Source organism: Amphibalanus amphitrite, unplaced genomic scaffold, assembly GCF_019059575.1.
Source record: "Amphibalanus amphitrite isolate SeventyFive unplaced genomic scaffold, NRLGWU_Aamphi_draft 000779F_arrow, whole genome shotgun sequence".
NCBI lineage: Eukaryota > Metazoa > Arthropoda > Thecostraca > Balanomorpha > Balanidae > Amphibalanus > Amphibalanus amphitrite.
This window is the reverse complement of record NW_024882273.1, coordinates 169635-241723: the sequence shown is the minus strand read 5'-3', so window position 1 is coordinate 241723 and position 72089 is coordinate 169635. Positions and strand designations below refer to the sequence as shown.

Genomic DNA, 72089 nt, shown 5'->3' with positions numbered 1-72089 from the left:
GCTAGGCCGCTCCTGACAGGACTGTGGTGCTCCTGACAAGCCTGAAGTGTCCCCGACAGGCACGTGATGCCCCTGACAATCCCAGGGTGCCCCTGCGAGGCCAGTGGGTGCCCCTGGCAAGCCTGTGGTGCCCCTGGCAGGTCTGTGGTGCCCCTGCTAGGCTTCTGGTGCCCCTGACAGGTCTGTGGTGCTCCTGACAGGCCTGTGGTGCTCCTGAAAGGACTGTGGTGCCCTTGGCTCTGACAAGCCAGAGGTGCCCCCGACAGGCCCGTGGTGCCCTTGACAGGCCCAAGGTGCCCCTGCGAGGCCGGTGGTGCCCCTAGAAGGCCTTTGGTGCCCCTGGAAGACCTGTGGTGCCCCTGACAGGTCTGTGGTGCCCCTGGCAGACCGGTGGTGCTCTTGCTAGGCCGATGGTGCTCCTGACAGGCCGGTTTGTTTGTTGTTTGTTTTGTTTGCTCGATTTTATTGAATATTTTCGCATAAATAGACATAAGGCAATCTTGGATCGGTGCAAAAGCTATTCAGCTTATTTCATGGCACCTCTCCCTCACACACTCTAGCTCATTCACACGTCATTCATGACAAGAAGAAAAAAAAAACATCGGGTGCAACACAAATAATGATAAACCGAGGTTTTGATAATCAAATTAAAAGAAAAATACAATGAAAAATTAAGTACACTTAAAAGTATAAAATAATCGTTGGTATCAACTAAGTTACGTATAAACATAAGTAACTGAAGTAAAGCTGCCGCCTCTGAGGTAGTTCACTGGCGAGTGGCGATGTCCGCAAAAAAGGGCTGCTGTCACCGCCGCGCGGCCACGCCGCCGCCAGCCGCCGCCGAATTCCTGATGGTGAGGGATTTTTCAATGTAAATCTGGAAGCACTCGGCGACGCGCCGACCATCCTCTGCGCTGAGGGATTTGCCGTGGAAGAGGATGTCAAGTTTTTGTTCTGATGAAAGGTGTGTAAAGTTTTGAATTGTATCGGAGAGATCGGTGAATAAATTATCTCTCAACGACTGGTACAGTGGACAGTGTAGAACAAAGTGTTGGACATTTTCGGTTCGGAAGCCACATGTACAACAGCACGATTCTGATTTTTGAATTTGATATAGGTATGCATTTAGCGGTAAAGTTGCGGTTCTAATTCGTGTATGAAGGATATTTCTAAATTTACTGCCAAATGAGTAGTATGCAGGGGGAGAAGGGCAGTCCCACAGCTCGACGATGCCATTTACAAAGGTTGAAAGGCAAGGTTGTTGTCGGATTGAAGTTGGAAGTTGGTTCCATTTCCTGACGGTGCTTGGTATGAATGATCTTTGGAATGATGTTGTAATGTGTTGTATTGTATTGTATTACCTTCATGGACAATCCACGCGGGGCGTGGCGATTACAGTCCAGAGTCTGAGTCGGGCACAAACAAAAACATGCGGGAACAAGAAACACAGGCATACAGATTCAATCGCTGGACATTCGCTCTCTCTATATACAAACGGACGATTCAAGACAGCACACCGCACACGGCTGCGGATACCCCCTCCCCCTGACACGGGTCATCGTCGGGCGGTCGCCATCGCCGGACAGACTGCAGCCTTGGCCGCACGGGCGAATTGGGCGGGGCGCTGTTCGATGACACCGGGAGGCAGACTGTTGAGTAGCGCCGCGGCCCGGTAGCCGAATCGTCGCTTGCCTGTCTCGAGCCGCGAGCGTGGAAGGTGGAAAAGGTGGTCCTGTCGAGTGGATCTCTCTCGCGCGTCACTGTTATTCGTGAAGATGGCAGCTAGTGCTTCGGGCTCGCCGTTGCTTATTATTTTCTGCGCAGTTACCATGGCTTTAACATCGGCCATAGCTTTCGGAGGCATCCATCCGAGTGAATCGCGGAGGCCAGAGACGTGATCGAATTTCCGGCGGCCGAATATGACCCGTGCTGCAAAGTTTAGAATTTTTTGGAGTCTGTCGAAGTTTTTCTGGGAGCCATTTCCATATACAGTGAGGCAGTACTGGACGCGCGAGATGACGAGTGCAGTCACGATCGTTTTGAGGATACCGTCTGGGAGGCAGTGTCGTGCGTGGGAGAGGCCGATCAGTACGCCCATGCAGCGACGGCTCAGCTCGGCCACGTGTGCTTCCCAGGTGAGTGCGCCGTCGAATACAACACCCAGGTTTCCCACCTGCGCGCACGGCAGGAGCTCAGCGTCACGGAAAGAGATTTTGAAGCGAGGCAGGTTACGTAGGTTTTGTCGGCTACCGAATACCATCAGTTGAGTTTTAGAAGCGTTGACTTTCAGGGCGTGTGCGCAGAACCATGCGTTAACCCTCGCCCGCACATGCCATTTTCCCATCCTAGAACGCACATGGGGGGGGGGGTTGCCACCCCCCCCCGCGCCATTTCGTTCCTGTTGGAGATAGAGCTTAGCGGTAAAGACCAAAAAGATTCTTTGGGAAGAGACGAATCCAATGATACCCAGTTTTACCTTCTCAGGTCAGTCATTGACCTTCCAGGTCAGGTCAAACTAAAAAATATTGCTTTTTTGGGTCACCGTTGGATATCAAGTGCGCTGCTTATCATATACCGATGACGATGCCGTTTTCTGGTGCCAAGCCAGCTAGAACCTCTTTGTCACACTACCCGACCAGGTTTTTGCTGCTGAGGTCATTTCAGGTCAAGTTAGGTCAAGGTCATTTATATGTGTTTGTATGTCTGTGTGTATCTGTGTGTATACTGATGTGTGCACCGATTGTTTATGTGTCCATATTACATGAAATCATGATCTGATAAGATTTTACCAAAAATGCAGTCAAAAAAAATTCACAAAAAGTAAATTCCGCTTGCCTAAAACGCAATTATCTTAGATGACCTAGGTTGACCTTGACCTTGACCTTGACATCTGTACATCGTCGAACAACATGTTCCATGATTAGTGGGAGGTAAGACTGGTAAAAAAGGCCGAAATCAAGGTGTCAAAAGCTCACAAGACCCATAGCCAACGCAAGATGTTGAGAATTGGCCATTTGGGTCATGACATGCCCTGAGAAACAAGGTCATATCTCCGAAACCAAAAACCACAGAAACTTGAAATTTTCAGGAGACATCAAGAAAGGATAGAGGAGCAGCTATACGAAAAATCAGCCTTCTACCTCTAAACATGTTGAGTGCAGAGCAGAAAGACTACCTGGGGGGGGATGGCAACCACCCCCCCCCCCATGTGCGGGCGAGGGTTAACCCGGCCGGGCCCGGGGGGTAATCCCAACCACCGCAGCCCGGGGGGGCGTTTTTCGCCCCCCCCCCCTGTCTAACTCCATAAAGAAGGGAGCTACGGAAACAAAAGCGATACCAAACGAAAGGTCCTTACGAGACGATTCTAAAGCACCTAAAATTTTTGACCTCAGGTCAATTTTCAAGGTCAGAGGTCAAGGTCAAAGGCAAAAACCGGCACATGTGTAGTGATCTCAAAGTAAGCCTCCTAGAGGACGGTAGACTGCATCAAACCGGCAAAATTGGGTGTCAAACGAAAGAAGAGAATCTGAGGATTCCGAAAATGTGCTCCAAAGCAAAGGTCAAGGTCAAGGTCACGCTTAAAATTGACCTCAAACTTGGCACTTTTTCGCACATCTTGCCTGCTAACTTCCAAGATGTTTTGAAATGTTTTGAGGCTTATCAGTTCCCTATTTGTGGTTCATCTTACGATACAAGGCTGCTCAAAGGTCAAGGTCACAGAAGAGTATCCCTGCTAGAGGCTATTTCACTGATTCAAGTTAGTAATAATAAATAAGACAATTTTGCCATCCGGAAGCTCTAAATGAGGGCTTAGAGGAAAATAGATGCCAGATTCGTGATCAGCGGGTACAAATCCATCATAAACGACCTTTCGTGTGTCAAGGTCAACCAGAGGTCATTCGAGGTCACATGAGGTCAACATAAAACTTGACCTTTTCCGAACAAAATATATATCATTCGACGCGGCTTGACAAGGGGAATGCGATGGTACCACTGCCGTAGCTCTAGGACCATTTTTGTCGAAGTTATTTGCGAAAAACTAAAACCACATTTCGGGGTCGTTGACCTGACCTCTGACCTCAGGTCACCAAAACTATTTTTCTATTTTTCTCTAGGTCAAACGCTACACAACCGTGCTCGTAATTTGTCTTTATCTCTAAAACTCTATTTGTAGCAGCTATTTGAAGTTTGCGTCTGTGACGCCGAAGTTTGCCGTGCAGGGGTCTAGAAAAATGGACCTTGTGACGTCATCAAGGGGGCTAGGTCCAAATTTTTTACTTCAGAAGATGTCAAATTGATGGGAGAAAAGGTACTGAAAGTTTCGCTTTCCTAACCCTAAGCGTTCGGGAGCTATCGCAAATATTCGCCAGGGGGGGGGGGCGAAAAACGCCCCCCCCGGGCCCGCGAGGGTTAAGTGACTCTAGCGATGCCTACATGCGCGAGATGAGACTCCTGATGTCGTTGCGTGGGCCGCTCACCAATATCTGGGTGTCGTCTGCGTACTGATAAGCGGTGGCGTCTCCGGCAAATAGTGAGAGGTCGTTGGAGAATATAGTGAAGAGGAGGGGACCCAAAGCCGAACCCTAGAAAACTCCTACGGTGTTTGGGAGCGGTCGAGAGGTTATCTTACGGCCGGTTTTGTCTTTCAGGGATACACTCTGCGTGTGTCCCTGAAGATAAGCGGAAAACCAGGAAGTCTCAATACCGTAGATATACCGTCAATACCGTTGTGTTATTTGCAGGGAGAGTTCGGGCGTTGGCGTGTCTTGTGTTTCGTTCTGTGTCTGTGATACGTGTTTGAGGTATGATTGTTTTGATGTACTCGGGTTGTGTGTCTGGACGATGCATTATTTTGTGGAATAGGATTAATTTGTGTTGTTCTCGTCTTGCTTTCAGTGTTCCCCATCCTGTTTCTAGTCTCAGTTTGGCGGTAGAAGTCCGGAAAGGTGTACCTGTCATCAATCTTGCAACTCTATTTTGAAATTTGTCAAGTCGAACTTGGTCGTGTGTTGTCAGTAGTCCGTCAAAAGCTACGTCCGCATAATCGTGAAATGGTCGAATGTAAGTGGTGTATAGACTGTTAATGGTTGATCGCGTCAAATATTTTGCTAGTGGACATATTGGACTTAGCGCCTTGTTCATTTTTTTTTTTTAGTACGGTGTTAGTGTGCTCGTGAAACCGAAGATCTTTAGAAAACGTTAGTCCCAGGTGCTTATGGCTTTCTGACACAGATATACGTTGACCGCCGAAAGTGAGGATAGGAGGACTTATTCCGGTTTTACGGGTGAAAAATTGTTGAGTTGTTTTTGTTGGATTGAAGGAAATTGCCCATTGAGTTCCATAGTCGTAAATTGCGTCCAGGTCTCGTTGTAATGATTGTCGAGCTAAATCAGCGTTTTGTTTACTTTGTGGTGCGTATAAAGATGTGTCGTCAGCGTACAAGAGAATGTCGTTAGTCACTTTCGTTGTCAGTCCGTTCAAGTACATTAAAGCAAGAAGAGGTCCGAGCACTGATCCTTGTGGGCAGCCGGATTCAATGTTTTTTGTCGAAGAAAAGTCATTGCCAATACGTACTTTTTGTCTTCTGTCTGAAAGATACGATTCTAGCCAGGAAAGGAGAACGCCAGATATGTGAAATTCGTGTTTGCATTTAAAGAGAAGTCCTTTGTGTCAAATTTTGTCAAAGTACTTTGAAATGTCAAGATAGATTGCTGTTACGTCGCGTCCCTCGTCTAAATTTTTATATATGTTGTGTGTCAGGTACGCCGGTGGTGCCCCTGTCAGGTCTGTGGTGCCCCTGATAGGCCGGTGGTGCCCCTGGTAGGCCTGTAGTGTCCCCGGTAGTGATGTCAATTTCAGAAATTTTGGAAACCAATACCAAACCGATACCGACCAAAGCCACTGAGAGTATACCAAAACCGAACCGATTTTCAGAAACAGGGGGAAATACCGACTAGATACCGAAATCAGGGAATTATCAAACAAATGCTTCAAACTTTCTCAAGACATATGATAAGCCTTGAAAGGTACCTAATACTTTGAAATAAGGTAACAAAAACAAATCAGGCAATCTCTTAATTATTTGCATTGCAAAAAAAAAAATTATAACTTATTTTGTAATTATTAACAAATATTCAGGTCAGTTATTTTACTGGAATGTGGATTCAAGGTAACTGCATGAGGTGTTAGGAAAATAACTTGAACCCTGAATCTTGTCCATGCCTGAACCATCAAACCTTCTTTCAATTCAAGTCATTCATTTCGAGTCCGGTCAAGACAGGGTTAAGCGTGTTATCATGATCCAAAAGTGGTGACCCAATTGACAATGATGGGCTACACCTTGGGCTGGCTACACCATTAATGTAAACAAAGCCCATGATACCTACAGTTAAACCCAAGTAGCATGGTGATTGGTGACGATACTGACGCAGCCAATTTTTCTTCATAAACAAATGTGTAACACAACAAAACTTGATAAATAATTACTTACGATGCACACTGATAGATAGCAGACACCACTGTAATGATATCGCGATGAAATCTAAGTAAAATGTCCATAATTTTACGGAAGCATAGACACACGTCACGTGTCATCTCTTTCATAATGGCGGCCTTACAGGCGGCGGCCATTTGCATTAATGATTAAACTGAATAAAATAAAGTTTTTCTTTTCTTTTTTGCTTAGGTCCACTTAAATCAAAATTCCTTGTAAAAAATTTGAAATCATAAAATTAATTCAAGAAGGATGTAGGCCACTTTTGCTGAAAAATGAAGTACCAGAAAAACATAGTTGTTCAATTATTTTCAATTAGTTTTTGAGCTATATCGGTTCCTCAACCTGGCGCAGCTGCGACATTGAAATGTTTTTAGATGTGTTCAGTTTTGAAACTGCTGTGTGCGAGTCAAGCCAAAAGCCAATTATATTTTATGAGTGCTTATGATTAAATTGCTAGCGATCTGTATCTGTTGAGAGAGCAGGAAAGAGAACACTAATTGAAGAAAATAAATTATCCACAGGATCATGACAGCATCGCTCACTACAAGGCTTCTTGAAGTTGAGCGAAGTTGAAGCTTTGTGGGGTGATGCGGGTGATGATGAAGTGACAAATGCTGCCTTAAATATTAGATGATAATGGTGAAGCTAGTGCTGTATTAAACAGGGTTTTGGATAATGTAATTGCATTGCAGTAAAATGGAGAGGAAGACAAGGTCAAGATCAATCACAGACTTCTCAAAACAAAGTCAAATTTGTTGCTAATAAATGCTTTGGAAATTTTGAGAAAGGTAGTTTAAGGATGTTTTCCAGCATACAGTGAGTTAAACATTAATTCATGTTTATGTCTTGCACATTGGCTTTCTTTGTAGGATAATTATCCTCATGGTATTGGAATTTGCTAACACTGATAAGTTGCCATTTAACATTGGTAGACTGATGTATTTGATATTACAGTTGATGTGTTTGCCCATTTGTTAGGACATCATGCATTTGGGAGAAATGTGTCATGATTGTCATTTTTCTTCATCCAGTGTCATTTAGCAAAATCAAATTTGAGTTCAGAAGGTTTATCAAAAATGCTTTCAAATATTTTATGACAGTAGTTGATTTTCATGATACCGACAAAATACCAAATGCTTTTGGTATATAATACCGAATACCGAATCGGTATTGGTTCGGTATCGGTATACCGAAATTTTGGTAACCGATTGACACCACTAGTCCCCGGACCCCAAGGGGGCATGACCCATGTGACCCATGTGAACATTTCGATGGGGGGATTGGGCACGGTGGGTCCGGTCCCCCTTGCGGACGGGCCCCTCTGTCTGTCTGTCTGTCTCACTGTCTGCCTGCCTGTCTGTCTGTCTAAGCCCTGAAAAAATGTGGAAAATCGGCAGATAAAAGTATCATTTTGCCTGAGAAATGTGCATAAAATGCACGGTTTTTATGAAGAAGCGAAGCGAGCGAGCCCCTCAGAGTCGCCGATGTTGGTCCCTCAGACGGGTCTGTGAAAGGCCGTCAAATGCGCTGGTGTGGAGTCCACACAGGCGCCGTTGCGGGGGTCTTAGGCTTAGAGACGCTGGTAGGGGCCGTCATAGGCATGTATGGGTACCTGAAAGTTACTAGTGGCCCTCCATAGGCCGGCAAGGGAACCTCAGATGCCGGTAAGAGGCCCTCAGAGTCGCCGGTAAATGGCCGTTAGATGCGCTGGTATAGGGCCCCCGGAGGCGCCGGTGAGCGGGCCTTCAGAGCCGCCGATGTAGGCCGTTGAGATGCACTGGTGTGGGGACCTTAGAGGTGGCGGTGAGGGCCCTCCCAGGCGCCATTATGAGGGCCCTCAGAAACACTGGTGTGGGCCGTGGGGGCATAACAAACAGGTATGGGGCCCTTACAGCTGATCCCTCATTAGCCTTCAAGGACCCTCAGAGGCCGGCAAGGTCCTTCAGAACCTGGGGTGGGGCCCTTCTGGAGATAAGTGTGCCTGCATAAGAGCCCATGACGTATTCTCAAAAGCCCCGTGGTGTCCTTTCACTCCTTTCCAGTTGAACCGTGGCCAGCACGGACCCTCTGATGTCAATTGGCACCGTAGGGCCCCTCGGGCCCGAGGGGACCCTAAACCATATAACGGACACGTGTCTCCTCGCCCCCTGGCTATGCAATTGAATCCAAGTGATCAGGGGCCCTTTAGGTAATCAGGGGCATCTCAGGTGACTGCTGGGCTTTTTCAATTGATCAGGGCCCACCAGGTTACCGTAACCAGGGGACCCTCTGAAAATCAGGTGCCGGTTATACCAAGGGCTCCTCGGGCAACTAAGGGCCTTCATGTGACTGCAGAGGCCCTTCAGATAACCAGGTACTCCCCGGGTAAACATTGGCCCCTCAGGTGACCAGGGCTTCTTTAGATGACTGGCCAGGGACCATCCAGGGGATCAGGAGCCCCTTGGGTAACTAGGGGCCCCCAGGTAACCAGAGGCCCCTCGGGTAACCAGGGGCCCTTGTAACCAGGGGTCCTTTACCAGGAGTCCTTCAGATAACCAGTGGTCCCTCAGGTAACCAGGGGCCCCTCAGGTAAACAGGATCCCGTGACCAGGGGCCCTCAGGTAACCAGAGCCCCTCAGATACCTAACCAGGGGCCCCTCAGGTGACCAGGGGCCCCTCGTGTAGCCAGGGGGTCCCTTAGACAACCAGGAAGCTCTCAGACAGCCAGGGGCCCCTCAGATAACCAGGGGCCCTCAGGTAACTAGGGGCTCGTCAGATAACCAGGGGCTCCTCAGGTGACCAGGGCGGCCCTCAGGTAACCAGGGGCTGGCCCCTCAGGTAGCCAGGGGCTCTCAGGTAGTTAGGGGCGCTCTGTGTTCGTCACTGTGATAGATATCGCTCTTTGATATCAGTTTTTCTTCCGAGTAAAAGACGTTCTGTCTAGTACTGGAATTAAGGCAAGGAGACCCAGAACGCCTTCGTCACGCTGGTCCCCCTGAGTCATCCTTGGACCTCAGGGGCCCCCGTGGCCCCCCTTGGGTTGGGTACGTCACTGCACTCAAGTGACCCAAAGGGTTCACTTGCATGCGTGATCCCAAAGGGGGAGGCCATGGCCTCTTGGCCTCCCCCCTGGATACGCCACTGTAACTGCTCGCACTTTGTAGGTACACTCGGGGGCAGATTGATGTTCCACCACTCCCTACCCATCGGCCTCCCATGGTTCAGCACTGGCTGCTGCCAGTGGCAGCACTGGCAGCACTGGCACTGACAGGCAGTGCTGAGCAGTGCTGAGGGCAGGCAACACTGGCAGCAGCCAGTGCTGAGCCATGGGATCGCCCGATGGGTAGGGAGTGGTGACTGGTGGAACATCAATCTGACCCCGAGTGTACTAGCTACTTTCATCTACTAAATATTTAGCTTCACTAGCTATTTTGACGCAAGCGATTTTGTCATTAGCTGTTTTAACCCGCGCCCCGCTGGACTATTCAGCCATACGCGCCCTGCTTGGGGGGGGGGGGGGGCAGATTCTGCCCTCCTGTCTGACTTGTGTACCGATGGTCGTAGAAAGACGGGGAAAACGGCAATCGAAAGCTCTCAACAAGGTGGATCTTAAGAGCCAACTTTTTTGCTTAAGTATTTCAGAGGTCAGGTCAAGGTCAGGTCAAGGGTACAAAATGCAAGTTTCTACAGTATCGGCCTTGCACCGTAGTTGCCGAAGAATGGACTGAGACTGATTGCCCAAAACGTGTTCTTAGGCTACCAAGACAATATTCGTTGCAAACAATATCATGCAAAGGTCAAGGTCAAGATCAGGTCAGGTTACTAAAAACTAAATATAGAAAAGCGCATGTGCGACACATGTTTTATGGGTCATTTTATTCATATAATTCAATAGGCACACTCAAAAAGTGATATAGTGAGTGATATGGGTCATGGTCCAATAGCCCCCCCCCCCCTCCCCTAGGATCCGCCAGTGTCGCGACCTAAGCTATGTGCATGAATAGCTCATCTGTGATTATAGCAAATGCCAATATCGAAATGAGGACTTCAAAAACAAAAGGCAGCACAACATCCCTAGAAAGTTTTAGCAGTTACAATGTTCCCGACATTTGGGTCGCCAGCCTAGCCCCGGGAATGCCCAACCAATGAACTAGGACCTTCCAAACGTCACCATACAATCGGGTACTATTTAGTCAGAAAGGGGACGCTAGTAATTTCCAGGAGCCTCTAGCTCTATCAAGATCTGAACGGTGGGGGGGGGGGGGGGTTCACGGACTCTTCCTCTTTACGTTAACGGCCGGTAAAACACCTAAACTGGCGATAATTTAGCCATTTCTAACAGTAAAGGACGGTAACTAGCATTGAAAAAAACTACGGTAAATATGCCGTTAACATCAATAGCGGCCGAACACCTTCAATTAAGGAGGAGGGGGGGGGGGGGCACTGGCCACTGCCGACTTTTGGTCCCATTCTTTCCATGTGACGCCCATAGGGCTTATGTTAAAATTCCCAAATCAAGGGGGAGGGGGTGGGCATGGTGCCCTCCCCGTTCCGCCGCCTATAGTTTACATGCATATTTGTTGCTAGAGCTGAACCCCTGCACACAGTATTGCGTCGGGTGTGGACAACTACCGCCATATGCTGACGGCGATACAAGTTCGGTTACTGCGGGACAGCCTAACTTCAGGCGCTCGTCACCTGCGCCATCTATGGAGAAGTCTACGAAACAGAAGTACGCCTTACCTCAGTTATGCGTTAGAGCTGAATCTCTCTATGGTCTTATCCCAATTTCCCAGTGCTTTCCAGGATAGCTAATTTTCGGACCCGCGATAACGATGAAACGATAAGAAAGGTTTGCGATAACGATAAACGATAAACGATAAAATTTTCAAAAAAGTAACAACGATAGCGATAAAACTATAACGATGATTTTTTTTTTAACAGCAACCCGGTTTACATAGGGTTTGTTGCAAGCTTATATCTCCGTCCGTGATGTTGGAAAAGATGCCAATGGTGCTTAACAATATACAAAATGATCCCCTTTAAATATTTGTAGACCACTGCGTCGAAATTATCGCCAAATTAACGAGCTAGAGCCTCGTCAAATATGCTATGTAAACCGGGTTAGCGTTAACGAAACGATAAACGATGAAACGATAACGATAATTGTTTTTAACAGCAATAACGAAACGATAAATGATACAACGATAACGATGATTGTCTTGAACAGCGATAACAAAAGCGATAAGAAATACAGCTTAAATAATTGTACTTACAATTTATTTTCAGATCTATACAGTTTGCAGATGGCAACAGGTTGCGCACACATACTGTCGCGCGGCATGCACTGTCGATCGTCTTCCATTTTTCCATCGTCCCGTTTTAAGGCCTGGCTACACGATGCGTTTTTTGCGTGCGTTTTTTGCGAGTTTGCGTGTTTTGCGTAATATCGTTCTAGAAAAAGGTCATTATTAATTTAACTTCTTTAATATTTATATAAAAATTAAAAAAACGTTTATGTTAATTAAAAGTTTATATGAAAAACATATAACAAAAACGTAATGTCGTTTCTTTTTAGAGCGATATTCCGCAAATCACGCTAACTCGCAGAAAACGCACGCAGAAAACGCATAGTGTAGCCAGGCCTTTACATTTTATCGTTGATCGTTCATAATTTTTGTAACTTGCGTAAGTGGATGAGCGATAATTTTGAAAATTTAGCGATATACGATAACGATAACAGGTTTACTTAACAGCCATAATTATCGTTCATCGTTTATCGGTCATCCTATCGCATGCGGAAAGGACTGCAATTTCCTTACCGTTTTTGTATCATCTTCAACCAACTATTTGCTCTAGCCAATTGCTCTACGAGTTTTTCGAATGGAAGCAAATGCGATTTGAGTTTGCTTGTTTGTATTTGTTGTTGCGTGCTGATGTGTCACGAACTAAGGCCGCCACCACTAGGTCAGCTGGATCAGCTGGGCGACAGCTGATCGGCACACGCGGCGTGGCGCCGCAGTTTTTGAGACCGAGCTGGTTCCTTTTTTGTCGACATTTTTGTGGCCAAATTGACGGGCAAGATTTGGTGAGTGACTGTATTGCGCTGATGTCATGTTTAGTTACCCTCGTATGTCATGAAATGTCACTATCAGACTATCAGTCATGTATTCAGAAACGAATTATTCGACACCAGTAATATGTATTATGTATATGATCGGTAGCTTTCGGGGGCTGCTGCCTCCTTCATCAGCCTGCTTTTTAAATGCATTAGAACACAAGACAATACGTTTCAAACATGTCTACCAAAAAGTAAACCGCCACGAGGAAAAAGTTGTAACGGTACGTCTCAAGCATAGATGCACAACAGTTTGATACATGATAACAAATAATAACACATAATTAAGTCGCCATCGTCCGTAATATTTGTAATAAAACATTCGACATTAATCGTGATCCGTGGTTGTTACGACCACGGATCACGATTAATGTCGAATGTTTTATTACGGATATTACGGACGGTGGCGACTTAATTATGTGTTATTATTTGTTATCATGTATCAAACTGTTGTGCATCTATGCTTGAGACGTACCGTTACAACTTTTTCCTCGTGGCGGTTTACTTTTTGGTAGACATGTTTGAAACGTATTGTCTTGTGTTCTAATGCATTTAAAAAGCAGGCTGATGAAGGAGGCAGCAGCCCCCGAAAGCTACCGATCATATACATACTACTGGTGTCGAATAATTCGTTTCTGAATATTTACCATGTCCCAGTACAACAATTCCATATTCAAAATTATCAGTCATGTAGAAACTTACTTTCTATGTGTTTTGTGAAGGTCAGGCATTGGATCTGATGGATGCTTTCCCCCACCCAAACATGTCCGTGCATATATCAGATTTGGTAATTGCATGTTACTTTCACAGTAACCGATTGGCTGAGGATGTCAAGATAACTGGTCGATGAGCCACTGAACGATGACTTAGCTGAATACAAAGGAAGATTTTAAGCATAAATTTTGGTGATTCAATTACGGGCAAATCACAGTTAAATGGCCACATTTGTTTTTGTTTCGTTGGGTTAGCCCCTTCCGGTCTGACAAGGCCATTTCAGAGCCGGAAGGATGATAGGAATAAGGGGGAGACATTGGTCTGGGCAGGAACCCTAGAGAGTCACCGGGACTGAGCCTATCCCCAAGGTCAGGCCGATCAGCCCCCCCCCCCCCCCAAGTACTCGCTGCGCCCGGCCACAGGTGCGCTCCCTCGGGGGCAGCAGTGTCGCTCCAAGGGAGCAAGCATCCCGCATGAGATAAAGGTGCCTGGAAGCATGCTTTAACATGCTTCCAGGTTGAATTTAAATGAGGGCAGGCGGCCAACCACACGTATAGTGATTCATATCAACGATAAATATAACGCAAATAGTGAATAATCGTGAGCTCCCTACATTATTTTAGTGGTTTTCTGATGAAGAATCAGACGTCAATGACGTCAGACAGCCTGACAAATGACCACACATCTGACTGGAATCACAGGTCAGGTAGGCTAACTTTCAGCTATCCAGCACACGCGCATTCCGAGCAATCGGAAAACGGTTTCAAGAGGTGGCACAAACCCCGTACATACCTTGGACGGCGAGGGCTAAGGAGGGTGTCCAGAGTCGGAGTCGGAGTCACGGAGAATCCACCGACTCCGCGGCGCTGGGCGGAGTGTCGTGACACCGGTCTACACTGGAGGATTCCTGCAGCGTCGCTGGACCGAGCTGTCAGCCGGGGCCCACCATGTGCTTGATGGTGCTGCCATCTAGCGGCGGAATGAACAGGTCAGCTGTGACCAGAGGGCGCCTCGGTCGGGTTACAGCGCTGATATAGCGATCAGACAGGCAGGACAGAGTAGAGGGCATAGACGTAGGAACAGGGGGGGCCGGGGGGGGGGGGCATGCCCCCCCCCCCACTTTCGGAGGTGGGGGGGCCAGCAATGTTAACTGGCCCCCCCACTTTTTGCTGACTTAAATGTCTGTCTGTACCTACCACCCGGTACCCCAAACACCAGAACTTGACAACTATTCAGCTTGCCCTTTAATGAAGATTCTCTTTTGTTTCTACAGCGTTATTGACCGCAATTTCCTTCACTCAATGAAGGAAACCATATCAGAGACAAGACTGTGAGTCCTGGTGCCGCAGCATTTTGTTGATTACGAGGCGCGGGACAGCGAGCACTGAAAAGGTATACATAAGACAATACTAGCACGGTGCAGGAGAATGCGTAAACAAACGACCAACGCTTGACCAGATCTGCTTGGGGTCGGCATAGTTCGTCAAAGGCGTACTAGCTGGGGGCCAGGGTGATCGTGCCCCCGCCTCGGTTCAAGCAGGCTGGGGGCCAGCAACGTCTGTATCTGCCCCTCCCCCTTCCACTTTCAGTGCAGTGGCGGTCGCAGAGGGGGGATCAGGGCCATGCCCTTCCCCCTCCAAAGGCTAATCAGGGGGCCATCATATCATTTGCCCCCCCCCCCAAACAACCAATAGACCCCGGCCCTTATTCGATTGTCACGAGGCTCAAGAATCCCACGCCAGCTCTTAACAGCTCCCAAACCAGTCCTTAAGGGTCCTACACTGATTTTGGAGCACCCTTGAGTGGCGGTCAAGCGCCCACATTGACCACTGAGAACCCACATTGACCTCTGAGGGCCATCCACTGGCATTTGAGGGCCCCTAAACCGGCCTCAAGGGCCCAGCCGGCGTCTGAGGGCCTCAAACCGACCTCTAGAGTGGCCTCATTTCTGTCTCTGGGGTCCCAAGACTAACCTTTAGGTGCCTCTGAGTACCCCGCACTGAATTCCGAAGACCCGATGCCGGCCTCTAAGGGTCCGCATCGGCCTCTGAGGGTCCATCTTGGCCTTAGGGGTCCAACGCCGGCAAATGCCGGTCTGTTACGGCCCCGCACTGACCTCTAAGGGCCCATGCTGACCTGTAAGGACCCACATTAGCCTCTGATGGCCCAAGTCGGCATCTAAAGGTCTCAAACTGCTCTTTGCAGGCCCTGTACTGGTCTCTGAGGGCCTTAACCCTCGCCGGCCACGGGGGGGGGGGGGGGGGCGGGTGCCGCCCCTCCATAGTTTTTTTTTCGCGATAGCTCCGAACACGCCGGCGATAGAGAGCTGAAGTTTGGCATACCCGACCTTTGAATCAAGCCAGATCTTTTGACACCAACCGCATTTTCGGGTCAGATCAGGTCACGGACCAATGAGGTCATAAGTGAACCTCTGCACGGTCTTCAGGTGTCGCAACTTCGCAACGCCCTCACTGCCAGAGGAGATTTCACAGGGAAATGAACCTTGCAGGACCTAGTATCCATTAGGAGTCTCACAACTTGTACATCTCGGATTTTTCCTAAAGGTCATATGAGGTCAGGTCATTTTCGTGAGCTCACCAATTACGTATAAGTCAATGGGGATAAACTGAAAACTTCTTCTGGCGCCGGGAACGATCTCCAACTACCTCATGCACACCGAATCGTGATTTCATGCACTCCTTGCAAGGTTCGATGCGTCACTTTTGCAATGTTGACCTTGCGCGACGTCATTTATGATGTTAAAAGGGAAATATTAGTTTTTCGTCAATAACTACCGATCAAATTGAGCTAGCGAGTCGAAAAAGCCACCAATGGACTAAGGAAGACCTGCCGAATCAAATGATATGAGACATGACCTCATTCGACCAATTTCGTGACCTGGGGGCGCTGACCTGACCGTGACCCGAGGTCAACACCCTAAGTTTACCTCACCCAAACAAAAAGTATATCATTCGACGCGCCTGAGAGAGGCGAACACGATGCTGGCAAAATCGCGCCTCTGCGGCCGTTTTTTTGCGAAGTTATTCACCAAAACGGAACCGTGTCTGGAGGCACTTAACCTGACCTCAGAGGTCACCGGTTGACCTAGGACCTTAAAATCGGGTATCGATCTCTGCGTCTCGTAACGGCGCACACGCTCGTGTTTTCCGCGACCCGCTAGCTCCACCTGGGGCGAAACGGCGAGGGGGGTCGTACCCGCCCCCCGCCCCCTCGGCCGGCGCGTATGTAGAAAACCTATAGGTCCGGGCCGGCGAGGGTTAAACTGGCCTCTGAGGGCCCAGACCGGCCTCTAAAAGTCCCACACCGGCCTCTGACAGTCAATCAGCCCAGTTGCAGTGGTCGCTGATACAAAACCTCTTAAAAACGTTACAGGCCTGGCTGAACCTAGCTGGGCCCTTCATGCTGATTTTTATAGGTATATTGAAAAGACTCGCTTTGAACGTTTCACGCTTGCCCGTAATGAAAAAGTTGCTGGATGCCTCTGGAATTTGCATGGGTGCCAACGGCTGCGGCGGACAGGGGAACGCGTCCATCAGTTTGAGTTTATGGACGGGAGTCTCCCTGAAATTTAACCAATTTTGTTTATGTTTTTGTCTTGATTTTTTTTTTTAACCTCTGAGCATGTTTGCGAAAACAAAGTGGCCGAAATCCGAGGAGAAATTGGATTTTGGGGGTAGGTTAGGTTTTAGACCTCTGGGAGCCTGGCCCCCCCCCCCCCCCCCCACTTTCGAAAACGTTCCTACGCCTATGGTAGAGGGAACATCTGACATCAGGAATACGATTGATCAATGACTGTAAAACAGTACACCCAGGTGAATATATACGGCCGAGCATGACAAATGGCTCCAGATCAGAATAGGTCTCGATACAACATTACGGAAGAAAATGGCACTTGTGACTTCCACAGCGATAATCAAACCTCCGCTTCTATCCCCAACTCCTTACCTTTGCTAGCTTGGCCTTGTGGCGGGATCACCGTCTGGCAGGGCAGCGGCTGAAGGCCCCTCTCCGACTCTACCCGGCGCCACACCAGCACTCCACCACTGTGACGGAAGGCAGCACGGTTGGAGCGGTAGCACGCGGTTGGAAAGGCAACACAGAGGGCTGAACGGACGGGCGCCTTGCTGAGGTCGTCCAGACGGTAGCGCGTGCTGTAGTAGCGTCACTGAGACTTGTATCATCAGAGGTAATATCAGAGGTGGTACATTACCTCCACAAAATTGAATGTCCAAAACTGACAAAAAATGAGGCTGAATTACTAGATAAAGATATAACAGTCGAAGAATTAGGGGAAACGCTGAAAAAAAACTTGAAAATAATAGAAGTCCTGGCTCTGATGGATTTCCGTATGAATTTTACAAAGTATTTTGGGGAGAAATAAAGTACTTTGTTTACAAATCGCTAAGATATGGATTATCTAAAGGATCTCTTTCAGTCAGTCAACGGGAAGGCCTAACTACTTTAGTTCCAAAACCATCAAAACCACGAAATTTAATTAGCAGTTGGCGTCCGATTACGCTCCTAAACTCAACGTACAAGATTCTCTCCGCAACCATAGCAGACCGCCTCAAACAAGTTCTAAATTCTATTATTCATGAGGATCAAGTGGCGTTCTTAAAGAAACGATGTATTGGTGAGAACACCCGAGTTGTATATGATGTATTATGGGAAAGCCAGAAAAACAATCAGGATGGCATGCTTTTGTCTGTAGACTTCAAGTCCGCTTTTGACGTAATGAGCTGGAAGTTCTTGGAATTATGTTTGTTAAAGTTTAACTTTAGTTCTACTTTTATCAAAATTTTCCAATGTCTGCACAAAGATAACATATCGCGCATAACTTACAATGGACACGCTTCAACGCGGCAGATAAATCTTGAAAGAGGTTGTCGACAGGGTGACCCAGTGTCATGCTACTTTTTTATCATAGGCGCTGAGATACTTGCAAATATAATAAGACATAGCAATATGATCAGAGGAATGAAAATACGTAATACAACAGTAAAAATAATTCAATATGCAGACAACACAACATTTTTCCTTGATGGATCTGAAGAAAGTTTGAGGAACGTTTTCAACGAGCTGGGCTGGTTCGCCAAATTCTCAGGTTTAAAGCCAAATGTAACAAAATGTCACGCAATGTGGATTGGAAAAAAGGCACTTAAAGAAAACATTATTTGCCCTGATATTGAATTACGATGGGTAACAAAACTGAGGTTACTCGGTATTGTTTTTAACCCGTTGTGCTCAAATATCACGGAAGAAAATATACAGCTAAAAAAGACGCGATGTTAAGAATAATCAGAACATGGCAAAGCCGCAACCTAACACTGGTTGGAAAAATTGTCATAGCTAAATCTCTTTTGCTATCACAAATAACTCATATTCTTGCCTCCCTACCAAATCCTTGTCAAAAAACAATGAAGGAAATAAATAACATCTTATTAAACTTTGTGTGGGGCTCGCAAAGAAATCCGATAAAAAGAGCACGCCTTTGTCAAACAGTAACCGAAAACGGTCTTGGAATGATAGACATTGAATCGTTTGTGAATTCACTGAAAATCAAGTGGATAAAAAGGCACATTGCTGGAAACAAAGCTACGTGGCATGCGCTTGTACCAAATAAAATAAATGACGATTTTATTTGGAATTACGGTGTCGTGGCACTGAAAAAAAACTTGAATATATCTTAAATCCTTTCTGGAAGGATGTTATAAACGCATGGATATTTTTTTCTATGAGGTTCTGCTCAGAAGACAGTCTTCTTTGCTACGAAAATATTTTCAACTCAGACCTAACAAAATTTAAAAAGAAGAGGTATGCAGGATGGGAAAGAAAGGGCGTTAAATTTATTGGGGATTTGTACGAAAATAATAGGCTGATGACATGGCACCAATTTAAAGAAAAGTTTAATATAAACTGTGTCCCATTAGAGTACCAAGGACTCTTGCATAGTTTGCCTGCCCTCTTGAAAAAACAACAGTCACCAGGATGGTACATGCAACCAGCGCTTCCAGCACGTGTTCAGTGCCTATTAACTAATAAAACATTTACGAGATATTTCACAAAAATTGCTGGAAGTGACACCAGAGCACACGAAGACATCGCGAGAATAGAAAGGAAATGGATTTCTGATGTTGGCAATTTTGAAAAGCTATCAGTTTATAATATCGAAAAAGGTGTAAACGCGAGCAAATATAGGTATATCATTCCATTTTAAACTGATTATGCGTATCCTGAAAACTAATGTTTTCTTAAGTATGATTAATGTTCAGGAAAATAACAAATGCACCTTTTGTGAGTCGGAACCAGAGACATTGAAACATTTATTCGTAATGTGTCCAGTACTGGACAGGTTTTGGGATGAGGTTTCCAATTTTATGTCGAGCAACAGGTTAGGTCACCTTTCAAATAAAACTAAACTATTTGGGCACAATGAAATACCAATGATAGCACACTGCGTGACGGTGGCGAAATATGTGATATAAGAGGTAAGACGTGCACAGAAGTTGCCTTATTTCATTCATTTCAAGACATGCCTTTCAAGAGATTTTATTTCCGAAGAATATATAGCACGTAAAAATGGACAAACTGAGAAGTTCAGGGAAAAATGGAAATCCTTGGACACACGCTTACGCACAGATAACGAAAGAAGAATTACAGCATAGATTAATATTGTATACCCTTTTGTTCTGCGAACGAGGGGATTGCACTTAGGGTGTGTCACTAGAAACAGATCAAGCGCTTCCGCTGATTTTCCTTGTCCCTGTGTCTATGGAAGCCCATTGGTGCAGTTCTTTTTTCCATGCATCGAAAATTCGATCGGCGCCGGCTGAAAGAAGTTCAGGATTTATCGTGGCGCCCGGCGTTGCAGTCTCCATGTTTGGCGTAATGCATTTGATGACACTAACACCAGCCGCGCGCGTCTTCGCCTGTTAGCGTCGACAGACGTTGTCAATACGGATGTAAGCAATGCAAACGAGGCAGTATCCTCTATTTAGACAACGGTTACACAGAAAAGATGCATCTTTGCCATTCAATAGCAAACTGAATTCAACTAAATTAGCATTTGCCTACCTTGCATGGTTCAGGGGACCGATTTTCTTGCAGGCCTCCTCCGCCACCGGGGCACCGTGCCCCCCTTTGATTTGGGCATTTTAACATTAGCCCTATGGGCGTTGCATGGAAAGAATGGGACCAAAAGTCGGCAGTGCCCCCCCCCCCTCCTTAATTGAAGGTGTTCCGCCGCTACTGTTTGCGGAGACGTTGCCCGTCCGCACGGCTCTGGTGAGCTGATACGGCAGGAGTTGGTCGCTGCTGAGGTCGGCGATAATGTTGTCCGGCAGATCCAGCTCTGGGCCGCTCACCGGTCGGAACTTCACGGGAGAAAGACGGTGCACGGAGCAGCCGGCTGCCTTGCCCAACGGCCCAGTGAATGATCCGGGTCCACTGGTTTTGCCGTCCAAGTTCTGGAACACTTCCCTGAGTACAAGCTCATTCCAGTGCAGCTGTCAAACAAACCAATGGACTGTTTTCTCTTGAATAAGCTCCAAAAGTCGGCATATTCCACCAGATCTGCCCGCATTGACAGCCGCGACATCGCAGCCATTAGCCAGAGTGGCAACGTTTATCAGCTCATTGGCTTGATCAATGGCTTTACCCGAAATTGGCGTAAAGTTGGAGAGATATTCGTTTCCTGGTTCTGCTACATTAGCCAAATGTTCCTCAGTTGCCCTGTAGCCGCCTCGGCCCGTGCTAGTTTGATCATGCCTTCCATCAAAGTAAATGGCCTTGAGCTCAGCGTCGCTGTGTTTTTGGTCCCACGCGGCCACTGTACTTTGTCTCATCCGGCATCTTTCTCTCCATACTTTTTCGGGTCGACCAGCAATTCTGTTTTGCCGCTCGCTACGCGACCGATATCCATCTGAAAACCGTTGATGACGGCCGCTACAGCACGGTTGGATAAACCATACCTGTTAGTCAGCTGCCAGTGCAGTGTTTGTCATATCATCATCGTTTGAGTCTTCGATGCATTCCTTCATCTCTAATTCACTTGTGACGTCTTCATTGCTGTCGTTGGTGTCGGTCGTTGCTTGCCGATGAGTCTTCCTGGCCTGTCTCGTCGATATTGACGCCGTTGGAATAGGTACGGAGGTGGGAAGGACCAGCTTGACCCACGTCGCCCCTCCACTCGTTCCGCTCCCTTCTTATTCTAAGGCTCGCAGTCTTACGTCGTTTCCTCGTTTCCTCGTAGTCCACACCACCCAGTCTCATCTTCCGAACTCCTCTCTGGTCTCGAAGGAATGCTACTTCCGCTGGCGGTACCCGGTTTGAAAGTGGACAGGTACAGCTTCGCCGATCTTTACAGCGGCAGCGGGCGACATCAAAAAGCTTACGAAGCAGACTTGCTTCAGAAAGGCTTTGTTTCGTGTGTCCCTCCCGCATTGTTTTGGGCACCTTGTTCGATCGGCGAAATCTTTAGTAGACTTGCTTTACCTTCCGAACCACATTGTGCATTTGTATCGTTGGTATGCCCTCACTCGACCACATTGCAACCACCGCTTCCGCTGCTTCACGTAAACATGCAGTGACTGTCCGCTCACTTTTTCTATCCCCTGCCAAGAGTCTCACATAGTTCACTACATCTCTGTTTGTAGGCAGCTGATTTACCGGCAGCACACTGGGAGACCCGATAACAAAATGTTTCGCTTTGCTTCGCAACGGCATCACTGCGGCAAGGATAGTCCGATTCGATTGCGCCACACGCACTTCTGCTCACGCCGCAGCTGAAACCAGACTGACCCACGTTCTTCGCAAGCTCGTGTACCTCGGGGAGACAGCACATGACTCGAAAGCCGACACATTGTGTTGCCGACGGAGGGGTGATACCCGAGACCCCGCTCACGTTGCCCTCTGTCCATCCGTGCTCTCATTCTCCCTGCCCCACTCGTGATAGTCTTGCCAAGGCTGCAGCGTGATCCTATTATATGAATCATCTGTGGGTCCCTGAATGGCCTCAACACATTAACCCTAGAACGCCTAGGGGGGGGTTGTATCAACCCCCCCCTGAGGTTTTTTCGAAGTGCACGCTAAACGGCTTGTCGTAGCGGGCTGAAATTTTCAATACCCTCTGGGGCAACCTTTGCGCATCTTTTGCCGAAAAAAAATTGATCGGGTCATGTCAGGTCACGGAGTTATGACGTCATAAGAGGTACAGCCTCCGGCCGGATTTTCACAAACTGAGTGCCAACGCCCGAGGTTTCCTGCCGGTGGTACGGACATCGGTTGATGGATCGTGATGAAACTTCCCATGCATGTTGGGGCAAGTATTGGCTATCATATGGCATAAGAAATTTGACCGGGTCAGGTCAGGTCACGGAGCTATGACGTCACAAGAGGAACAGCGTCCGGTACTATTTTTGAAAAGCGCCCGAACCACTATTTTGCTAATTCTTGTCACCTCAATGGGAATATGCAGCAATATTAGCTTCTATAGGGAGCAAATGGACCTCCCAAATCCAAAAATACAATCAGATTTCAAAAATTTAAATTTTGATTTTTCGAATTTCTGCCGCCGACTGTGACCTTGCCGACTTCCGGCGCTCCCAACGCGCCATTTTTAGAGCTAGGGAAACGAAATACATACCAAACGATAGAGAATTGATCAAGGAACACGATAGTGAAGGTTTCAAGTCGATATCTCCCACCGTTTTGCCGCAATCGCCGCCGAAAGTTGAAAAAAGTCTATTTTTCCGAAAATTTGACCTTTGACCGGTCAAAAGTAGGTCAAATGTTGACCTAGGACCAAAAAATATACCACCAATCGCGAGATCTCGTTGAGAGCAATCCGTTGGTTTTTTCCGCTAAGCTCTACGACCTTCCGTTTCGAAACGCCAGGGGGGGGTCGTAACAACCCCCCCCTGGTCGTTCGTGTTATGAGAAATGGCCTGGTCGTGCGAGGGTTAAGATAACAGTATGTTTCGTCCGACGTCCATTTAAACAAGAAAGAGCAATCGAATTTGAACCGCCAAACGGTGTTGGCCGCTACAGGCCGACGGCGAGTCATATGGCTGGTGTTAGCGCTACGGTACGCATTGTGTTCAGTATGGAGACTTCAACGCCGGGCGGCACGGGAAATGTCGAAATTGATTGGGCCCGCGCCGCCTGAATTTTCGGTGCAGCGAAAAAAGAACAGTGCCAATGGGCTTCAATGAACCCAGGGACAAGGAATATCCGCGGAAGCGCTTGATCTGAGACAAAAATATTAGATATGACACACCCTATGCACATTGAACAAAAAAGTAAAATATCACAATAGTAAGTAAAATAATTTACACAAACATGTAAGAGCATATGCAACTCGTATGCAGCATAAATATATATATATATATATATATATATATATATATATATATATATATATATATATATATATATATATATATATATATATTCTTGTAGACATGTTTGATTGAAAACGATAGCATACTTAGCTTTTACGTTCTTCTTAGAAAGCTTTTCTTTCCTCCGGATTGTCTTTTTGTGTAATTCTGGGAGATTATGTATAAGGTCCCCAAGACTCATAGATCTGTAAAATTCATGTATGTTTGCACTTTCAATTATACGACGCGTTTCGGAGAAGCGTTCTCCGTCTTCAGGTAAGTACACATAACACACACACCGTCTTGTCACTGTCTAACGATCGCACTGTCTACTTGAATAAAATAAATAAATCATGATTTGTTTCATATCTAATTGTTCTAATTACAGTTTCGCGACGTTCGATGGGCTATCAGGGGAAAAAAGGACACACTTGAAAAAACAATAAGCTAACCAAATCGTGAAGTCACAGTCATTGGACTTCCGGCGGGAGAAGCACAGGAACTCTGGAATAAGTGCCTACTTTTTTTTAATTTTTTTTTCTACGCCGCCACCCATGAACAGGTGACCAGGAGTGCCCCCTCCCTCTATCCCAGCGACACACAGAACCTTACGTTAACACCAGATAACTTAATATGATAAGTCGCGGCACTCCCAGCTACGAGTAAGGAAAAAAACAAAAGAATGCAAATATCAGTGGAGTATGCATGCTGTTAATATAGTAGCTTAAGAGAAGCAAAGTAGTCACAACTGCAAACAGTTAGTGACTGCCCTCCTACACCCCTGGAACGCCCACTGATGCACATTCACACAGGGTATTGTTAGTGGGAGGAAGGGATCAGAGGGGGAGCAGTCATACATACATGGTGGATGATCGTAGGTAATATTTCTGGTCAAATTCAGGCAGGGTCATTCACTGAGCCTCCGTAAAGCTGTCCAACTAAGCAGAGCTTGTTGTCAGACAGCCCACAGAGGCCAGTTCCGAGGTGGTTGGAGTAGAAATTAATGCACTTACAGCAACATAACATGACGAAAATGAGGGGTAAAATCGAGAAAAACTACTTGCACTTGAACAAGCACTTATTCATTTAGAGTGATGATGCCCCTATGCTCGAGCTGGTCACACATAATCGGTGAGTATTCCTGTATGTAGGCTGCTTCGAGGATCGTGAGGCGTCTGGGGTTGGACTCACGTTGTAGGATGCTGGTGTTTTCCACCAGCTCAGCCCTTGTGATTTCCGTTCCATGGACGTTCCTCGAGTGTTCGGCGATACCGCTGGTGTGCAGGTGAGTGGTGAGCCGTCGTGAGAGAGTGTTCCGTGTGTGCCCAATGTAACAGGCCGTGTTGCGGAGCTTGCAATCTCCGGTTTTGCATTGATATTTGTACACGACATTTGTTTCTTTGAGCTTGCTCTCTGGTTCTTTGTTGCACATGATCAGGCTGGATGATGTCAGGGACTTGTAGTATATATGCAGCTTAACTTCGTGACCTTCCTTTGGTACCACATTCCTTTTGATTATCTTTTTCAGGACGCGCTCATCTTCAGTGTATGCGTCTGAGAATCGGTTCCTGTAGTACAACTTGTGCACCTTGGTTTTGTCACGTGCTGGTTCTGGCTGGTTTACAGTTGACCCGTCAGATCGCCTGTCTGTGCAGGTGTCTTGGGCAGGTGTCGTTTGTATGTCTGTGCTGGTGTCTGGTTCAGCTCCTTCAAGACCTGCGTCTACAGAAAACCCACCGACATTGGACTCTGTATGAATCCCCGCAGTGCCTGTCCTGAGCGGTACAAGAAGGGGGTGATTCGTACCTACCTGCGCAGAGCACTCACCCACTGCAGCACCTGGGAACTCGTCCACAAGGAAATTCAGTACGTCAAACAGATGCTTGTAAATAATGGTTACACCTGCTCCGAGATAGACAGCGAGATCAAAGCACACCTAGACAAGCACTACAAGACAGCTGAACCAGACACCAGCACAGACATACAAACGACACCTGCCCAAGACACCAGCACAGACAGGCGATCTGACGGGTCAACTGTAAACCAGCCAGAACCAGCACGTGACAAAACCAAGGTGCACAAGTTGTACTACAGGAACCAATTCTCAGACGCATACACTGAAGATGAGCGCGTCCTGAAAAAGATAATCAAAAGGAATGTGGTACCAAAGGAAGGTCACGAAGTTAAGCTGCATATATACTACAAGTCCCTGACATCATCCAGCCTGATCATGTGCAACAAAGAACCAGAGAGCAAGCTCAAAGAAACAAATGTCGTGTACAAATATCAATGCAAAACCGGAGATTGCAAGCTCCGCAACACGGCCTGTTACATTGGGCACACACGGAACACTCTCTCACGACGGCTCACCACTCACCTGCACACCAGCGGTATCGCCGAACACTCGAGGAACGTCCATGGAACGGAAATCACAAGGGCTGAGCTGGTGGAAAACACCAGCATCCTACAACGTGAGTCCAACCCCAGACGCCTCAAGATCCTCGAAGCAGCCTACATACAGGAATACTCACCGATTATGTGTGACCAGCTCGAGCATAGGGACATCATCACTCTAAATGAATAAGTGCTTGTTCAAGTACAAGTAGGCACTTATTCCAGAGTTCCTGTGCTTCTCCCGCCGGAAGTCCAATGACTGTGACTTCACGATTTGGTTAGCTTATTGTTTTTTCAAGTGTGTCCTTTTTTACCCTGATAGCCCATCGAACGTCGCGAAACTGTAATTAGAACAATTAGATATGAAACAAATCATGATTTATTTATTTTATTCAAGTAGACAGTGCGATCGTTAGACAGTGACAAGACGGTGTGTGTGTTATGTGTACTTACCTGAAGACGGAGAACGCTTCTCCGAAACGCGTCGTATAATTGAAAGTGCAAACATACATGAATTTTACAGATCTATGAGTCTTGGGGACCTTATACATAATCTCCCAGAATTACACAAAAAGACAATCCGGAGGAAAGAAAAGCTTTCTAAGAAGAACGTAAAAGCTAAGTATGCTATCGTTTTCAATCAAACATGTCTACAAGAAAATATACTGCCTGCTTACACGAATATATATATATATATATATATATATATATATATATATATATATATATATATATATATATATATATATATATATATATATATGTGTATATATGTTTTATGTACATGTATATGCACGCGTGAATATACATGTATATACGTCATATGCGTACATTTGCATTGCTTCATAAGGACATACGTATTCACTATACATGCCCACATAAAATATACCTACGTACTAATATATAAAGTAAAACATAATTCACCATAATGTAGCTTGGGGACGTCAAAGTTATTATACCCCCTTCCCCCACCCCCAACCACGCGCCGTCGTCTGCCCTTCACGTACGGTTCGTCGCTGCGCTGCGCCGGCCCGGCCGGTGGCTGTTGCCTAATAGAGATGCCACAAATTTGCAATTTCATTACCCGCCCCGCTCCGCAGCTACCCCTTGCCCAACCACAACTACCCGCAAGCTGATTTTGGCTGAGCCGAACCCGCAAAAAAAAGGCAATTTTAAAAACCTGCTTTTGCAAGAAAAAAAAATACAGCTGGGTCAATGCTAGAGCTATATAAACCTTACTTGATTCATTGCTGTGCAGAAAAAGGCAGCCAAACAAATAGTAAGGACTTGAAATTTCTATGCTAAGTCCTCAGGAAGTGCAGCACACTGGATAGTGGAAAATGAATAATGCATCAATACATTTGAAATTCCTTTCTGAAAAGAGTTCAGTAAAATCTTTCTCTCACCTTACCCTTCAGCATTGGCTGAGGATCAAAATTTCACTCTAGCTCCCTCTCAATATTAGGCTTCTAGAATGATATTGTTATCAAAATGAATGTTAATATAAAAAGATATGCGATTTCCAGTTAAAAATAAATAGTGACACGGTGAACAATGAGTATCCAGTCAATCTACACATAAAACAAATCATGCAAAATCCCAGCAAAAACCAACTAACCACCAATGAACCACGCGTTTCTGGAAACATGCCTCAGAAGCGTCACCAACAGCTGATTGCAAGGAATGTTACAGCGACTAAATTATTGCAGCCGTAGTTAGTGCGAACTTGTTGCGAAAACACCGTTGTATAATGCATATTCATGTGCCATTCTGATAAAGTTATTTTACACAACAACTAAAGTTTTACAATTCAGGGTTAATCACCTGTTAAAAATAAAGAGACAGTAAATACTAAATAAAATGTAATAATTTTAAAGATGGTCTTGGTAATGCTCTCCGGCTGGTCATCTCTCGGCATACAAATGACAAGTAAAAAGACAAAAGAAATAAATGCGACCAGCTACGTGGTTTTGTAACATGTATAACTGCTATTTTGAGGTATTCAAACACCAAAACAGAAAAATTGATTGCAAAATTATTATTGCGTCATCAATGTCAGCTTTCCTTCGCCTTTCCTTTTGTTCCTTTCCTCGCCTGTATGGATGCGTTTTAGCCTTCCGCCGTGGTGGCAAATAGCAGCCTACATGCAGAATTAGGCAGGCTTATTGGCGGGCTCATTATTGGATTCATTGTGTCACGTTTGTCGGCACGTGTAAGATGTGCTTAAATGCCATTGGCTCTCGGCCTGGCGACTTCTGGGGACCACGTAATGGGGATGACAATTGGGATCCTGTGCCTTAAGCCGGCCATTTACGTCCATGGCTATATACCCCCGTACTAGGGCTAGTTATGACGTATATAGGGATCCACGAGATCTTTTTTGATGAATGGGTTGTGCAGTGTTGAGATCCGCGTGTAACGTCACTGTTTGGCCAGTCTGCCCTCAAACGGGTCATCTTTACTCATATTTTATTTACATGAACGCTTTGCATGGTCCAGTGGTTTATATAGACATCTTCCTTGCACTAGCTAGTTTTATGTGGCCAGGTTGATTGCCTGTCAGCGCGGTCACGCTGTCGTCTTTCGATTGGTGCGCTTAAATGCGGCGAGATGAATATAGGATTTCCTTTGATGCTATTTAGTACCTGCGCCCAGCTCAACTGGGGAAAGGGGGGGGGGGGGGCACTGCCGACTTTTGGTCCCATTCTTTCCATGTAACGCCCATAGAGCCCATGTTAAAATGCCAAAATCAAAGGGGGGCACGGTGCCCCGGTGCCCTCCCCGTTCCGCCGCCTATGCACGAAAGTACCAACTACCATCAGTTTCCAGTTGTTTGTGTCCCAATGTTTTTTATGAGTTGGACGATTGGGCTTTTCCTATCGCTCATAGGTTATGCAATTATTTTGTTAAACGCTCTAAAATTGTTTCTCTACAATACAAGTCCTTAGAACTTAGAACTGAAGCAAATAGATATTGATGGATACGATCTCAAGGGGGCCGATAAGAAGGAAGAGCGCGCGGCGCAATGATTGTGGAGCACAGCACACGATTAGTGTGAGGCGCATTTGAGCGAGAAAAATATTGAGCAGAAATGAGCAGAGTACCAGCATTGAAACTGCACCAGTACCAGCATTGAAACTAAATATAAGATATCTCAGAAGGTTGCGCTTTTGGGGTGAGTTGTGGTGCTTTACGCCGTACATCATGCTTAATGAATGTGACCGTCGTGTTTGTGGGATCCCCGTCGGTACTAGTCAGCCCCACAAATCGTGGTATCATAAAGATAATCTTCGCCTCCGGTTATCATTTTGATATATCTACGAAACGGGTGCTGGGTGGTACACGAAAGCAGCTTTTTCAGGTGAGTTGAAAAGGGAAGAGGTTCTTTGAATTACCATTTCGGACCATGGTTCTAAAAAGCGCTAGTTTAAAACTATTGTTATAATTCCTATCGTAAACCATCGGACGCTCGACGCTGCATTGGCATCCTCGGCGAGCGATTACCGGCACATCGTACCAATTGGTACGATGTGCCGGTAATCGCTCGACGAGAATGATAACGTGGCAATTTTACTGATATGGGGCTTCCACGACAAATCGACAAATAAAAAATTAAATTTGCACCCTCATATTTTATTCTTCGTTGAAAACTGGTGTAAGGGTTTGTGATGGGCGGGGAAGCCAGCTGTGGCAAGGATTTTTTTCTTCGAACAACGGTTTCCGAGATATAGCCTCGGGCAATTCCTGGAGTTCGCGCTGCAGCCCTATGTTTGGCGGCCTAAAACTCAGAAACTATTGGTTTTTTACGATAAAAACTTTATATGGTTCAACTCACAATCAACCATCAAACATTTTGGCTATCTCGGATTTTCAATTTTTGAAAATTTTGATCACGTGACCTTTTGTCCTATTTTTCGAAGAGTGTTCTTGATATTTTCCCCACCGAAAGCTGCAATTTTGTCTGATGACGATTAAAGCCTTATCAATTGTCATTCATATGCTATAATAAAAAAGTGGTTATCGCCCTGCGTTGACCTCAGGTCAGGTCATTTTTAAGACCTGTCCATTATTACGAGCGGGAGCGACAGCGAGATCTCGAGAATAAAGCAAGATAGCGACAAGCGGTAAACGGTAAAGGGTACACACGGATAAGGTCTATAATTTTTACTCAGGTCATTTTCAGGTCAGGTCAAAGATGACGTCACAGGAGCTAAAAGGAAGTCAAAATAGCGGCACCATACATATTTATGAAGTTTTTCTCGAATAACTTTCAAGGTATCCCAGCTAGGAACAAACTAATAGCACCATCGTGATCCTCTCGTCGATCCGCATCGAAACATATGTATGTTGACCTCGAAAGGTCGAAAGGTCAAAAGTTGACCGTAGATCACGTGACCTAAGGTCAACTTTTGACCTTTCGACCTTTCGAGGTCAACATACATATGTTTCGATGCGGATCGACGAGAGGATCACGATGGTGCTATTAGTTTGTTCCTAGCTGGGATACCTTGAAAGTTATTCGAGAAAAACTTCATATATATGTATAGTGCCGCTATTTTGACTTCCTTTTAGCTCCTGTGACGTCATCTTTGACCTGACCTGAAAATGACCTCAGTAAAAATTATAGACCTTATCCGTGTGTACCCTTCACCGTTTACCGCTTGTCGCTATCTTGCTTTATTCTCGAGATCTCGCTGTCGCTCCCGCTCGTAAAAATGGACAGGTAATAAAAACGACCTGACCTGAGGTCAACGCAGGGCGATAACCACTTTTTTATTATCGCATATGAATGACAATTGATAAGGCTTTAATCGTCATCAGACAAAATTGCAACTTTCAGTGGGGAAAATATCAAGGTCACTCTTCGAAAAATAGGACAAAAGGTCACGTGATTAAAATTTTCAAAAATTGAAAATCCGAGATAGCCAAAATGTTTGTTGGTTGATTGTGAGTTGAACCATATGAAGTTTTTATCGTAAAAAACCAATAGTTTCTGAGTTATAGGCCGCCAAACATAGGGCTGCAGCACGAACTCCAAGAATTGCCCGAGGCTATATCTCGGAAACCGTTGTTCGAAGAAAAAAATCCTTGCCACAGCTGGCTTCCCCGCCCATCACAACCTATTAGACCAATTTTAAGCAAAAAATAAAATATGAGGGTGCAGGGCACTTGTCGATTTGTCGTGGAACGCCCCATATGTAGGATTATCAAATAAATGTAATGAAACGATATTAAATCCACTACCTCTTTAGAAGCTCTTGAAATAAACCTGGCTATCTGGTTGGCGAAGCCAGGCAAACTATATGCTTGGAATGGCTAAATGTCCACTGTACATGACATCATTAAATTGAATTATTTTCCTTCTTAGCACTTAAAATACATTTCAGCGACACAAAACTCCCAAAAGTCTGATATCTTGCCCGTGGTATCGTGGTACGATCGGCGAGTACCTTCCTACGCAATGTCCATGGCTATGCGAAGTCTAAGGTTGGCCTACATAGCCTTGGGTTGGCCTGTTTATCCTATTTCATATCGTATCTATGAAAATAAAGTGTTCACGATCGCATAGCCAAACTGAGAACAAAATATTTATTTGTAAAACTCCAGCAATACCCCTCGCTTGATACTATAAAAAATATTGCACACAATCATGCAAAGCCGTGAATCCTACCGCCTTTATTTAGCGCCGGCGTTCCCGCGTTAATAATTTCTCCTGAATCGGAGGACCAATAATCAGCTGACGCACCGTTGTTTTGATCAAGATACCTAAAAGAAACAGGTAGGTCGGGTGTTTTGAGTAAAGCCCACGGACGTATAAAATAAACTGGACTGACAATCCCAATGGACCTCCTATGGAAGATAGTGAAGCCGACAAGGCGCCATTTTACGTTGCCAAAAAGCCGTGCTGTGAAAGGTCATCGAGCCAATACAATTGAAATTGCGTCTAACCGGATGATCGGATCAAGACGCTGGTGGTACCGTTCGACGCGTAATGCCTTGAGGAAGGTGATGATGCATGCCACAGGTCACCCGGTGTCACATGGCGCGTGCCACGTGCCGACAAACTTACAAAGGGCAAAAATCTTTAAGCGACGCTCTAAATCAAACGAAGGGCGGCATAGGTGCTAAACTCACAGGTCACATGTCCCAGTGTTCGACCACTTACATATGGTATGCTCGGCATCAGGGGGTGCGGAATGCACGCGCTAGGGGCGAAAAATATGTTTTGAGGAGGCATCCTCCGATTCCGGAAAACCTTGACCTAGGCACACCAAATTTGGCACACTGACACTACTGGACACGCGCTTTAAGGTGCTGTACAAACAGGCGCGCTGGGGTGCACGGTGCACGTGCTGTGCACGTGCAAACCTTTTGATGTTGCACTCTGTGTCACATATGCGAACGGGCGGGTAGCGCTGGTTAGCTCAAAGTGCCAAATTTACACAGGCCACCTAGGATGTAATCCAGCATAGTTATTGAGCATATCCATCTCCTGGTGGACCCCAAAGGTGCGCTCTGCACGTGCAAAAAATTGTCCGCGCCGGGCGGTGGGGATGCTTGGACACTCCATGTGGATTTATATAAATATCTCGAAAACGGCGTTGTGTAGCGCCGCCGTTTTTTGGCACACCTTTTCATACATCTTTTTCACACATGCTGCGTAACTTTCAGACTTAGGTCACTCAAGGTTAGGTCATCAGGTTACGTCCAAGTGACCTTAGCTTAAGAAAAGTTATAGTGCCCGTCATAGCTACACTGACTGAACAATCGGTTTAAAACGCGCAGCGATTGATAAGAGCAACAGTATAAGTACCTCTACCTCGGAATTTCAAAATCATTGAAATAGGGTTCTGTTGATTTCGCGATTTTTCTATTACAGTTAAGTCAATGGGAGACAATTGAACTGCACCTCTGTGCAAGAAACTCATATAAACATACTAAACAATGCACTGAAATAACGGGACACGGGCGGCAGGGAAACGTGACGAACTTAATCGGGAAATTGCACCTGTGCTGTGACCTATCTTTATGTCCTAGGGTTATTTCCTAGGGTGAACCAAGGTCATCAAAGGTCAGTGACCTTGACCTACCCTTCACGTGACCTTGACACCTACCATATTGGATGGGTCCAACAACATTTAACATGTTCGAACGTACAACCACAAAAAGACTGGAAACGCGCGGATAATGTGGGCTGACTTACGCCGAATCACGATTTTGACCCAACACGGTCTCGTGAGATATCAGATACTGATTTACCGCTACTCAGTCAAGTTCAAACCATTTCTTGGCCGCGGTCACCGGTCCAGGCCACCACATAGGGAATCGTATTACACCGCGCCTGCTCAATGCTCAGCTCGTATTGTAAGAGCACTGCGGCACAGCATAGATGCAGGCGCTTGGCTACTGCCATCTATGGGTGAAAGATGAAGATAATGGTTATTGCGGTACAGTATCACTGCAGGCGGAAACAACGGGGATAACAACGATGCCCGTACGCTGCGCTGGCCGGCGATTGAGGCGTAAATTTGCGTTGCTGGGTAGCAAAAAGTTTAGGAGCCAGAATTTGACAACATAAATGATTTGCCGTGCTGGTGGTCTGAGGTCGCAAAACCAACAGAACCCTAGGCCAGTGATATTGAAATTTCGAGGTAGAGGTAGGTACTCTACGTATATACTGTTGATCTATCGCTACACGTTTTAAAATTTAAACCGATTGTTTAGTCTGCGTAGCTATGACGGGCATTATAATTTTTCCTAAGGTAAGGCCACTTGGACGTAACCTGGTGACCTAACCTTGAGCGACCAAAGTCTGAAATTTATGCAGCATTTGTGAAAAAGATGTATGAAAAGGTGTGCCAAAAAACGGCGGCGCTCCACAACGCCGTTTTCGAGATATTTACATAAATCCACATGGGGTGTCCAAGCATCCCCACCGCCCGGCGCGGATAATTTTTTGCACGTGCAGAGCACACCTTTGGGGTCCATCAGAAGATGGATATGCTCAATAACTATGCTGGAATGCATTCTGGGTGGCTTGTGTAAATTTAGCACTTCGAGCTTGCCAGCGCTACCCGCCCTACCCGCATATGTGACACAGAGTGCAACATCAAAAGGTTTGCACGTGCACAGCACGTGCACCATGTACCCCAGCACGCCTATTTGTACAGCACCTTAAAGCGCGTGTCCAGTAGTGTCACTGTGCCAAATTTGGTGTGCCTAGGTCAAGGTTTTCCGGAATCGGAGGATGCCTCCTCAAAACATGTTTTTCGCCACAAGCGCGTGCATTCCGCACCCCCTGATGCCGAGCATACCATATGTTAGTGGTCGAACACTGAGGCATGTGACCTGTGAGTTTGGCACCTGTGCCGCCTTTCGTTTGATTTGAAGCGTCGCTTAAAGGTTTTTGCCCTCTGTAAGTTTGTCGGCACGTGGCACGCGCCATGTGACACCGGGTGACCTGTGACATGCATCATCACCTGCCTCAAGGCATAACCCGTCGAACGGTACCACCAGCGTCTCGATCCGATCATCCGTTTAGATGCAATTATAATTCTATTGGCTCGATGACCTTCCAGAGCACGGTATTTTGGCAACGTAAAATGGCGCCTTGTCGGCTTCACCTGAATGGAGGTGGTTGCGGGTCCAGTTTATTTATACGTCCGTGGTAAAGCCCTGGTGACGTCACGGACATTTCTTATATGGAGAATTTCGCCTTTAAGGAAAATATTCTACAAACGAAAATTTGTATTTTATAAGCAAAAAATACAGTCTTTCAATTTCAATATGAAACTTATATAACTTAATTACAAAACTTGAAATCCTTTGAGTGTTTGTCCCAACCCCCTGCTATACCCTTGGTCACGTGACTAAAATGATAAACTTTGCGTTTTACAATGTTATGACTTAAACAGAAGTAATAAATATTAAAAGTGTACTATTTATGATGTTTTAGGCAGAAATCGTGTAAATATATCCTTAAATTATATATAATCTGTTGAAAAGAAGTCACGTGATGTTACCAGATTGTGCTCGGACAGCATCTTCTTGAACTTCGATTTCGAGTACTTTGTACCTCCATAGAGGCCTAATAACGGACGTTTTCAGTTATAAAATGAAGCGCTGAATCTAATAAGGGCAAAATGTAATCATTTGTTGCCCTTCAGGCTTGGCTATCCAGACATGAACTTTGGCCAGTTTGTGTGCAAAGCCTATGGTGAAGGGAAAACTTCACGCCCAGCTGACGTCACAGACCTCTGCTACCAAATCGTGTCCGGTGGGGGTCGGTTTTGATGTCGGCGGACCGTGCCAGCCTGGTTACCCTACAAAGTTTGATACGCGGTGGTACGCGTGGAAACATATCAAAATGTTCTCCAATAATTTCTGCATCGGGGGCAACTCTCATTTTTTGCCGAAATTTGCCTTTCTCTGAACTTTAGAGGCTCGCATAGGCGCGGGAGCCGGGGGGCAGTGGGGGCAGCTTGCCCCCCAACTCTGGGGCCGTGGGGGCGGTGCCCCCACAGCTTTGAGACGGAATACCACACTTTTTTTGCAAATGTTTTCTTTTTTTGTTGAAAAAGCCGAGGGATGAAAAATAAGTGGCCTAAAACCGGTGAGAAAACTAGATTTGGGGGTACCCTAGGTTAATCTCTATTATGGTGTGCCCCCCCCCCCCAGTCGGAAAGTAGTTCCCGCGCTCCTGGAGGCTGGCTTCAGCCGGTAGCCGACACGGAATTTCGGGCTAGGTCAGCCAAGTGCTGCTGTTGTAATGTGGTGATTGTTTCCAGGAAAATGATCTAGATCATTCCAAAACTGAAAAGCACACGAGAAACAGTGTACGTACCGGGGCACTACAGAGTCGGCTACTCCAGTTTTTTTTCCTAGTATATACTAGAATTATACTATATCAACTAGAAAAACAACTAGAATTGAGAGCTTTCAACTATATACCGAAAATTATCCCAGGATATGGCTGCGCTCAAGCGCGGCGCAGCTGGCGCTAGATTTCAATACATTGCGCTTATATTTACTCAAGGCGGCCTGTGGTTATATGGCGTTCTCCCTTCATGTAATGACTGCAAATTGTCCTTGAATAAGTATTTAATAACTATCGTACGCAGATAAAAATCCGCTCTTCATCATGCATGGAATCATGTGAACAAAGGCCTTTCTGGGCAGTTGTGTGCAAATTTGCAAACTGCTTCACTTGAATTTGGGTGGTGGGCCAGCCTCGTGCTTTCTCATTCTTTCACTCTTACATAACAATTTTCTAACAAGAAGTTTCAAGGAACTTTATCACATGTGATACATTTAGACACCTTTCGACCTAAATGTGAGTATGCTTTCGGTTCCTAAGTGACAGTTTCCATATTTCCCTAATTGATTTATACCGGTGAGGACTAAGGCACCTGACTGTTCACGTTAGTGTAACTGCGCCTTTAGTACTGGTCAGGAAGTGAAGTTTAGCGCGGACTTACCTCGACAGGGGTCTGCAGACAGATGTGATGGAGGACACGGTACACGGTCGTCCCGTCCACCGCGACCAACTCGCGCGTCAGCGCGCCCGTCTAGCTTGTGGAGATCCCGTGGTCTAGCAGGTTGTTGTGCAGACGCTTCGATACATGAGACGGTTCGCCCGAACCCATACCTTCCTGAGGAAGCAGTTAGATAATTAGGTGCACAGCAAGACTGATGAGATGCGTGCATGCCTTCGTATATGGACTTCGCTCAATATACCCTGTATGGACCAGCCCCCGACGAAGCTAGTAGGTAGCACTGCTGCTCCACGGCGTACCTACATTTCCTACCAGCCCATAGGGTTTACCAGGGGGCGTCGAAGTCTAGTTCCTACCAACCTGGCACTCCCATGCCTTCGTCGCCACGAGGACGCCCGAGGGCATTTACATGTTGAAGATAGGGAAATTGCCATAGTTTAGAGCCGCCTGAAGGGCAACCTTGAGATAGATGATAATGTAAATGTGTGCTAATATGATCATCAACATGTTATTTATCCAAATCCAGGGCCAATTAATGGATAACTTCACGTTTTCCCGTGGTGATGCGCTAACTTTCGTGATTCTTGCAGCCAATAAGGGTGTTTCATAGTGCGATTCAGCCGCATTATCGACTTAAATGCCATAAACCGCCACGAAACATACGATTTGCAGCTTCCTGGCGTGATAGCGCCCAGTAGGGCTCCGGAGTCGGAGTCATGAAGTACAGGGTGACACAAAAAAAACGGTCATCACCAAAATTTGAATAACTTCGGAAGTTTTATTCAGATCATCACCAAACTTCGGCCACTTTAGGTCACACCTATGTAGCAGACATCCACCAAGTTTCAAGTCTTCACTACGAATACTTTTAGTACAGTGTGTGTTTTACGGACGCTCCACAATGTGCTCCAGGTGAGCGCCCCGGCGCTGCAGGGCGTAGGCACACCTGCATCCGGCGGGCAAAGTTGCCGATAACCCGATAAGAATAACGTTTCAGGGGTAGCACACCCCCTGAGCACTGTCTCCAGAGGCCATTGCACTCTGTAAAGTGCACAGCCATCGGGTTATCGACAACTTTGCCCGCCGGATGCAAGTGTGCCTACGCCCTGCAGCGCCGTGGCGCTCACCTGGAGCACATTGTGGAGCGTCAGTAAAACACACACTGTACTAAAAGTATTCGTAGTGAAGACTTGAAACTTGGTGGATGTATGCTACATAGGTGTGACCTTAAGTGGCCGAAGTTTGGTGATGATTTGAATAAAACTTCCGAAGTTATTCGAAATTTGGTGATGACCGTTTTTTTGTGTCACCCTGTAGGTCAGAGTTTACAGTTCTGACCTGCAAGTCGTCGAGTCGGAGTCAGAGTCGATTTTAAAAGCTGGAGTCTGAGTCAGTCACCGAAATTTGATCCTCTCCGCAGACCTTTTAGGGTTCCGTAGTCGGAGTTGTAGTTTGTCGGAGTCGACAGTTCTGACCAGAGTCAGAGTCAGAGTCGATTTTGAAAGCCAGTGTCGGAGTCGAAGTCACCAAAAATCCATTGCCTCCGCAGATCTGCTAGGGCTGTGGAGTCTGAGTCGATCAGAGCCGACATTTGAAATCAAAGTCAGAGTTGATTTTTAAAAGTGTGAGTCAGAGTCGGAGTCATAAAGAAACCCATTGACGATCTGCAGTACCATGCAGTAAGGGCGCTGCCGATCGATGCCCTGAATTGCCTATGAATTGAATGAATAGATAAAAATTAATTAGATAGGTACCTCCTGTTATTCATCCCCTGCCACTTAGAGGACTTACTTTCAGTAGAAAAAGACGCATTATTTGTTTGTTTATTGTTTGTTTATTTATATTGACAAATATTTTTTGCCGGTTATAGGGATACAGACACAAAACACAATGATAGCACCTTGGTCCTCGCTGGTGCAAATCATTACTAGATAGATGTTGAACTATGTGTTGCCATTGAAGAATCTACTGATTTTCCTGGCGGCTCTCGTTTTCAAGTAACTAATGGTCTTGTAAGATCTCTTGATTGCTCACCGTCTGGCGTCTTCCAAGGTTTTCTGAAAGCTAATCAAACGTTACCATGGCTGCTCTTGATTGCATGGCGCTTGCTGGTTCTGGGTTCTTAATTGATGGTTGTTGCGTCTGATCCTGTTGCTTCATGTTCCATCACATTCACATCACATTAAATTTCTAATGGAACAGACACTTCTACCTTTTATTTCGCTATCAGTCGACTTGCATTTACCCCTGTGGCCTGCTCGCCCTTTTATTTCCACGCTACAATCTACCAATTATTGAAAAAGCCTCGGATAAAAAAGCAAGAAAAGTATGTCAAGTTAAATAATTGCGACGGTCCTAGAAAACCAGAAAAAAATCAAAAAGCTTGTCCATATCTCACTTCCCGCACTTATAACAAAAACCAGGCAGCAAAACATGCGAAATAGTCCTTAGCAACGCCCTAGCAAAGCATTTGTCTAAAGTGCGCAATATGTGTCACATTTGGAAAATTTAGTAGCTACTTGATTATTCAACTAGAGTTGGACTATATATGCTAGGCTTTTGTATAAAACATAAGTATTTGTTTATTGAATTTATAGCAACTGGTTGGTTAACTTCAAAATAATGATTTATTACAGAAAACGCTTGTTTGCGACATATTTGTAACGAAACAACGGAAATAGCTTTGACTCGTGCGCTGTTCTAGTACATTTTTGGTAGAAAACTTCGTCTAACCTTATGTTTTAGGGCCTTGGGGTTAACATGTGGTCTGTTTTCGGCAAGCCATATCCTAGCCAACGTTTGAAGACTTTCACGGCTCTTAGTCTCATATGGTAGATCGACGAATGTTCCTCCGACAACTCCTCTACCATTTTTCACGAAACCCAGCCGATCTACGGCAGACATGGTAAGCTTTATCCGCACGGCCGCGCCCGCGTCGCTCCTCTCCGGAGACGGCGGTGCCCGGTCACATGTAGCGTCTCGCACTACGGATTCGTCGGTTGTGAGCTGGAGATTTTGGTTTTTGCGGTCATTTTTGCCCGCACAACTGTCTACCATCAGTGCTACCATATTCTAGTTTGAACTGGGTTTTTGCTAGTCCCGACTACATAAAGTAGGGTTTCTAGCAGTTATACTAGAAACTTCTACCAAAGTTAGTCCTACCGATGATACCCAATTTTAAAGTCCTAGATCATCGGGTGACCTTCCAGGTCAGGTCAATGACCCAAAAACCGGGAAAATCGGGCCCTGTTAGAAAGTCGTAGTGTGGCTGCTAAGTGGTTTTCCGGGGTGCTGATCACGAATATCGTGTTAGTTTTGATCAGAGATGATGTCTTTAAGCATTTAGACCAGGTCGGGTCAGGTCAGGTCAGGTCAACCGGTAGGGGTTGTGACGGGTATTCGTAATACGTGTCAAACGCCTCTGACAGCTTCGTACCATGTCACGAAGGCACCAAAACTACTTCGTAAATGTTCAAATGATTGCTAAATTCGAATTCAGCTCCAAAAACTAGCCTAGAAACATGTAAAACTCGAAATAGTGAACCGAGGTCACCCGAGGTCACCAAAGGTCAATGACCTGACCTGACCTTCAGGTGACCTTGACACCCACCCTAATGCATGGGAGCAGCATCAAATCACATGTTTGAACGTTTGAAACCACGAGAAGCTTGCAAACGCGCGGCTAATGCGAGCCGACATGCGCCGAACCGCGATTTCGGCCAAACATGGTCTCGGAAAAGAGGTCACAGGTCAAAGGTCATTTGGGTCAGGGTCATGAAATTTTCAGGGTAGGTGTAAAATTGATCAATGCGAGGGTACTGAAAGTTTCGTCGCGATCGGCCGCTTTTTACGCGAGTTATTCGCGAAAAACCTTAGGGGGGGTTGCATCAACCCCCCCCCCCCCCCTGTGCCGGCGAGGGTTAATTCAATATTTAATCTTGAGCGCACCCTAGCAATGGTGAAACAAGCATGGAGCACCGAGAGAAGCTGCGTGCCAACTGGCTTGTAAAGCATTCACATGAACAACAACCTGTCTGTGACATGCTAAGGCCATTATGGTAGGCCAGCACCGACGTCCGGTCCGGCCACGCCGGTCGGCACCATAATAGCACAACATTCACTACCACAACACAACAACATTCACAACATTCACTAAGATGTCAAAAGTGTTTTAATAAGTTTGTTTCTAGGAAGTCTACCATTCTGTATGGATTTTTCGGTGACTGAATGACGGTAAGGCACACTTCACTGGTAACATTATGCTTGAGAGGGTAAATCACTTTTTAGGAATAATAATCCCGCGTTTACCATATGACCAAAGCACGGATTGCGATTGTGATTCATAATTACCCATCGTCAGACACTTGCAAACGAACGATCGATATCATATCACACTTTTACATACTAATATTGGTGTGGGAGCCAGCAATAGACGCGTTTACATAGGGTTTGTTGCAAGCTTATATCTCCGTCCGTGATGTTGCAAAAGATGCCAATGGTGCTGAACAATTTACAAAATGATCCCTTCTAAATATTTGAAGACCACTGCAACGAAATTATCGCCAAATTAACGAGCTAGAGCCTTGTCAAATATGCTATGTAAACCGGGTTAATGATGGACGGAAATATTACTAATGAATGGTGAAATGCATACCAGCACAGGACAACGTAAAGATAAAACCTTTTTGTGAACAGACCCCATATATGGATAGATAGTGTGTGCACTAAATAGTTCGCCATCTGACTATAGCAGCCGGCCCCCACTCAAGGGCATTGGTAGCTTCAGTTCTGGTGACGTAGGCAGAGCGTGAAGGTTTTTATTTTCCCTTCACTAGTGGTAAACCTATGGGAGAAACCGATTTCGAGGGCAAAACTAAAAGTCGATTCATGAACTTATTAGTCGAGATACGTAAAAACCGAGTGTAACACACGACAGCCTGATCTTTCTTCTATCGATACCCGCATCCACTTTGGCGATGGTACATACATAAAACGCTAAAATATGACGATAGGCGGGAAGATGTCATCCTTAACGGTATCATTCAATTACATCTTGATGGTTGCTTTCTCGAATGCTCAGAACGTACCGAGTGGTGATGAACCTGACCTCTGATTCAAGCCGGATCTTGTGATACCAGCAGCTTTTTCAGGTCAGGTCAAGTCACTGACCTTTGGCGTCATAAGTGAATAGACCAATGGACTCGGGAAGACCTGCCAAATCGAATGGTATATGACATGACCTCCTTTGACCAAGTTCGTGACCTGGGCGTACGGACGCTCGCTCCGCCCGCGTGCGCGCGCGTGGCGTTACCGGTCAGTGTGCGAGAATTTGAAGCCGGAGTGTGAGTGCCAACCCTATCGTGCCCACTGCCCATACAGTGAAAAAGTGAAAAGCAATCTTCCCGGATCATGACTAAGCAAAGGAAGCGGAGACACGAATCTGGAACGCCGGATAAGGAGGAAGGTGAGCCACCACTGAAGGATGTGGTAATAGAGCTGAAAGCTTTTATCCAGGAAAAAACAGGCGAGGCTGTTTCAGATATCAAGAAGTCATTCGATCAAAAATTAACTGGCTTAGAAGAGTCTCTGAACTTTGCGTTCGAATCAATAACGGCCGCATCCCGCAAAGTTGGCACTCTAGAAAAGCAAATGCAAATGACTCGCTGCGAGTGTGAAGATATCAAAGCGCGTATATGCCAACTAGAAAGAGAGATGGAGGAGAGAGAGAGAGAGAGAGAGAGAGAGAGAGAGAGAGAGAGAGAGAGAGAGAGAGAGAGAGAGAGAGAGAGAGAGAGAGAGAGAGAGCGAATAGGCTATCATAGTATTCGCTAGACAAGACCTCCATCTCCCAGACCAGGATGATCGTCTGAGATCAGTCATCACCGCGGTGATCAACCGTTGCCTTGAATTGGACGTACACCCAGGAGAAATCGCCTACATCAAACGTTTGAACCGAGACAGAGTCCTGGTCAGGCATCGGTAAAATCCTTTTTGAAAGGATTGCATTCCCAATCCACATTCCTAGTGCCGAAGTGGATTGCATTCCTACCCGCAATCCCCTTTTTTCACTTGGATTGTGATCAAATCCGCAATCCTTTTTTTGCAATCCTGTTGTATTATTATGTGCACTAGTGGATCTGGGGGAGAGAGGGGGGCATACGGCCGTGCCTCCATCCTCAAATCACCCATTTCTAGTACCTAGTCTTACGAGTAATTCCTATCTAAGGCACAGGTATTTTATGGGAAATATGTTTTGCCTCAAACACCCCCACATTTAAACCTCTACCCATCCAGTGTTTTATATTTTTAAAACTCGCCTTCAAATACGTAATTTTGCCCTTCCTATGTAGTTCATGTATGTATATTATTTTGAGCGTTTAACCCGCGCCCGCCGCCGTTTTTGGCACACCTGTTCGTGCATCTTTTCCGCACATGTTGTTAAAATTTCAGACCCAGGTCACCTTAGGTCAGGTCACCAAGTCACGCCAAGTGACCTCACCTCAGAAAAAATAAGAATGCTCGTCATAGCTACACCGATTGATCGATTGCCTTGAAACTTTCAGCGATTGATTAGCCCTCGCCCGTATAGGGGGGGGGGGTCGAACGGACCCCCCATGGTTTTTCGCGAATAACTCGCGTAAAAAGCGGCCGATCGCGACGAAACTTTCAGTACCCTCGCGTTAATCAATTTTACACCTACCCTGAAAATTTCATGACCCTGACCCCAATGACCTTTGACCTGCGACCTACTTTTCGAGACCATGTTTGGCCGGAATCGCGATTCGGCGTATGTCGGCTCGCATTAGCCGCGCGTTTGCAGTCTTTTCGTGGTTTCAAGCGTTCAGACATGTGATATGATGTTGCCCCCATGCATTAGGGTGGGTGTCAAGGTCACCTGAAGGTCAGGTCAGGTCATTGACCTTTGGGGACCTCGGTTCACTTTTTCGAGTTTTACATGTTTCTAGGCCAATTTTTGGAGCTGAATTCGAATTTAGCAACCATATGAACATTTACGAAGTAGTTTTGGTGCCTTCGTAACATGTTACGAAGCTATCAGAGGCGGTTGACACCTACTAGGAATACCCGGCAGGACCCCTACTGGTTGACCTGACCTGACCTGACCCGACCTGGACTAAATGCATAAAGACATCATCTGTGATCAAAACTAACATGATATTCGTGATCAGCGCCCCGAAAAATCCCATAGCAGCCACACTTCACGACGTTCTAACACAGTGGTCGGCAGGTCATTCGGGGTTGTGCCCCCTTTTTAGGCGCCAGGCAGGGCCATTACCCCCACCTACCGGACCCCATTGCTGACACAACCAAGTTTACTGAAATTCCATACCTTTCTGGAACTCTTTGGGTATTTCTGCATTTCCGATGCATCAAATTTAAAACATGACACTTCCTCCACAAAGCATTTAATATATCCCATTTAACCCTCGTACAGCCCTCTGCAAACTGCGTGGTAGGTATTTTTTTTTCGACAAAAATTAGAATAACGCGAATACTATGCTATCGGTCATTCGGAAATCGTAACAGCAAGACGCGCTAGACCCCGCCCCTTAGATTGGCATCATCACCGTATCCATTTTTCATCTAGTTCGGCAATTAAACCCAAAAGTTTATATTTGCCCCCAAAACAAACTTTTGCATTTTGTCGCCACACAAGGCGTAAACTTTGTTTATTGATAAACCTAATCGAAGGAGTGGAGCATGGCGCATCTATTTGCAGTGAGTTCCGACCGACTGATAACATAACCTTTGAGTTATTGTCGGTTTTGTCGAAAAAAGAATACCTACCACGCAGTCTGCAGAGGGCTGTAAATATAGGGGCGGCGGGTGGTTTTTCGTTAAAAGCTCACGTAAAAGCCGTTGGATCACGACCAAATTGTACCCTCGAGCCAAGATAAGCCTCGAGCCAATCATTTTTTTTCTTTACCTGCCCGGGAAAACCTGAGGGCCAGTTTTACCAACAGAAAAATAGCCGCCTGCCGGAGTTTTTGCTTAAAAACCGCTTCACATACGTAATGAGCGTAACGCGTAAGCGCGATGAGCATATAAGTGAATAGGGCTTTACCGTTTACGCTCCGTATGTGAAGCGGTCTTTAGGCGAAAAATACCGGCAGGCGGGTATTTTTCTGTCGGTAAAACTGGCCTCTGGACCCATAATGATCATTGGCTTATGAGCTTTTTCTGGAGATCATCTTGAGCCATAAAATCTCACTTCCAGAAGTTATAGCGGGTCCCGATTTTCTCGACATTTGACCTCCTGAATGAGACGAAATGACCAAGGACCTTAAAGATGGGCAGCAGCGGCTTCCTATAGTCCCGAGTAATACGCTCGTTTTTTATGCACAGCTCCGAGTCCGAGAGGCCGCGGGGGTCCGATCGACTCCTCCCCCTTACGTTAGCGGCTGAGGAAACGCCAACAGACGGGCGACGGTTAAAAATTGCAGGTGCTTTTGTACGACTGTACGGAGCCGCGGTGAGATGGTGAGGCGCGCAGCTACGTGAAAATTGGTATCTAATCAATGTGTGCTTTGCCTTTGACCTGGGCTAATCTTGGGATGCAACAGTCACGATGGTTTCATCAATGGAGCCACAAACTCTAAAAAGATAGGTTTTCTCATAATCCCTCATTACCCCCACCAAAAGGGCTCCATTACCCCCAAAGGGGGCATGCCCCACCATTTGCCGACCCCTGTTCTAACAGGCCCCGATTTTCCGACTTTTGGGTCATTGACCTGACCTGCAAGGTCAACCAATGACCTAGGACCTTAAAATTAGGTATCATCGGCTTCCTCTCGTCACGGGCAACACGCTCGTTTTTTCCGCAAAGCTCTAGCTCGATCAGGGGCGAAACGGCAAGGGGGGGTCCAACGGACCCCCCCCCCCCTTATACGTTCGCGGCTGGAAAAACACCAATACGGGCGAGGGTTAAAGCAACATTATCTATAAAATGTTTATCTCGAAATTTTGATATCGGTGACCTAAGGTCAGGTCAATTTTGCGGCCTCTCCATTATAAGTCAATGGGAGAAAATTGAAAAGCGCCTGTTTTGCACGAACGCTATTCTAGACACTCTCAAACATCGAGATGTAGATAGAATTGACACACTGAACCGGAAAATGGCAACTGTGACCCCCCGTTATGTCCCCGAGGTCATCTCAGGTCACGAACAGAATCTAACAGTTTTTCGCTAATAACTTCTGATAGAGGCGTGCTAGAGCGCTGAAAACGCCTTAGATGTGTTCGGCTCGACGTTGCGGATCGACTGATAAGCAACATGAACTTTTCCGGTCAGGTCATGACTATCACCTGAGGTCAAATTTTCAAGTTGACCTTTCAAGGTCAACTTATAGTTCATTTGACGCGTCTCGACGAGAGGAACACGATGCTGGCAAAAGTAATGTCATGGCTCTTTTGAGTCAAAAGTTATCGCCGAAAAACCGATTTACGTAAAAACGGCTATTGTTGGAGTTTTTGCCCTCTGGAGGCTAAACCGTTGACCTGAGGTCAAATCATAGAACATTATTCAGAAAGGTCTGTAAAAGGGCTATCGAATGCGCTTTTCCGCGGCGCTCTAGCTCTATTGGTTCCCGAGATAGCCGTTGGCAGTTTCCAAATTGTTGAATTAGTCAACATTTTACCTTTGGTGACCTCTGGTGACCTGACCTTTGACCTGACCCAAAAAATGACCGAGGTGTTTTCGTCCTTATTTTGGACGTTCTTTCGATTGCCGCTTACCGCATGTCGCTACGTGGCCCAGGAGCCGAGTTAGAAGGGGGGTGTTCAGACACCCCCTGGCCCGGCGCGGAATCTCAGAGCACCGCCCCGGCGCGGGTTAAATTAAAAGCGTTTAAATTATTTCGAGTTTCGATGTAAAGCCCTTGATAGCAAAGTACAAAGCCGATGAAGCCGATCTCATAATTTTCAATCGCAACAAGCCATTTCAAAGCACTAATCAAACACAATCCGGATTGGATTGCAAAAATTGGAAGTATGATGCAATCCAATCCGCAATCAAATCCTGTTTTTTGGAATGGATTACAAATCCAGGTGCAATCCACCAAAAAGGAATGCAATCAGGATTTTGCAATCCTGCAATCACAATCCTACCGATGCCTGGTCCTGGTGAAATTCACCAATGCTGAGAAGGGATCGCTCAGGGACCTCATCTTTCGGTCAAAAAATAGATTAAGAGGTCAAAGAATATACATAAATGAGTTGTTCACGCCACTGAGACAGGAGCTGTTCAATCAGCTGCTGCAAAAACGAAAACAAGGTCTTATAGCCTCTGTACAATCTCGAGGCGGTGAGATTTTGTATGTCGTCAGCAGAGGTGAGAGACTCAGTCGAGTTAGAAGCCAAGAAGAATTGGATCGTCTCAGCAGGCTTCTCTCGGGACAGGATGCTGATGCTCCCCCCGCTCCCCCCGTCGGTGGTGCCTGGCGCCGCCCATGCGACCGGAGACTGCCAGACGGCCGCTGACCGGGCGGTGCCGGGTGCTGGTGGGAGCGGGGCGGCGCGGGCCGGTGGTGGACCGGCGCCGGCTGAGAATACCAACCGACCCGCTCACCTGAGTACGCCCTTGCCTCAAAGCTCGCGACCGGGCCCTCAGGGGCCCCAGCAGCGTGGCGGCGCCGGGGAGCTGGACAACGGCGGGCCGAGTGAGACGTCTACTGCGGCGGGGACGGCTGTCCTATGTTCGCGGCCTGTACTGGCTGACCGAGTCTCTGAGCTGGTGCCGCCTATGGACTGTCAACCTGGCTCGATTTCCGTGGCTGACCTCCCAGGCGGAGGTGGTGGAGCTCGGCCGGAGCTCAGAGAGAGTGGAGAGTCGGCAACGCCCTCGTCAGACCGGCCTCGGGTAGAGGGTGAGGGGAGGGCTCGCGGGATGCAGAGCGTGGGTGAGCGCGCCCGGCGACCGTCCAGCGTTCCGGCAGGTCGCTCGCGGGATGGGGTGGGGCGGGGTGGAGCGAGTTGTGAGCGCCATCTCTCGCCGACTCCGGCAATTCGGGGTGCGGGTGCGAGTTGGATGTGAAGTAGGAGAGGACAGCACGGAGGGTATCCTCCTGTCGGGATTTAAGGATGGATAGATCTTTAGGACGGGCCGAGTCAAGTAATTGGGTGTCGTCGGCGTAGGAGATGAGGCGACCGTGAGGAAGATAGGATGGAAGGTCAATTATTTGTTATCATGTATCAAACTGTTGTGCATCTATGCTTGAGACGTACCGTTACAACTTTTCCTCGTGGCGGTTTACTTTTTGGTAGACATGTTTGAAACGTATTGTCTTGTGTTCTAATGCATTTAAAAAGCAGGCTGATGAAGGAGGCAGCAGCCCCCGAAAGCTACCGATCATATACATATTACTGGTGTCGAATAATTCGTTTCTGAATATTTACCATGTCCCAGTACAACAATTCCATATTCAAAATTATCAGTCATGTAGAAACTTACTTTCTATGTGTTTTGTGAAGGTCAGGCATTGGATCTGATGGATGCTTTCCCCCACCCAAACATGTCCGTGCATATATCAGATTTGGTAATTGCATGTTACTTTCACAGTAACCGATTGGCTGAGGATGTCAAGATAACTGGTCGATGAGCCACTGAACGATGACTTAGCTGAATACAAAGGAAGATTTTAAGCATGAATTTTACTGATTCAATTACGGGCAAATCACAGTTAAATGGCCACATTTGTTTTTGTTTCGTTGGGTTAGCCCCTTCCGGTCTGACAAGGCCATTTCAGAGCCAGAAGGATGATAGGAATAAGGGGAGACATTGGTCTGGGCAGGAACCCTAGAGAGTCACCGGGACTGAGCCTATCCCCAAGGTAAGGCCGATCAGCCCCCCCCCCCCCCCCAGTACTCGCTGCACCCGGCCACAGGTGCGCTCCCTCGGGGGCAGCAGTGTCGCTCCAAGGGAGCAAGCAGCCCGCATGAGATAAAGGTGCCTGGAAGCATGCTTTAACATGCTTCCAGGTTGAATTTAAATGAGGGCAGGCGGCCAACCACACGTATAGTGATTCATATCAACGATAAATATAACGCAAATAGTGAATAATCGTGAGCTCCCTACATTATTTTAGTGGTTTTCTGATGAAGAATCAGACGTCAATGACGTCAGACAGCCTGACAAATGACCACACATCTGACTGGAATCACAGGTCAGGTAGGCTAACTTTCAGCTATCCAGCACACGCGCATTCCGAGCAATCGGAAAACGGTTTCAAGAGGTGGCACGAACCCCGTACCTTGGACGGCGAGGGCTAAGGAGGCTGTCCAGAGTCGGAGTCGGAGTCACGGAGAATCCACCGACTCCGCGGCGCTGGGCGGAGTGTCGTGACACCGGTCTACACTGGAGGATTCCTGCAGCGTCGCTGGACCGAGCTGTCAGCCGGGGCCCACCATGTGCTTGATGGTGCTGCCATCTAGCGGCGGAATGAACAGGTCAGCTGTGACCAGAGGGCGCCTCGGTCGGGTTACAGCGCTGATATAGCGATCAGACAGGCAGGACAGAGTAGAGGGAACATCTGACATCAGGAATGCGATTGATCAATGACTGTAAAACAGTACACCCAGGTGAATATATACGGCCGAGCATGACAAATGGCTCCAGATCAGAATAGGTCTCGATACAACATTACGGAAGAAAATGGCACTTGTGACTTCCACAGCGATAATCAAACCTCCGCTTCTATCCCCAACTCCTTACCTTTGCTAGCTTGGCCTTGTGGTGGCGGGATCACCGTCTGGCAGGGCAGCGGCTGAAGGCCCCTCTCCGGCTCTACCCGGCGCCACACCAGCACTCCACCACTGTGACGGAAGGCAGCACGGTTGGAGCGGTAGCACGCGGTTGGACGGGGCAGCACAGAGGGCTGAACGGACGGGCGCCTTGCTGAGGTCGTCCAGACGGTAGCGCGTGCTGTAGTAGCGTCACTGAGACTAGTATCAGGTAGTCCAATCAGGTAGGTAGATTCAGGGCAGACATGTCCATGGATCCGAGTGATGGATCTATGATCTCAGTGGATCTCGAAGCAAAGTACAGATTGGGATCTATGATCCCACCGGATCCGGCGTGAAAAATACATCTTGGATCTATGATCTCATATGATCTGACGATAAATTAAAAACATGGATCTATGATCTGAGTGGTACCCATCATGTACATACCACATTTGAAACCATGCTGTAAAGGGTTTTTATGCCAATAAGTGACACAAAACTATGGATTATGACGTGCGATTACATAAAATCACTAAAACAGAACGCTTGTGAGTTGCAAGTGCTTTTTTGGGATATATGTGTTGACAAAAAATAATTGAGGATCTATGATCTCACTGCCCACTGGATCTCAAGCAAAATGAGACTCGGATCTGTGATTCCTACGGATCTCTCGATAAATCACAGAGCTAGATCTATGATCCCGTCGAATCCGAGACCAGGTTCCGTGGGATCAGATCCCAGATCCATTTTCTCGGATCCATGCACATGTCTGATTCAGGGTATATTGAATTAAGGGGTAAGACCAAGTTAGGTAGGCATGATCCACGGAATTGTCTTGTTTTGTAAGTCGGTTTTTATAATCACAATAAGATTTTTTATATCATGGACTTTGTAGGGGAGAGTGGGGCAAAGCGGGCACTCGGGGCAAAGTGGCCACCCATCGTTTTAGCCCTCCACAGCTTTATGCCTCGCCCGCACATGCCATTCTTCCATCTTAGAACGCACATGGGGGGGAGTGGTTGCCACCCCCACCCCCCGCGCCATTTCGTTCCTGTTGGAAATAGAGCTTCGCGGTAAAGACCAAAAAGATTCTTTGGGAAGAGACAAATCCAATGATACCCAGTTTTACCTTCTCAGGCCAGTCATTGACCCTCCAGATCAGGTCAAACTAAAAAATGTTGCTGTTTTGGGTCACCGTTGGATATCAAGTGCGCTGCTCACCATATACCGATGACAATGCCATTTTGTGGTGCCAAGTAAGCTAGAACCTCTTTGTCACACTATCCGACCAGGTTTTTGCTGCTGAGGTCATTTCAGGTCAAGTTAGGTCAAGGTCAATGATATGTGTTTGTATTGTATGTCTGTGTGTGTCTGTGTGTATACTGATGTGTACACCGATTGTTTATGTGTCCATATTACATCAGATCATGAAATGAGAAGCTTTTACCAAAAATACAGTCGAAGAAATTTCACAAAAAGGAAATTCAGCTTGCCTAAAGCGCAATGTTTTTAGATGACCTAGGTTCACCTCGACCCTGACCTTGACATCTGTACATCGTCAAACAACATGTTCCATGATAGTTGGGAGGTAAGACTGGCAAAAAAGGCCGAAATCAAGGTGTCAAAGCCGTAGCCAACGCAAGATGTTGGCTATTTGTCATTTGGGTCATGGCATGACCTGAAGAACAATGTCATATCTCCGAAACCAAAAACCACAGAAACTTGAAATTTTTAGTGGACATAAAGAAAGGATAGAGGAACAACTATACGAAAAATCAGCCTTCTAGCTCTAAAAATGTTGAATGCAGAGCAGAAAACCTACCTGGGGGAGGGGGGTGGCAACTGGCAACCCCCCCCCCCATGTGCGGGCAAGGGTTAACGATGGGTGGCTTAAGCGTTTTAGCTCTAGCGTTTTAGGAGCTGGCTTCCGGTGGGCCGGTGGACGCTGACCGTGTGCGAGCTCCATAGGTGTAGGAACGTTTTCGAAAGTGGGGGGGAGGGGGCAGGCTCCCAGAGGCACAACACCTCACCTACCCCCAAAATCCATTTTCTCCTCGGATTTCGGCCACTTTATTCTCGCAAGCATGCTCAAATCGGTAAAAAGGTGACAAGAAAAATAAATCGACCAAAATCTCAGGGAGACTCCGTCCAGATATTAAATCTCATGAATACGCGTCCCCCTGGCCTCCGCAGCCGCGTTGGCGCCAGGAGCGGATCCAGGGCCCAATCTCACCAAGTGCGGTAAACTCATTTTGCGGTAAACTACCCCAAAACGAATCTCACGGCAGTGCACTGCCGTAATTTTTGAAGTTACCGCATCGAGATAACCCCATGGGATAGCTTCGGTTTTACCGCAAATTCTTCAGGTGCGCAGCTGCTCACGGCCCGAAAGCAAGTAAACAAACCAAACAATCAGCTGATTGCCCCCAAATGTCGGACCAAAATTACCGCAGACATTTGTGCCGTAATCTCTAAATTTTATACCAATTGTGAGCAAGAATCAACAATTAAAGATGTAATAAGAACTTTATAAGAAAGAAAAGAAATAAGTTTCTTTTTAAGATTATTTTTGTTGCAGCCTGCGCCACCTATGCTTCCTATTTGCAGTACCCAAAACAGCATGTAGATGTCGCCCGCGAGTCTTGGAAACTGAGGTGCCGCTTGGAAAGAAGAAACACGCTATCGTTGCCATGGCGACAAAACAATTGCGTTCTTTATATCGCGCCGGCGTGATCAGCAGCTTTTCCACCAATCCGAAGCGTCGACAAATGGGGTTCTTTTGCAGGATTTGCACAAAATGCGGTAAATTACAGCATGGGGTCGTTTGGGTTGGTGAGACTGGATTATTTGCTTGGGGTTATTTCGGTGCGGTAACTTACCGCTACCCCAAACGAGTTTACCGCACTTGGTGAGATTGGGCCCAGGAAGACTCCTAGGGGAGGGTCATGAATCGAAGTAACATGACCCTTTTGGGTATAGGTTAGTGCCCCTACCTATACCCAAAATTAAAACCTCAACGGATTTCGGCCACTTAATTTTGGTGGTGCCCTATTTTCATTTTTTTTGCCCTGGCAGGCCTGTGGTGACCCCTGGCGGGCCTGTGGTGCCCCTGCTAGGCCGCAGGGGCCCTGGCAGGTTTGTGGTGCCCCTGGAAGGACTGTGGTGCTTCTTACGAGCCTGAAGTGCCAACGACAGGCCCATGGTGCCTCTGCGAGGCCGGTGGTGCCCCGGCGAGGCCGTGGTGCCCCTGCTAGGCCGCTGGTGTCCCTGGGCCCTGACAGGACTGTGGTGCTCCTGACAAGCCTGAAGTGTCCCCGACAGGCACGTGATGCCCCTGACAATCCCAGGGTGCCCCTGCGAGGCCAGTGGGTGCCCCTGGCAAGCCTGTGGTGCCCCTGGCAGGTCTGTGGTGCCCCTGCTAGGCTTCTGGTGCCCCTGACAGGTCTGTGGTGCTCCTGACAGGCCTGTGGTGCTCCTGAAAGGACTGTGGTGCCCCTTGGCTCTGACAAGCCAGAGGTGCCCCCGACAGGCCCGTGGTGCCCTTGACAGGCCCAAGGTGCCCCTGCGAGGCCGGTGGTGCCCCTAGAAGGCCTTTGGTGCCCCTGGAAGACCTGTGGTGCCCCTGACAGGTCTGTGGTGCCCCTGGCAGACCGGTGGCGCTCTTGCTAGGCCGATGGTGCTCCTGACAGGCCGGTTTGTTTGTTGTTTGTTTTGTTTGCTCGATTTTATTGAATATTTTCGCATAAATAGACATAAGGCAATCTGGGATCGGTGCAAAAGCTATTCAGCTTATTTCATGGCACCTCTCCCTCACACACTCTAGCTCATTCACACGTCATTCATGACAAGAAAAAAAACATCGGGTGCAACACAAATAATGATAAACCGAGGTTTTGATAATCAAATTAAAAGAAAAATACAATGAAAAATTAAGTACACTTAAAAGTATAAAATAATCGTTGGTATCAACTAAGTTACGTATAAACATAAGTACCCAGTAAAAAATACCATTTGAAACCATTAGGATTTACCAATTGGTTTCAAATGTGTCAAATGGTTTGAAATAGGTTCTAATGGTTTTCATGACCATTTGAAATGGTTTCCAATTGGTTTTTTCCCAATTGGTCTGAAATGGTGTTTTCCATTTGGTCCCAATTGGTTTTGAAATGGTTTTCTAATGGAAAATAAATCCCATTTGATTTCAAATGGTGTTTTCCATTTGATTCCAATTGGTTCCAAATGGAATAAAACCATTTCATCCCAAATGGTGTGTCCCATTTGGTCCCAATTGGTATCTAAATGGTTTCCATATGGAAGAAATTCCCATTTGATCTCTAATGGTTTTTCCCATTTGATCCCACTTGGTGTCCAATTGGTCTCCAAATGGAATAAAACCATTTCATCCCAAATGGATGTCCCCAATTGGTATCGAAATGGTTTCCAATTGGTAATTTCCCAATTGCTCCGAAATGGTGTTTTCCATTTGATCCCTATTGGTTTTGAAATGGTTTCCTATTGGAAAATAAATCCCATTTGATTCCAATTGGTGTTTTCCATTTCATCCCAATTGGTTCCAAATGGAATAAAACCATTTCATCCCAAATGGTGTGTCCCATTTGATCCCAATTGGTATCGAAATGGTTTCCAATTGGTAATTTCCCAATTGGTCTGAAATGGTGCTTTCCATTTGATCCCAAATGGTATGTCCCCAATTGGTATCGAGATGGCTTCCAATTGGTAACTTCCCAATTGGTCTGAAATGGTGCTTTCCATTTGATACCAATTGGTTCCAAATGGAATAAAACCATTTCATCCCAAATGGTGTGTCCCATTTGATCCCAATTGGTATCTAATTGTTTTTTCATTTGATCCCAATTGGTATCTAATGGTTTTTCCCATTTGATCTCAAATGGTTTTTCCCATTTGATCTCAAATGGTTTTGCCATTTGATCCCAATTGGTGTCCAATTGGTCTCCAAATGGAAGAAAACCATTTCATCCCAAATGGTTTGTCCCATTTCATCCCAATTGGTTTTGAAATGGTTTCCATTTGGGAGTCGGGAGATATTCATATTTGATCTAAATTGTCCAAGTGGTCTCGAAATAGAATTTTATCTGATAAAGCGTGTCTTATTTAATCCCAATTGTTATTGAAATGGTTTCCATTTGGAAGCTATATTCCTATTTGATATGAAATTGACAATGGTTTTCCCATTTGATCCCAATTGGTGTCGAAATGGTTCCCAAATGGAAAAGCAAATCTGTTTTGAAATGGTGTTCCCATTCTATTTCAACTGGTGTCGAAATGAAAAATGCATTTGAAAAGCATTCAAGGGTCGTTTTAGGCAAGAAAAAACATACTTATATGGCAATAAATTTTATTTCATGAGATGAATAAAAGCAAAGTCCGAACCGTAGTCGGAGCTGGAGTCAATTTTTGAGTCAGAGTCGAAGTTAGAGTCATAAATCCACCACTTTGCAGCCCTGTTTCCAGATGTGTGACAAGTATGCTTCAAAAGTGTTTCTACCTTGATGGTCTCTAATGGTTTCAAGTGTGTTTTGAGTATGGACTGGGTATCTATTAGTTCCCAATTGGTACCCTAATGGTTTCTAATGGTTTTTAAACATTTGCTTAAATAATAGACTTAGAGGTAATGGGAAGACCTTTGACTGGTTATACTTGATAAGCATCACTACAAGACCTTGGTTTTTCATTAAATAAAAATGATTCGCAAAATTCACGTCGTTTCCGCTCATTTAAACAGCACTACTTTTTCTCTGTGTGCCTACGCTGGCGGTGCCCGACCGTTGGCGCCCGACCGTTGGCGGCTTGGCGCCCGGCCGGCCGCGCCGGCGCCACAGTTCAAACCGGGCGTCGACGTCGGCCGGCCGGCCGGCGCGCCTCCGAGCGCTGTTCGGCGGTCGGCTAGCGCACTAGCCCGCGCACGCATACGTGCACGTTGCCCCGGCAACGGGCTATTGACCAATGAGAAGCGCGCTACGGGGGGCACAGGTATATGAAAAATCGCAGTGACGTTGCAATTTCCTCGCTTCTCATTGGTCAATAGCCCGTTGCCGGGGCAACCAGCACGTATGTGAGCGCCGGCAAGAGTACTAGCCGGCCGCCGATCAGGGCCCCGTTTCGCGTTCGCTGGGCCTGGGACTGCCCGCGGTCGACCGGGGCCCAGTCCTGCTGTAAAAGAGGAAGCTGAGCAGAATCACGCGGCTGGTGAGTGACTTTTCTTGTGCCTCTGTATGCGATATTCGTTTTACGACTGCAAATACTGAAAATAGTAATTTGATAAAATTTGGTTGCATTTGGCATCCTTGTAAGTACCTTACTGAGTTTAACAGAGGTGAGAAAGAGGCTTAAAATTAGCGATCACAATTTATTTTGCCAGCAGAAAATTGTCAGTGCCATATTTGTTGTGTTCAGGCTGCCTAAATGACAATGCAAGCTGCATGAGCTTAAAGTTATTATATTGTGATATTTGACAAATGACCCTGTGTGGTAATTAATTTGATCCCATCGCCCAATTAACCCGTGCTGTCCTGTACTGTTGCAGGCACGAACTTGCACCAGACAGACGCCGTCTACCGGTTCTACACGGGTCCAGATGGGGTGCATGCCTGCATTATAGCTACGTTCTGACTTCTGAAAATTCTGATCGCCACGGAAGATTAAGAAATCTGTCAGAACAACAGACAGTATCACCGATCGGAATGATATTGTATCACGTCGTTCATTGTGCCTATGTGGAATAGCGTACGTATGGCCCAGTGTATAACTACATTGTAATTCTGTTCTTCATTTTGATAGCAGTCGCCTCATCGATGTGGTGTTGACCAAACAACAATGTCCATGTGTAGTTAATGTCTAAATGTTGGTAGGTACGTACTGATGAAAATGTATAAGCTTGCAGAGTAAAACAATAAAAATAATTCACGGTGCAGTTTTTTATTTTGTGGATGAAATGCATGGACTTCAAAAGGATCTTCAAATGGTAATCCAGCTGCCCAGTAGAAGAAGAAGATAGAAGAAGATAGATTTGTATTCCAGACTAACAGTCCCAGTAAAAAATACCATTAGAAATTTCCAAATGGTTCCAAATGGGAAAAACCATTTGACTTATTGAACACTTTTCCAAATGGTTCCAAAGAGGTTCCATTTGAAATGTGTCCAATTGGCCACCAATTGGTACCAATTGGAACCATTTCATGACCATTTGAAATGTGTCCAATTGGTACCAATTGGTGACCAAATGGATACATTTCAAATGGTCATGAAATGGTTCCAATTGGTACCAATTGGTGGCCAATTGGACACATTTCAAATGGAACCTCTTTGGAACCATTTGGAAAAGTGTTCAATAAGTCAAATGGTTTTTCCCATTTGGAACCATTTGGTAATTTCTAATGGTATTTTTTACTGGGTAACTGAAGTAAAGCTGCCGCCTCTGAGGTAGTTCACTGGCGAGTGGCGATGTCCGCAAAAAAGGGCTGCTGTCACCGCCGCGCGGCCACGCCGCCGCCAGCCGCCGCCGAATTCCTGATGGTGAGGGATTTTTCAATGTAAATCTGGAAGCACTCGGCGACGCGCCGACCATCCTCTGCGCTGAGGGATTTGCCGTGGAAGAGGATGTCAAGTTTTTGTTCTGATGAAAGGTGTGTAAAGTTTTGAATTGTATCGGAGAGATCGGTGAATAAATTATCTCTCAACGACTGGTACAGTGGACAGTGTAGAACAAAGTGTTGGACATTTTCGGTTCGGAAGCCACATGTACAACAGCACGATTCTGATTTTTGAATTTGATATAGGTATGCATTTAGCGGTAAAGTTGCGGTTCTAATTCGTGTATGAAGGATATTTCTAAATTTACTGCCAAATGAGTAGTATGCAGGGGGAGAAGGGCAGTCCCACAGCTCGACGATGCCATTTACAAAGGTTGAAAGGCAAGGTTGTTGTCGGATTGAAGTTGGAAGTTGGTTCCATTTCCTGACGGTGCTTGGTATGAATGATCTTTGGAATGATGTTGTATTGTATTGTATTGTATTGTATTACCTTCATGGACAATCCACGCGGGGCGTGGCGATTACAGTCCAGAGTCTGAGTCGGGCACAAACAAAAACATGCGGGAACAAGAAACACAGGCATACAGATTCAATCGCTGGACATTCGCTCTCTCTATATACAAACGGACGATTCAAGACAGCACACCGCACACGGCTGCGGATACCCCCTCCCCCTGACACGGGTCATCGTCGGGCGGTCGCCATCGCCGGACAGACTGCAGCCTTGGCCGCACGGGCGAATTGGGCGGGGCGCTGTTCGATGACACCGGGAGGCAGACTGTTGAGTAGCGCCGCGGCCCGGTAGCCGAATCGTCGCTTGCCTGTCTCGAGCCGCGAGCGTGGAAGGTGGAAAAGGTGGTCCTGTCGAGTGGATCTCTCTCGCGCGTCACTGTTATTCGTGAAGATGGCAGCTAGTGCTTCGGGCTCGCCGTTGCTTATTATTTTCTGCGCAGTTACCATGGCTTTAACATCGGCCATAGCTTTCGGAGGCATCCATCCGAGTGAATCGCGGAGGCCAGAGACGTGATCGAATTTCCGGCGGCCGAATATGACCCGTGCTGCAAAGTTTAGAATTTTTTGGAGTCTGTCGAAGTTTTTCTGGGAGCCATTTCCATATACAGTGAGGCAGTACTGGACGCGCGAGATGACGAGTGCAGTCACGATCGTTTTGAGGATACCGTCTGGGAGGCAGTGTCGTGCGTGGGAGAGGCCGATCAGTACGCCCATGCAGCGACGGCTCAGCTCGGCCACGTGTGCTTCCCAGGGCCCAATCTCACCAAGTGCGGTAAACTCGTTTGGGGTAGCGGTAAGTTACCGCACCGTAATAACCCCAAGCAAATAATCCAGTCTCACCAACCCAAACGACCCCATGCTGTAATTTACCGCATTTTGTGCAAATCCTGCAAAAGAACCCTATTTGTCGACGCTTCGGATTGGTGGAAAAGCTGCTGATCACACCGGCGCGATATGAAGAACGCAATTGTTTTGTCGCCATGGCAACGATAGCGTGTTTCTTCTTTCCAAGCGGCACCTCAGTTTCCGAAACTCACGGGCGACATCTACATGCTGTTTTGGGTACTGCAAATAGGAAGCATAGGTGGCGCAGGCTGCAACAAAAATAATCTTAAAAAAGAAACTTATTTCTTTTCTTTCTTATAAAGTTCTTATTACATCTTTAATTGTTGATTCTTGCTCACAAATGGTATAAAATTTAGAGATTACGGCACAAATGTCTGCGGTAATTTTGGTCCGACATTTGGTGGCAATCAGCTCACAGCTGATTGTTTGGTTTGTTTACTTGCTTTCGGGCCGTGAGCAGCTGCGCACATGAAGAATTTGCGGTAAAACCGAAGCTATCCCATGGGGTTATTTCGATGCGGTAACTTCAAAAATTACGGCAGTGGTGAGATTCGTTTTGAGGTAGTTTACCGCAAAATGAGTTTCCCGCACTTGGTGAGATTGGGCCCAGGTGAGTGCGCCGTCGAATACAACACCCAGGTTTCCCACCTGCGCGCACGGCAGGAGCTCAGCGTCACGGAAAGAGATTTTGAAGCGAGGCAGGTTACGTAGGTTTTGTCGGCTACCGAATACCATCAGTTGAGTTTTAGAAGCGTTGACTTTCAGGGCGTGTGCGCAGAACCATGCGTTAACCCTCGCCCGCACATGCCATTTTCCCATCCTAGAACGCACATGGGGGGGGGTTGCCACCCCCCCCCCGCGCCATTTCGTTCCTGTTGGAGATAGAGCTTAGCGGTAAAGACCAAAAAGATTCTTTGGGAAGAGACGAATCCAATGATACCCAGTTTTACCTTCTCAGGTCAGTCATTGACCTTCCAGGTCAGGTCAAACTAAAAAATATTGCTGTTTTGGGTCACCGTTGGATATCAAGTGCGCTGCTTATCATATACCGATGACGATGCCGTTTTCTGGTGCCAAGCCAGCTAGAACCTCTTTGTAACACTACCCGACCAGGTTTTTGCTGCTGAGGTCATTTCAGGTCAAGTTAGGTCAAGGTCAATTATATGTGCTTGTATGTCTGTGTGTATTTGTGTGTATACTGATGTGTGCACCGATTGTTTATGTGTCCATATTACATGAAATCATGATCTGATAAGCTTTTACCAAAAATGCAGTCAAAAAAATTCACAAAAAGTAAATTCCGCTTGCCTAAAACGCAATTATCTTAGATGACCTAGGTTGACCTTGACCTTGACCTTGACATCTGTACATCGTCGAACAACATGTTCCATGATAGGTGGGAGGTAAGACTGGTAAAAAAGGCCGAAATCAAGGTGTCAAAAGCTCACAAGACCCATAGCCAACGCAATATGTTGAGAATTGGCCATTTGGGTCATGACATGCCCTGAGAAACAAGGTCATATCTCCGAAACCAAAAACCACAGAAACTTGAAATTTTCAGGAGACATCAAGAAAGGATAGAGGAGCAGCTATACGAAAAATCAGCCTTCTACCTCTAAAAATGTTGAGTGCAGAGCAGAAAGACTACCTGGGGGGGGGGGGTGGCAACCCCCCCCCATGTGCGGGCGAGGGTTAGCCCGGCCGGGCCCGGGGGGTAATCCCAACCACCGCAGCCCGGGGGGGCGTTTTTCGCCCCCCCCCCTGTCTAACTCCATAAAGAAGGGAGCTACGAAAACAAAAGCGATACCAAACGAAAGGTCCTTACGAGACGATTCTAAAGCACCTAAAATTTTTGACCTCAGGTCAATTTTCAAGGTCAGAGGTCAAGGTCAAAGGCAAAAACCGGCACATGTGTAGTGATCTCAAAGTAAGCCTCCTAGAGGACGGTGGACTGCATCAAACCGGCAAAATTGGGTGTCAAACGAAAGAAGAGAATCTGAGGATTCCGAAAATGTGCTCCAAAGCAAAGGTCAAGGTCAAGGTCACGCTTAAAATAGACCTCAAACTTGGCACTTTTTCGCACATCTTGCCTGCTAACTTCCAAGATGTTTTGAAATGTTTTGAGGCTTATCAGTTCCCTATTTGTGGTTCATCTTACGATACAAGGCTGCTCAAAGGTCAAGGTCACAGAAGAGTATCTCTGCTAGAGGCTATTTCACTGATTCAAGTTAGTAATAATAAATAAGACAATTTTGCCATCCGGAAGCTCTAAATGAGGGCTTAGAGGAAAATAGATGCCAGATTCGTGATCAGCGGGTACAAATCCATCATAAACGACCTTTCATGTGTCAAGGTCAACCAGAGGTCATTCGAGGTCACATGAGGTCAACATAAAACTTGACCTTTTCCGAACAAAATATATATCATTCGACGCGGCTTGACAAGGGGAATGCGATGGTACCTTTGCCGTAGCTCTAGGACCATTTTTGTCGAAGTTATTTGCGAAAAACTAAAACCACATTTCGGGGTCGTTGACCTGACCTCTGACCTCAGGTCACCAAAACTATTTTTCTATTTTTCTCTAGGTCAAACTCTACACAACCGTGCTCGTAATTTGTCTTTATCTCTAAAACTCTATTTGTAGCAGCTATTTGAAGTTTGCGTCTGTGACGCTGAAGTTTGCCGTGCAGGGGTCTAGAAAAATGGACCTTGTGACGTCATCAAGGGGGCTAGGTCCAAATTTTTTACTTCAGAAGATGTCAAATTGATGGGAAAAAAGGTACTGAAAGTTTCGCTTTCCTAACCCTAAGCGTTCGGGAGCTATCGCAAATATTCGCCAGGGGGGGGCGAAAAACGCCCCCCCCCGGGCCCGCGAGGGTTAAGTGACTCTTGCGATGCCTACATGCGCGAGATGAGACTCCTGATGTCGTTGCGTGGGCCGCTCACCAATATCTGGGTGTCGTCTGCGTACTGATAAGCGGTGGCGTCTCCGGCAAATAGTGAGAGGTCGTTGGAGAATATAGTGAAGAGGAGGGGACCCAAAGCCGAACCCTGGAAAACTCCTACGGTGTTTGGGAGCGGTCGAGAGGTTATCTTACGGCCGGTTTTGTCTTTCAGGGATACACTCTGCGTGTGTCCCTGAAGATAAGCGGAAAACCAGGAGGTCTCAATACCGTAGATATACCGTCAATACCGTTGTGTTATTTGCAGGGAGAGTTCGGGCGTTGGCGTGTCTTGTGTTTCGTTCTGTGTCTGTGATACGTGTTTGAGGTATGATTGTTTTGATGTACTCGGGTTGTGTGTCTGGACGATGCATTATTTTGTGGAATAGGATTAATTTGTGTTGTTCTCGTCTTGCTTTCAGTGTTTTCCATCCTGTTTCTAGTCTCAGTTTGGCGGTAGAAGTCCGGAAAGGTGTACCTGTCATCAATCTTGCAACTCTATTTTGAAATTTGTCAAGTCGAAATTGGTCGTGTGTTGTCAGTAGTCCGTCAAAAGCTACGTCCGCATAATCGTGAAATGGTCGAATGTAAGTGGTGTATAGACTGTTAATTGTTGATCGCGTCAAATATTTTGCTAGTGGACATATTGGACTTAGCGCCTTGTTCATTCTTTTTAGTACGGTGTTAGTGTGCTCGTGAAACCGAAGATCTTTAGAAAACGTTAGTCCCAGGTGCTTATGGCTTTCTGACACAGATATACGTTGACCGCCGAAAGTGAGGATAGGAGGACTTATTCCGGTTTTACGGGTGAAAAATTGTTGAGTTGTTTTTGTTGGATTGAAGGAAATTGCCCATTGAGTTCCATAGTCGTAAATTGCGTCCAGGTCTCGTTGTAATGATTGTCGAGCTAAATCAGCGTTTTGTTTACTTTGTGGTGCGTATAAAGATGTGTCGTCAGCGTACAGGAAAATGTCGTTAGTCACTTTCGTTGTCAGTCCGTTCAAGTACATTAAAGCAAGAAGAGGTCCGAGCACTGATCCTTGTGGGCAGCCGGATTCAATGTTTTTTGTCGAAGAAAAGTCATTGCCAACACGTACTTTTTGTCTTCTGTCTGAAAGATACGATTCTAGCCAGGAAAGGAGAACGCCAGATATGTGAAATTCGTGTTTGCATTTAAAGAGAAGTCCTTTGTGCCAAATTTTGTCAAAGTACTTTGAAATGTCAAGATAGATTGCTGTTACGTCGCGTCCCTCGTCTAAATTTTTATATATGTTGTGTGTCAGGTACGCCGGTGGTGCCCCTGTCAGGTCTGTGGTGCCCCTGATAGGTCGGTGGTGCCCCTGGTAGGCCTGTAGTGTCCCCGGACCCCAAGGGGGCATGACCCATGTGACCCATGTGAACATTTCGATGGGGGGATTGGGCACGGTGGGTCCGGTCCCCCTTGCGGACGGGCCCCTCTGTCTGTCTGTCTGTCTCACTGTCTGCCTGCCTGTCTGTCTGTCTAAGCCCTGAAAAAATGTGGAAAATCGGCAGATAAAAGTATCATTTTGCCTGAGAAATGTGCATAAAATGCACGGTTTTTATGAAGAAGCGAAGCGAGCGAGCCCCTCAGAGTCGCCGATGTTGGTCCCTCAGACGTGTCTGTGAAAGGCCGTCAAATGCGCTGGTGTGGAGTCCACACAGGCGCCGTTGCGGGGGTCTTAGGCTTAGAGACGCTGGTAGGGGCCGACATAGGCATGTATGGGTACCTGAAAGTTACTAGTGGCCCTCCATAGGCCGGCAAGGGAACCTCAGATGCCGGTAAGAGGCCCTCAGAGTCGCCGGTAAATGGCCGTTAGATGCGCTGGTATAGGGCCCCCGGAGGCGCCGGTGAGCGGGCCTTCAGAGCCGCCGATGTAGGCCGTTGAGATGCACTGGTGTGGGGACCTTAGAGGTGGCGGTGAGGGCCCTCCCAGGCGCCATTATGAGGGCCCTCAGAAACACTGGTGTGGGCCGTGGGGACATAACAAACAGGTATGGGGCCCTTACAGCTGATCCCTCATTAGCCTTCAAGGACCCTCAGAGGCCGGCAAGGTCCTTCAGAACCTGGGGTGGGGCCCTTCTGGAGATAAGTGTGCCTGCATAAGAGCCCATGACGTATTCTCAAAAGCCCCGTGGTGTCCTTTCACTCCTTTCCAGTTGAACCGTGGCCAGCGCGGACCCTCTGATGTCAATTGGCACCGTAGGGCCCCTCGGGCCCGAGGGGACCCTAAACCATATAACGGACACGTGTCTCCTCGCCCCCTGGCTATGCAATTGAATCCAAGTGATCAGGGGCCCTTTAGGTAATCAGGGGCATATCAGGTGACTGCTGGGCTTTTTCAATTGATCAGGGCCCACCAGGTTACCGTAACCAGGGGACCCTCTGAAAATCAGGTGCCGGTTATACCAAGGGCTCCTCGGGCAACTAAGGGCCTTCATGTGACTGCAGAGGCCCTTCAGATAACCAGGTACTCCCCGGGTAAACATTGGCCCCTCAGGTGACCAGGGCTTCTTTAGATGACTGGCCAGGGACCATCCAGGGGATCAGGAGCCCCTTGGGTAACTAGGGGCCCCCAGGTAACCAGAGGCCCCTCGGGTAACCAGGGGCCCTTGTAACCAGGGGTCCTTTACCAGGAGTCCTTCAGATAACCAGTGGTCCCTCAGGTAACCAGGGGCCCCTCAGGTAAACAGGGTCCCGTGACCAGGGGCCCTCAGGTAACCAGAGCCCCTCAGATACCTAACCAGGGGCCCCTCAGGTGACCAGGGGCCCCTCGGGTAGCCAGGGGGTCCCTTAGACAACCAGGAAGCTCTCAGACAGCCAGGGGCCCCTCAGATAACCAGGGGCCCTCAGGTAACTAGGGGCTCGTCAGATAACCAGGGGCTCCTCAGGTGACCAGGGCGGCCCTCAGGTAACCAGGGGCTGGCCCCTCAGGTAGCCAGGGGCTCTCAGGTAGTTAGGGGCGCTCTGTGTTCGTCACTGTGATAGATATCGCTCTTTGATATCAGTTTTTCTTCCGAGTAAAAGACGTTCTGTCTAGTACTGGAATTAAGGCAAGGAGACCCAGAACGCCTTCGTCACGCTGGTCCCCCTGAGTCATCCTTGGACCTCAGGGGCCCCCGTGGCCCCCCCTTGGGTTGGGTACGTCACTGCACTCAAGTGACCCAAAGGGTTCACTTGCATGCGTGATCCCAAAGGGGGAGGCCATGGCCTCTTGGCCTCCCCCCTGGATACGCCACTGTAACTGCTCGCACTTTGTAGGTATGTACTAGCTACTTTCATCTACTAAATATTTAGCTTCACTAGCTATTTTGACGCTAGCGATTTTGTCATTAGCTGTTTTAACCCGCGCCCCGCTGGACTATTCAGCCATACGCGCCCTGCTTGGGGGGGGGGGGCAGATTCTGCCCTCCTGTCTGACTTGTGTACCGATGGTCGTAGAAAGACGGGGAAAACGGCAATCGAAAGCTCTCAACAAGGTGGATCTTAAGAGCCAACTTTTTGCTTAAGTATTTCAGAGGTCAGGTCAAGGTCAGGTCAAGGGTACAAAATGCAAGTTTCTACAGTATCGGCCTTGCACCGTAGTTGCCGAAGAATGGACTGAGACTGACTGCCCAAAACGTGTTCTTAGGCTACCAAGACAATATTCGTTGCAAACAATATCATGCAAAGGTCAAGGTCAAGATCAGGTCAGGTTACTAAAAACTAAATATAGAAAAGCGCATGTGCGACACATGTTTTATGGGTCATTTTATTCATATAATTCAATAGGCACACTCAAAAAGTGATGTAGTGAGTGATATGGGTCATGGTCCAATAGCCCCCCCCCCTCCCCTAGGATCCGCCAGTGTCGCGACCTAAGCTATGTGCATGAATAGCTCATCTGTGATTATAGCAAATGCCAATATCGAAATGAGGACTTCAAAAACAAAAGGCAGCACAACATCCCTAGAAAGTTTTAGCAGTTACAATGTTCCCGACATTTGGGTCGCCAGCCTAGCCCCGGGAATGCCCAACCAATGAACTAGGACCTTCCAAACGTCACCATACAATCGGGTACTATTTATTCAGAAAGGGGACGCTAGTAATTTCCAGGAGCCTCTAGCTCTATCAAGATCTGAACGGTGGGGGGGGGGGGGGGTTCACGAACTCTTCCTCTTTACGTTAACGGCCGGTAAAACACCTAAACTGGCGATAATTTAGCCATTTCTAACAGTAAAGGACGGTAACTAGCATTGAAAAAACTACGGTAAATATGCCGTTAACATCAATAGCGGCCGAACACCTTCAATTAAGGAGGGGGGGGGGGGCACTGGCCACTGCCGACTTTTGGTCCCATTCTTTCCATGTGACGCCCATAGGGCTTATGTTAAAATTCCCAAATCAAGGGGGAGGGGGTGGGCATGGGGCCCTCCCCGTTCCGCCGCCTATAGTTTACATGCATATTTGTTGTTAGAGCTGAACCCCTGCACACAGTATTGCGTCGGGTGTGGACAACTACCGCCATCTGTTGACGGCGATACAAGTTCGGTTACTGCGGGACAGCCTAACTTCAGGCGCTCGTCACCTGCGCCATCTATGGAGAAGTCTACGAAACAGAAGTAGGGGAGAGTGGGGCAAAGCGGCCACCCTAACGCTTCTCACGATGCCAACGCTTGATTTTTAAACTTGGAAAGATTCTTTCTATACCAATGTGATCCCTATTAAGTTGCCTTTTATTTCAACTGCGTTTTATTTCCAAAGGCGTTCACATATGAAAGATATTGACAAAACTTTAAACCTATGCATATTGGCCACTTTGCCCCATACCCTGGGGCAAAGCGGCCACCGGCGTCTTCTCAAGTCCCGATATGAGAAACAAAATAGTTGCCTCGTGTACGACTAGGGTATTTGATGGTGACAAGGTTAGGCGAGGATGGATGTTTACTTTATCATCTTCCAACTGTAGGTAAACAAAGAAAGGATTTTCATGAAAATAAACATTTAATTGCATTATTTGGTAACTCATGCAACTGAAAAGTGGCCAAGATGAATGCATGACGACACATTTGAATATAAATAATGTTTTATCCAGATGAAAGCAGCTTATGGCCAATTGGGGGTGGCCACTTTGCCCCGGCCACTTTGCCCTGCGCATACCGTCCAAGACAAAAATATTCCAGCTTAGCTATTAGTCGGGTAAAAAACATGAAAATTGGTAGAATACATGTATGATAACCATGCAATGCATGGACAAGAACGCTTATAAAAATTCCAAACGGTTATGGAATAACATAACATTTAAAAATTGTAAACATAGTTGGTAACCTGGCAAGAAATGCTTTTCCGTGTTTCACAGAACAATGGTGATTGGCCTGAAACCCCGGTCTGGCTCATTCGAACGACCGTGAAGAGAAGTATAATTGGAAACCATAAATTGGAACTAACGCCAGCTATGAAGGGCTAAAACGATGGGTGGCCGCTTTGCCCCGGGTGGCCGCTTTGCCCCACTCTCCCCTACGCCTTACCTCAGTTATGCGTTAGAGCTGAATCTCTCTATGGTCTTATCCCAATTTCCCAGTGCTTTCCAGGATAGCTAATTTTCGGACCCGCGATAACGATGAAACGATAAGAAAGGTTTGCGATAACGATAAACGATAAACGATAAAATTTTCAAAAAATTAACAACGATAGCGATAAAACTATAACGATGATTTTTTTTAAACAGCAACCCGGTTTACATAGGGTTTGTTGCAAGCTTATATCTCCGTCCGTGATGTTGGAAAAGATGCCAATGGTGCTCAACAATATACAAAATGATCCCCTTTAAATATTTGTAGACCACTGCGTCGAAATTATCGCCAAATTAACGAGCTAGAGCCTCGTCAAATATGCTATGTAAACCGGGTTAGCGTTAACGAAACGATAAACGATGAAACGATAACGATAATTGTTTTTAACAGCAATAACGAAACGATAAATGATACAACGATAACGATGATTGTCTTGAACAGCGATAACAAAAGCGATAAGAAATACAGCTTAAATAATTGTACTTACAATTTATTTTCAGATCTATACAGTTTGCAGATGGCAACAGGTTGCGCACACATACTGTCGCGCGGCATACACTGTCGATCGTCTTCCATTTTTCCATCGTCCCGTTTTAAGGCCTGGCTACACTATGCGTTTTCTGCGTGCGTTTTTTGCGAGTTTGCGTGTTTTGCGTAATATCGTTCTAGAAAAAGGTTATTATCAATTTAACTTCTTTAATATTTATATAAAAATTAAAAAAACGTTTATGTTAATTAAAAGTTTATATGAAAAACATATAACAAAAACGTAATGTCGTTTCTTTTTAGAGCGATATTCCGCAAATCACGCTAACTCGCAGAAAACGCACGCAGAAAACGCATAGTGTAGCCAGGCCTTTACATTTTATCGTTGATCGTTCATAATTTTTGTAACTTGCGTAAGTGGATGAGCGATAATTTTGAAAATTTAGCGATATACGATAACGATAACAGGTTTACTTAACAGCCATAATTATCGTTCATCGTTTATCGGTCATCCTATCGCATGCGGAAAGGACTGCAATTTCCTTACCGTTTTTGTATCATCTTCAACCAACTATTTGCTCTAGCCAATTGCTCTACGAGTTTTTCGAATGGAAGCCAATGCGATTTGAGTTTGCTTGTTTGTATTTGTTGTTGCGTGCTGATGTGTCACGAACTAAGGCCGCCACCACTAGGTCAGCTGGATCAGCTGGGCGACAGCTGATCGGCACACGCGGCGTGGCGCCGCAGTTTTTGAGACCGAGCTGGTTCCTTTTTTGTCGACATTTTTGTGGCCAAATTGACGGGCAAGATTTGGTGAGTGACTGTATTGCGCTGATGTCATGTTTAGTTACCCTCGTATGTCATGAAATGTCACTATCAGACTATCAGTCATGTATTCAGAAACGAATTATTCGACACCAGTAATATGTATATGATCGGTAGCTTTCGGGGGCTGCTGCCTCCTTCATCAGCCTGCTTTTTAAATGCATTAGAACACAAGACAATACGTTTCAAACATGTCTACCAAAAAGTAAACCGCCACGAGGAAAAAGTTGTAACAGTACGTCTCAAGCATAGATGCACAACAGTTTGATACATGATAACAAATAATAACACATAATTAAGTCGCCATCGTCCGTAATATCCGTAATAAAACATTCGACATTAATCGTGATCCGTGGTCGTAACAACCACGGATCACGATTAATGTCGAATGTTTTATTACAAATATTACGGACGATGGCGACTTAATTATGTGTTATTATTTGTTATCATGTATCAAACTGTTGTGCATCTATGCTTGAGACGTACCGTTACAACTTTTCCTCGTGGCGGTTTACTTTTTGGTAGACATGTTTGAAACGTATTGTCTTGTGTTCTAATGCATTTAAAAAGCAGGCTGATGAAGGAGGCAGCAGCCCCCGAAAGCTACCGATCATATACATATTACTGGTGTCGAATAATTCGTTTCTGAATATTTACCATGTCCCAGTACAACAATTCCATATTCAAAATTATCAGTCATGTAGAAACTTACTTTCTATGTGTTTTGTGAAGGTCAGGCATTGGATCTGATGGATGCTTTCCCCCACCCAAACATGTCCGTGCATATATCAGATTTGGTAATTGCATGTTACTTTCACAGTAACCGATTGGCTGAGAATGTCAAGATAACTGGTCGATGAGCCACTGAACGATGACTTAGCTGAATACAAAGGAAGATTTTAAGCATGAATTTTACTGATTCAATTACGGGCAAATCACAGTTAAATGGCCACATTTGTTTTTGTTTCGTTGGGTTAGCCCCTTCCGGTCTGACAAGGCCATTTCAGAGCCGGAAGGATGATAGGAATAAGGGGGAGACATTGGTCTGGGCAGGAACCCTAGAGAGTCACCGGGACTGAGCCTATCCCCAAGGTCAGGCCGATCAGCCCCCCCCCCCCCCCAAGTACTCGCTGCACCCGGCCACAGGTGCGCTCCCTCGGGGGCAGCGGTGCCGCTCCAAGGGAGCAAGCAGCCCGCATGAGATAAAGGTGCCTGGAAGCATGCTTTAACATGCTTCCAGGTTGAATTTAAATGAGGGCAGGCGGCCAACCACACATAGTGATTCATATCAACGATAAATATAACGCAAATAGTGAATAATCGTGAGCTCCCTACATTATTTTAGTGGTTTTCTGATGAAGAATCAGACGTCAATGACGTCAGACAGCCTGACAACTGACCACACATCTGACTGGAATCACAGGTCAGGTAGGCTAACTTTCAGCTAGAGGTCTGCACCGGCCGGCTGCAGCCCCACGGCTGTGGGCCGGGGCGGCTGCAAATATCTCCAAGAACACGGCTACGGCTGTGGCCACGGCTGTGAGATTTCAAGCTCAATCTTAAGTACTCAAATATAAAATTTTAAATCCTTAATCTTACTTTCTGATAAGCAGTCTAGCCTGTAAAAATCATGCAAAGGATGCCCAGCAACATTGAAAGTGGTGAAGCCTTTGAAAACCTGTAATGGTTTTACCATTTGCTGTAGGGGAGTTTGCACTCTGGTACAGAATACTAATTATAGGTATCAATTGTTCCTTCATCATCAAGAGCTTGACAGTTTCAGAAAATGCAACATGTTGCATTGTCACATCCCTCTCTAATCAATCTCACCTGGTCATTAGGGGAGCACCTTACAGCTATTGAAGACGAGCATTCAATAATTCTTTCAGGTAATAGAAAAAGAAATCACGCCTAGGTAAAGGCTGGTAAAGGCTTCATAAAATATTATCTAAAATAACTCTTAGATGTATTTCTGGATTTTCGGCAAGTCCAATTACATAATATAAAACTGGCGCTTTATGTTCTAACTGGTGTGTCAGTGACCGCTAACGGAAAATGCTAATCAACGAAGCCAATGGAATTAGATTATAAGTGAGCATGAACCTTACTTACGGTTAATTCACATGATGGTGAAAACCCTGAACACGTAATTCACATGACGGTGAAAACCCTGAACACAATATTTCTTACGCGAGCTGTTGACTACTAATAAAATGACGTCTTTTTCTGAAAATGTAAAAATTTGATAATTAATCTTTGTTTGAGAGCAAGTTTTAACTGTATAGCATTATTATTTATCAATTATACTTTTTTGGCTGTTTAAAGTGACACAAAACAATTTATTGCCACTTCTTTGCTATTGACGTCATTAAAACTCAAGTAAAATTTTTGATTGAATGAGGCAATTGTGGCTCACACGTCCTTGGGGATTTGAGCGAAGATCATTATTTGGAAAAATCAAAATAGATGAATGTTTTTCTTTCTTGGATGCTCACTAGTGTTTTGATGCCTTGCATATCAAATTAGTTTGAGACTTGCTCAGAAGGCTGCTTCAAGCCTGGCATATCACACCCTCGAAAATATGCAAGGTAAGAAAGAAGCAAGAGTTTTGACTAGACAATCACTGTTTGACAGTCCTGGTCCATCAACTTCAGTTTCATTTTCCATACCTAACATTGATAATGAAAAGCATCAGGGTCTGTTGTTCTGTCCCACAACCATGCTTCAGGATTTGGCATTAGATGTCTACACTGCTAGTGCTTCTATTCTGGTTCGTTGTTTATATTTTCTGTTGACGTAGGTACCTACCTACCCATCTTTCTTAACCCCTTGCAAGGGCTTGTGTAGGCATGCGATGCACATCAGGCTTCAGGCCTTCGGCCTAAAGCCAGATACACAACCACTTAACCTATGATGCTGCATGAGCTTGAGAATCTATAGCCCATTGCAATGTGCTTTTGGCTATATGTTTCAACTAAAAACAACTTATCATATACTATTTGGTTGCATTTCATTGAAAGTATCCACGGCCGGCTGACGGCTGGCTGCCCACAGTTTGCCACGGCTGTGGGCGGCTGTGGCTGTGGAGCCACGGCTGCGGGGCGGCTAGGCTGTGGAAAATTGCAGCTGTGCAGAACTCTACTTTCAGCTATTCAGCACACGCGCATTCCGAGCAATCGGAAAACGGTTTCAAGAGGTGGCACGAACCACGTACCTTGGACGGCGAGGGCGAAGGAGGCTGTCCAGAGTCGGAGTCACGGAGAATCCACCGACTCCGCGGCGCTGGGCGGAGGGCCGTCACTCCGGTCTACACTGGAGGACGCCTGCAGCGTCGCTGGACCGAGCTGTCAGCCGGGGCCCACCATGTGCTTGATGGTGCTGCCATCTAGCGGCGGAATGAACAGGTCAGCTGTGACCAGAGGACGTCTCGGTCGGGTTACAGCGCTGATATAGCGATCAGACAGGCAGGACAGAGTAGAGGGAACATCTGACATCAGGAATGCGATTGATCAATGACTGTAAAACAGTACACCCAGGTGAATATATACGGCCGAGCATGACAAATGGCTCCAGATCAGAATAGGTCTCGATACAACATTACGGAAGAAAATGGCACTTGTGACTTCCACAGCGATAATCAAACCTCCGCTTCTATCCCCAACTCCTTACCTTTGCTAGCTTGGCCTTGTGGCGGGATCACCATCTGGCAGGGCAGCGGCTGAAGGCCCCTCTCCGACTCTACCCGGCGCCACACCAGCACTCCACCACTGTGACGGAAGGCAGCACGGTTGGAGCGGTAGCACGCGGTTGGAAAGGCAACACAGAGGGCTGAACGGACGGGCGCCTTGCTGAGGTCGTCCAGACGGTAGCGCGTGCTGTAGTAGCGTCACTGAGACTTGTATCATCAGAGGTAATATCAGAGGTGGTACATTACCTCCACAAAATTGAATGTCCAAAACTGACAAAAAATGAGGCTGAATTAGGTACTAGATAAAGATA

The 72089-nt window shown here is 46.5% G+C and overlaps 1 long non-coding RNA gene across 1 annotated transcript; it reads right to left on the bottom strand.

Annotated features, from left to right (window-relative positions):
* Positions 1-14113: 14113 nt before the first annotated feature.
* On the bottom strand, positions 14114-49003 carry LOC122366027. Its single transcript, XR_006253822.1, has 4 exons — positions 48865-49003; positions 36581-36754; positions 17275-17372; positions 14114-14277 (listed from the first exon to the last, which is right to left on the bottom strand). It is a non-coding gene; the product is annotated as an uncharacterized LOC122366027 (long non-coding RNA).
* Between the last annotated feature and the right edge of the window lie 23086 nt (positions 49004-72089).